Consider the following 72,089-nt stretch of genomic DNA (forward strand, 5'->3'; position numbering starts at 1 on the left):
TATGCAGCAATTGAGATTATTATTTTTCTTCTATTGATGTGGCATTGGTCAGTTTTATATGTTGAATTATGCTTGTATTTCAGGAATAAACCTCATTTGATCATGGTGTTTAATCCTTTTAATATGCTGTAGAATTCTGCTTGCTAGTATTTTTGTATCAATGTTTATAAAGGATATGTGTCTGTAAGTTTTGTTTTGTTTTGTTTTTCCCCTGTATCTTTTTCCGGCTTTTGCATCAGGCTAATTTTGATCTCATAGAAAGTGTTCTTTTTTTTTCTAGAAAAGTTTGAGGATGATTGGAATTAGTTCATCTCTAAATGTTTGGTAGAATTCACTAGTGAAGCCATCAGGTCCAGGGCTTTTCTTTGTAGGGAGATTTTTTATTACTGATTTAGTGTCTTTACTAATTATAGGTCTATTCACATTTTCTATTTCTTTATGATCTAATCTTAGAATGATTTGTGTTTTGTTGATATAATATTCATAATACTCTATCATCCCTTTTATTTCTGTATTATGGTTTTGATAATTTGAGTCTTTGCAACATCTAGCTGAAGGGTTGTCAATTTTGTTGATCTTTTCAAAGAAAAATCTTTTGGTGCCACTGATTTTCTCCATTTTTCTACTATTTCCTTCCTTCTGCTTTTATGAGTTAAAGACTAGATAAAAAACAAACCAAAATGATTTGAGATCTTCTTTTAATATAATTATTTATAGCTATAAATTTCTCCCTTAGCACTTCTTTTCCTGTGTTAGTATGTTGTGTTTTGTAAGTAAGTGTTTTCTAATTTCCCTTGTGATACCTTCATTCATCCATTGATTTTTTTTAATGTATTATTTTTAGTTTCCACCATTTTGTGAATTTTCTAGTTTCCTTTTGTTTTTTATTTCTACCTTCATCCCTATGTGGTCAGAGAAGACACTTTGTATGACATATATATCTTTTTAAATCTACCATGACAATCTGTGGCCTAATGTAAGGTCTATCCTGGAAAATGTGTATTCTGTTGTAGGATCATTCTCTATGTATGTAACATTTATTTGGTTTGTTGTGTTTTTTAAGTCCTCTCTTGCCTTATTTATCTTCTGGTTTTACTATTCATTATTTTAAGGTAGGTATTAAAGTCTCTGACTAGTACTGTAGAACTGTCTTTTTCACCCTTCAATGCTGTCACTTTTTGTTTCACACACTTTAATGATCTGTTATAACAATTATAAACATTTATATACCTAATAGCTTCTTGTTGCAGAACTTTAATATGTAATGTCCTTCTTTATCTCTTGTAAAAGAGATTTTGTCTTATTTAAAATCTATTTTGATTTAAAAGTCTATTTTGTCTGGGGGTGCTTGGGTGGCTCAGGTGTTTGAGTCTGACTCTTGATCTCGGCTCAAGTCATGATCTCACAGCTTGTGTGTTTGAGTCCTCCCTCAGTCTCAGTGCTGACAGCATGGATCCTGCTTGGAATTCTTTCTTTCCCTCAAAATAATTTTTTAAGTCTATTTTGTCTGATTTTAGTATAACTACTCCTATCCCATTTATTTCTTTTTTACTATTTTATGGAATATCATTTTGTATCCTTTCACTTTTAACCAATTTTTGTCTTTAGATCTCAAGCAAATAGCATATTGTTAGATGACGGTTTTTGTAATCCATTCTGCCAGTCTCTGTCTTCTGATTGGAGAGTTGCATCCATTTATATTTAAAGTAATTGCTGATAAAAAAAGAACTACATCTGTCATTGTGCAATTTGGTTTCTATACACCTCACTGCATTCCTGTCCCTAACTTACTGTCTTTTGTTATGTTTGTTCATTTCCTTTGTGTGTATTTTTTATAGCTATTTTCCTTGGAGATTATAGCTATAATCCTTGGAGATTATATTCAATATCCTAAAGTTATAGCATTCTAATTTGAATTTATATTACCTTACTTCCATAACATATAAAAACTACTCTTTTACAGCTTTGTTTTCACTCTTGGTTGTTAATGTCACAAAATTACATCTTTATATATTATGCACCCCAAAACAAACTAATATTTCTTTTAAATGCATTAGTCTCTTAAATTACGTAAAAATTAAGATTTAGAGATAATAGCTTTAACGTTAATTTTTTCTTTAAATGTGTTAATCTCAAATCATGTAGAAAACAAACAGCAGTTACAAAGCATTGTTATAATACTAGCATTTATAATTTTTACATGTAGGTATTGAAATCTTTATTTCTCATAAACATACAGTTATTGACTAGTATCCTTTTATTTCAATTTTTAGGACTCCTTTGAATATTTCTGGAAGGGCAGGTCTAGTAGTCACAGAATTTCCCGGCTCTTGTTTAGCTGGGATTGTCTTCATTCTGCCATCTTTCATAGTAGACAGTTTTGCTAGATATAAGATTCTCAGTTGATAGTTTTTTTTTTTTAAGCATTTTGAGTATGTTAGCCCATTGTCTTCTTTTTACCTTATTGTATATGATAATTTTCTTTGCTGATTTCAAAATACTCTGTCTTTTGAAAGTTTGATTATAATGTGTCTCAGTGTGGGTCTTCTTGAGTTGATCTTATGCAAGTTCTTGGAGCTTCTTGGATGATTATATTCATCTATTTAATCACATTTGGGGAGTCTGTAGCTATTATTTCTTCAAATGTTCTCTCTGCCCCTTTCTCTCTCTTCTCTTTTTGAGACTCTCATGATTCATATGTGATATGTTTATTTCTTTTCTCTTGCCTGGTTCTTGGTTGTCTCTCAAATCTTTGTGATTGTCCCAGGAGAGTATTTTTATTGGCTTTCTGTAGATGAGGGTATGCTATGACCTGCCGGTGTGCTAAAAGGGAGGATTTTAGTTAGTACCAACATTCAGGCTGATTGGAAGTCAGACCTTCAAGCAGCATCTCCTGATGCCAAACAAGTTTGCCACAAGAAAATAGAATTATAGGACAATATCTCGATGAACACAGATGCAAATTGAAATCAATAATGCAACATGACTTATTCCAGAAATGCAAGGATGATTCAACATCTACAAATAAATCAACATGATACACCATATTAACAAAGCATAGAATAAGAATATATACGATCATCTCAATAGGTACAAAAAAAGCATTTGATAACATTTAACAACCATTTATGATACAAGCTCATAAAGCAAGTAAAGAGGAGCATACCTCAATAAATGCCATATGTGAGAAGCCCACATCATCTTATTCAGTGGTTAAAAGCTGAAAGTGTTTCCTTTAAGATTAAAAACAAAACAAAAATGACCACTCCTGACTCTTTTATTTAATACAAGCAAGAAATAAAAGCATCCAAATCATAAAGAATTATCACTATTTGCAAATGACATCATATTATATACAGAAAATCCTAAAGATTCCATTAAAAAATATTGCTGGAACTAAAAAGAATTCATTAAAGTGGCAGGATACAAAATCAGTATAAAAATGTGTTGCATTTCTATTCACTAATAACTAATAACATCAAAAAAATCCCATTTGCAACTGCATTAAAAAGAATACCTAGGAATAAGTTTAATAGAAGAGATGGAAGGTCTGTACACTGAAAACTATAAGACATTGAGGGAAAAAAAAATTGAAGAAGACACAAGTGGAGAGATACCTGATGTTCTTGGATTGGAGGAATTAAAGCTTCCTACTATTTAAAACAATCTAAAGAGTACAAATATTCTCTGTCAAAATTACGAAGTGGAACTTTTCACATAAATAGAACAATCCTAAAATGTGTATAGAACTATAAAAAACAATGAATAGCCAAAAGCAATCTTGAGAAAGAAGAACACAACTGGAAGCATCATGTTGTCTGATTTCATACTATATTATGAAGCTATAGCTTTTAAAACAGTATGGTATTAGCACAAAACCTGACACATAGATCAATTAAACAGAGAGAATAGAAATAAACCAACGTTTACATGGTCAATTAATATGACAAAAACAAAGAATATATAATGGAAAAGGATAGTCTATTCAGTAGTGTTGAGAAACTGAACAGCCACATGCAAAAGAATGAAACTGAACTATTATCTTACCCAAAACTAATACAAATGGATTAAAGACTTCAGTGAAGTACCTGAAACCATAAAACTCCTAAAACATAGGCAGTAAGATTTCTTAGATGGATCTTAGTGATGAATTTTTGGATTTCACACCTTAAAAGCAAAGGCAGCAAATGCAAAAATAAGCAAATGAGACTACAAATGAAAAGATCCATAAAGTGAAAAGGCAACCTATGGAATGGGAGAAAATATTTGCAGATTATATATCCAAGACTTTAATATGAGCTAGAGAAGAGAAAACAACTCATATAATTCAATAGCAAAAATCTAACAATCTAGTTTTTAAAAAAATGGGTGGAGGCTCTGAATAGACATCTTTCCAAAGAAGACATACAAATGTCTAACAAGTACATGAAAATATGTGAAATATCACCAAACATTAGGGAAATGCAAATCAAAACTTCAGCAAGATATCACCAGTCTGAATGGCTAGTATAAAAAAGATAAGACATAAGTGTTGGCAAGGATGTGGAGAAAAAGAAACACTTACAGACTATCAATGAGAATGTAAATTGTTACAGCCACAATGATTGAAATAGTATGAGGTTCCACAAAAAATTAAAAAATAGAACTACCAGCAATTCTACTTTTTAGTGTTTTCATTTTCCTCAGATAAATACTAACTCAAAAAGATCTATGCACATTCATGTTCATTTCAGTATTCTTTACAACAACCAAATTATGGAAATAATCTAAATATCCACTGATGGATGAATGGCCAAAGAAAACATGTTATATACATATGTATACACAAATAGGCACATGCATACACAAAATGGACTATATTTAGCCAAATCTTGCCATTTGTGACAAGGATGGTCCTTGAGGCCATTATACTAAGTGAAATAATTGAGACAAAGAAAGCCCTCCATTCATAGGTGGAATCTAACAACAAAAACAAGCTTATAGGTACAGAAAAAAGAATTGTGGGATTGGAGGATATAGAAGTCAAAGAGTATAAACTTCCAGTTATAAAATAAATGTTGTGGCATGCTGTGTAGTTAATATTAACTTTTGCATACTTAAAAATTCCTAGAAAAATATATCCTAAAATTTCTTATCAAAAGAAATAACCACCATGTTGGTAATGGATGTTAATGGGACTTAGTGTAATCATTTGCAATATATACACCTATCAAATCAGTTTGTTGTACACTTAAAATTAACATGCTTTATGTCAATTATATCTAAAAAAAATATAAAACTGATTATATAGATATGTGAGTGGGGGAGGGGCAGAGAGAGAGGGAAACACAGAATCCGAAGCAGGATCCAGGCTCAGAGCTGTCAGCAGAGAGCCCAACTCGGGACTTAAACTCACGAACTGTGAGATCATGACCTGAGCCAAAGTCTGACGCTTAACTGACTGAGCCACCCAGGCACCCCAAAACTGATCATTTTTAGTGTTTTTCCATGGATGGGTTCTTGGTACTGGTACTTTAGCCAAGGCAGTGTTTCAATGTAGGAGATAATCCTATTTATGGCAATATTTGGCATTCTACAACAAAACCCCAAATATTCTTTCAATCATTGTGACATTAAAAAAAAATCCCTCCTACACTTTTAGTCATCTCCCTAGTTTTGGGACTACTCCTTTTAATGAAAGAGGATAGTTAGAAGGATAATAAAAAACTTTTGTTCTCAAAAGAGTAAAGAATACATTTTAGAAGAATTGAGGAATGTAGGAAAAAAATAGATGAACTTCATAGGAAACTGCATATTTTTAAAGCCAATGAATACTATTTTGAAAAATAACAAAAGGTAGATGCTTTAAAAATAGATACTTTGGGGCACCTCTGACCTCGGCGTAGGTCATGATCTCACAGTTCGTGAGCTCAGGCCCCACATCGGCTCTCTAATGACAGCACACAGCCCACTTTGGATCCTCTGTCCTCCTCTCTCTCTCAAAAATAAATAAAACATTAAACACACACACACATATACATATGTACTTAGATGTAATTTCTTTTCAAAAATAATGCTGGAAAGACGTAGGTTTTAAGGATTACTGGGTTAGGAAAGTCCATGGGAACTCAAAAATATCCAAAAGAATTGGAAAAAGGAGAGATCTCATGGGAAGTGTGGAATAAATAAACCAGAGAACTAAGACTTAAAAAAAAATATATCATTTACTCTGTCAAGTTGCACATAGAAGATTAACAAGAAAGCCAATTGGAAAACCACTGTTTAAAGATCAGGACAACTATAGAGTAAGGTTACCTACCATTTGGACAGCTTAAATACTGAAATAATTATTGAGTAATTTTCAAGGTGAGTCAGTTATTAAAATGCAGATGTTGCTTGTGCCCTGGGGAAAGTGCTTAAGAAATTTATGGATTAGGAATCTAAGAGAAGTTAAAGGAATATGGTGTAAAACTAAAGGTAAACAGGCAAGGCCACAATTAGTAGAAACAAATCCCAGGCTAGATATTAGAATGAGGGAATTTCCTCTAGATGGAATAACTCTACCCAGGAGAGGTAAGGTCTTTTGAACAATAAGTGGTAGTTCATGGCCAGGCCAGCTGTAAGTATGACAAATGCATAGGAAATAAAACAAAGAAGCTGTGAAAGGTATGAAAGGTAGTGACCGTTGTTGTTCTTTGTATTTCTGATCTGTTTACTCAGAGCTGATGGCATTTATCATTGAACTTTAAGCACACATGTATGAGGACCTGGGAAAACACTGGGACGCTGTGTTCACATTTATATATGATGTGCATTGCTTGTTAATGCTTTTTTTTTAAATTATTTTTTAAATTTACATCCAAATTAGTTAGCATATAGTGCAACAATGATTTCAGGAGTAGATTCCTTAGTGCCACTTACCCATTTAGCCCATCCCCCTTCCCACAACCCCTCTAGTAACCCTCTGTTCTCCATATTTATGAGTCTCTTATGTTTTGTCTCCCTCCCTGTTTTTATATTATTTTTGTTTCCCTTCCCTTATGTTCATCTGTTTTGTCTCTTAAAGTCTTCATATGAGTGAAGTCATATATTTGTCTTTCTCTGACTAATTTTGCTTACCATAATACCCTCCAGTTCCATCCACGTAGTTGCAAATGGCAAAATTTCATTCTTTTTGATTGCCAAGTAATACTCCAGGGTATATATATACATCTTCTTTATCCATTCATCCATCGATGGACATTTGGGCTCTTTCCATACTTTGGCTGTTGTTGATAGTGCTTCTATAAACATTGGGGTGCATGTGTCCCTTCAAAACAGCACACCTGTATCCCTTGGATAAATACTTACTAGTGCAATTGCTGGGTCGTAGGGTAGTTCTATTTTTAGTTTTTTGAGGAACCTCCATACTGTTTTCCAGAGTGGCTGCACCAGCTTGCATTCCCATGCTTGTTAATGCTTTAATAGTTAATCAAAGTAAAGATAACTTAAACCAAATCTGAGTCATCAATCTTCTAACTTTGCTCCAAATGAATGCTCTCAGCTAATGCACAACTCATACATTTTAAATCCTTTACTTTTGTCAGTTCTATATGTTGAATTTGGAGACCTATACTGGAATGTTAAGAGTACTAACATGTTTAAGTTTCTAAATAGAAAGCAGGAATATAAATAAAAGGAACCCAAAAGGTAAACACTCTTTCCAAGGAGGAGAAATAGGTAGAATAAATATGAATCAATTCTGGGGCATTGGGAAACTGAAGATAGCCATGAATGATTGGATGGGTCAGAAAACTGTTGAGAGGGAGTAAATGACTGGGGTTATTCACATTATAAAGCTGTGCATGTTGCCAATAGAATTATTTGCTATAAATGTAAATTACTCTCAGAAGAAGTCAGAGGTTTTAGAACTGGTTAAGACTCTAATTGTATAACAGATAATGCTGATTAAAGAGAGAGCAGACTAGTTCTATGGTTTTGGTACTTTGCTAGGTACAAGAGTATCTACCTCATATCCAGGGGTTGGGGAACGAGTCCATGGGACTTCATTTTTGATACTGGGGTTTTATTTTGTATGGTTAAAGGCATCCTTCCTTTCTAAGACTGAAAAATCTGAGAGGCGGTGAATTCTGGGGCTACCAGTTCAAAGAAGCCAATTTAAATCTGAATATGGAGTAAGTAGGTTTGTGAGATCCCCTTAGCCTAATAAAATGCTAGGAGTCTGAATTAAATATTAACAAAGAGGGGCGCCTGGGTGGCTCAGTCAGTTAAGCATCTGACTTTCGCTCAGTTCATGATCTTGTGGTCTGTGAGTTTGAGGCCCATATCAGGCTCTGTGCTGACAGCTCAGAACATGGAACCTGCTTCAGATTCCATGTCTCCCTCTCTGCCACTCTCTGTCTCTCAAAAATGAATAAACATTAAAATTTTTTTTTTAATTTTAAAAGATTTGAGCAATAGACAAATTGACAGAAGTTGAATCATGTCCTACCCATCTCTTGTACTTCCACAATTATTAAATCTCTGAAAAGAAAGTAGGAGAGATTTAGGTAGTTCTGTATGCCTATCTTGGATAATTCATATAATTTCTGTATGACTATAAATCTAGCCATGTTTTACTTTTTGAAGGGTCCCTTTGGAAAACAGATCATACAGTTATCATACAAGTATAGAGGACTGAAAGCAAATATCGAACAATTGATCCCATGGTAGCCAGAGATTGTTTATAAAGAAAGTTCATAGAAATGGTAAATTTTTATAAATGAGAAAAGTATTTAGATTTAGAAAATACATTTGATATGTGCCCCTGAAAGAGACATGACAGTACAAAATTGCATTTTGGAACAAGTTATGCTCCAAATTTTCTTATGTAAGGAAATTTCAATAGATGTATGAGAAGACCATCAAGTGTAAAATTATCTCATTAATGTCCACATCAAAGGATAACAATAAAAAAATAAACAACTATATTAAGGACTTAAAGATGGTTCTTTGGAAGTTAATGGGAAAGCGGCAAGTAATAGCTGAGAATTAACTATCCTGGAGGAAAGGGACACCTGGGTGGCTCAGTTGGTGGAGCCTTGACTTCAGCTCAGGTCATGATCTTTCAGATCCTGAGTTCAAGCGAGCATGGAGCTTGCTGCTGTCAGCATGGAGCCGCTTCAGATCCTCTGTCCCCCTCTATCTCTGCCCTTCCCCCTGCTTGTACTCTCTCTCCCTCTCTCTCTCAAAAATAAACAAAAAACAAAACAAAACAACAACAACAACAAAAAAAACCTATCCTGGAGGAAAAAAGATAAATGAGGACAAGGCCGAGTTAGTTAGGTCACTGCTTAGGCCAGCAGTGAAATATCTACCACTGATTTTACTAGATTCTGCCAGGGCTTTAAACACAACATAATGAAACAACTCTTCCTAACGACCCACGTTATATATGATACTAAGATTGGACAGTCCATTGAAGGATAATAGAAGGCAGCTTTCTTGAGCTAGTATATATGCTTTTCAGAACCAAAATATCCCTCAACTGAGATAGACACCCCAAAGTTTATTTCTTTTTTTTTTTTTTTTTTTTTTTTTTAATTTTTGGGACAGAGAGAGACAGAGCATGAACGGGGGAGGGGCAGAGAGAGAGGGAGACACAGAATCGGAAACAGGCTCCAGGCTCCGAGCCATCAGCCCAGAGCCTGACGCGGGGCTCAAACTCACGGACTGCGAGATCGTGACCTGGCTGAAGTCGGACGCTTAACCGACTGCGCCACCCAGGCGCCCCACCAAAGTTTATTTCTTTAGATGCAGAGAATGTTACAGAACAGGCCTTTAGACAGGCCTTAAAGCCTAAGCTATCTTCTCTCAGCTTTATTAACAAAATTGATATTCTAGTATCTTTCTACATCTTTATCTGAGTTAGATTTCACTTTAGGAGGGGGAAATTGGCATACTTATTATATCCTCTCAAACTCAACATTAGCCTATATATTTTAGACATTAGCCTATATATTCTAGCCTGGTCTCTAGAATATTTGTCATTACAGCCACAATGCCCAGTACAGGACATGGAATACAGTAATGTTTATTGGAATAATGCGTTTATTTTAGTACATTTTAATTATTTTAATCCTTATAATAGCTTTCTAGATGAGGTATGAAAACCCTGTTTTAACAAAATGGCAAACTGTGGTTTCAAATGTTAAATGACTTGGAATTAAATCTATGTCTGTTCCCACTTTTTATCCCTCTTCCCTATGCCAGGCTTTGTCTCCAAAGAGAAAGGAAGCAAGATCATCATTTTGCTAAATAACCCAGAAATTACATTGTAATTGGAGATAAACTAAACAGACAGGTTGAGAATTTGGAAAGTCTTCTTTAAGTTTTCATTTTAATTCCATTTAGTTTTAGGTATATATTTTGGAAAGCCTTAACACCAGATTAAGAAGTCTAATGATGTTGATTAGTTATTGAAAGTCATTGGAAACATTTTGAGGTGAATCACATGATTATGTAACTTAGAAGGTGGTAAACTTAAGTTTAGAGACCATTTGGAAGGCTGACGCATACTGTTCTGGTGCATGATGTTATAGAAGCCTGAATCAGGTTGGTAACGGTAGAAATGGAAAATGTTGGAGTTTTAGGATATTTTTTAATTAAGAAATATTAAAAATATTGTTGATGTATTATTAATTTTAGTTTTGATTTCCATTCTGTTTTTGTTACCAAAGAAGTCCATCCAAGTAATTATACAGTCCCAGATTACCCATAAAACACCTAACACATGCCAGTAAGTGATCCATTTACTCACTATAAATCTGTGAGTAGAATCATGGAGTAATGTCATTTCTCAAAGGCAAACTCAGTGCTCCCACTTGTAAAGTGGTGCCAAGATTATAGTTTATCAGCAGTTTAAAATTAACATGAACCATTAATCTTCTTTCTCCTTAAGGCACCACTTTGATTTTGCTACTTCTCTACTAGAAAGCCATCCAAGGTCCCCATTATCTTCCAAAACCCATAATTTATTCATCAAAATGTGAGCCCATTGGATTTTTATCCCTATTAATTCTGCTCCTTTTATAAAATTGATAAAACTACGAAAAAAAAAAAAAAAAAAGGATCAACATACTGTGTTCTACACCCAACTTCCAACTTTTATCTTCATATCTTTGCTAATAGGAATCCCATTTTCAGTCCTGGACCTGAAGCAAATCTGCCCAGGTTTCAATCTCTGAGACCTTGAGCAAGTTCTAGGATTTCCCGGTGCCTTGATTTCTTTTTTCTTTCTTGCATTGTTTTTAATTTGTAAGTATTAAATAGGTATTATATAGTGAGACATGATAATGTCTGAGTTAACATATTACCTAATATTAATATTGTTATTTTGACTAGTAGGTCTGATCCACTCCAAAGAAGTAATATTACTTGGGGTGGCTCAGTCAGTTAAGTATCCAACTTTGACTCAGATCATGATCTCACAGTTTGTGGGTTCGAGCCCTGCATAGGGCTCAGAGCTGACAGCTCAGAGCCTGGGTCCTGCTTCAGATTCTGTGTTCCCCCTCTTTCTCTCTCTTAAAAATAAACATTAAAAAAAGAAGTAATATTTCTTGAAGTAAAGAAACTATAATTTTCCTTTGAATATTTTGCAATTGATTTAATTATTATTGATATCATAACTTTTATTGTGAGGTATTTGGAACAAGAGAAGGACATGGCTAATTAATTTAGTTTTTGAACAGCTAAAGATATCCGATCTGTTTTCTCTAAGCAACTAGTCAGTGTGTCAGAGGGAATTCCAAGAGCTATTTAAGATATTGAAGAGATATGAATACTAACTCCTGAGGTCTTTATTCCTGTTGTCTAAGGAAGTATAAAGGCACATCCTAGGTGATAAAAATTTACTCTTCCAGACTTGACAATTTTACATCAGAAATGAAATTCAGTAGCTCACCCTAATTTTCTAATTAATAGCTAAAAACACTAAAGATATTCTATGAGCAATTCCTCAAGTATAGGAACTAAATCAATAAATAGGTAAGGATTTTTATTATCAGACTGCCTAAAGAATAATCTATTTAAGATAATTGATACATCTTGAGCAGGGGATATTGCTAACTGGGCAATGAGATCTTTTATAAATTACATACTAGGATGTAACCCTATCATTTCAAGTAAAAAAAAAAAAAAAATCGTGCTGTTTCAACTCTTAACTATTGAGAACAAACTGATGTTTACCAGAGGGGAGGTAGATGGGGGAAGAGTGAAATAGATGATGAAGATTAAGGAGTGCACTTGTCATGAGGAGCACTGGGTTATGTACAGAATTGTTGAATCATTATATGTACACCTACATATAATTTGATACATACACATCAATTTGATATGATACACCACATTAATAAATATTTATGCAACCAACACATGAAACTAATATAACACTGTATGTTAAAAATTCTGGAATTAAAATACAATACAAAAAATGTTTAAACAGCTTGCTGTTTCATGAAATTCATGTTGGTGTTTGCATTCTTATTATACAACATTAGATCTGTTGAATGCCTTCTAGTATGACCCAACTCATACTTTTTTTTTTTTTTGTTAATTTTGTGCCATAGACAAAATTATGTCAAGAAGTTAGGTGCTATGCAGTCATTCATAAGAGACCTGCATTTTAGTCAATAAATCAATTCTACATAAACAAATGTTTGCATTCTGAGATTAAGTTGGCAGACAATGCATGTGAACATCTTTAGAACTGTAGCAAAAGATGAGTGTTTATTTGGTGTATGGAAGAATATTTTTAAAAGAAGGAATACTTTTGAAAAAATATTTGTTTATAATAAGTAGTTTGAAATTATAGAAAGGTAATCTAGGTGTTGATTGAGATCCTCCCTCTTGGTACTTTCAACTATAGAAAGGCAATAAAAATACAGTAGGTTGCCTGACAATCACAAAAGTTTAGGAGACAACCAAGAGCTATAAGGTTCATCTCCTACATAAGGCCACTTTTTGATGACTGGGAGATGTGGCTGTTTTTTCTAATGTGTAGAAATTAACATAGATAGTCAGGAAAAGTGATGAAACAGGGGAATATGTTTCAGATGAAAAAACAAGATAAAACCTCAGAAAAAGGAACTTAATGAAATGAAGATAAGTGTTCAAAACAATGATCATACAGACGATCACTGAGCTTGGGAAAATAATGAAAGAATAAATGTAAATTCCAACAAAGAGAAAATAAAGTATGAAATAGAAGTCAAAGAGTTTGGGGTGCCTTGGTGTTTCGGTTGATGACCAACTTTGGCTCAGGGCGTGATCTCACAGTTTAGGGTTCAAGCCCCATATGGGGCCTTGCACTGACAGCACGAAGCCTGCTCTGGATCCTGTGTTTCCCTCTCCCTCAAAAATAAATAAAAATTTTTTAAAAATCCACAAGAGTTAAAGATTACAACTGAACTGAAAAATATGGTAGAGGAGTTCAACAAACTGAATGAAGCAGAAGAAAAAAAATCAATGAACTCAAAGACAGAACAGTGGAACTACCTAATAAGAACAGCAAAAAGAAAAGGGAATGAAGAAGTGAAGATAGCATAAGGGACTTAGGAGAAAACATCAAGCTAATCCCTATTTACATTATAGGGGCCCAGGTTGGAGAAAAGAGAAATGGGGCAGAAAATTTACTTGAAGAAATAATGGCTGAAAACTTCCCTAACCTGGGCAAGGAAACAGAAATGCAGATCCAGGAAGCCCAGAGAGTTTCGAATGAGATGAGCCTTCTGAGCTGAAATGCAGGGAAAACACTTAGTAACAGGAAAACATATGAAAGTATAATTCTCACTGGTAAAGGAAAACACAGAGTAAAATTCAGAATAATCTAATATTATAAACATAGTACATTAATCACATATAAAGCTTGTATGAAGAATAAAAAAAGTAGTGAAGATAATTATAAGTACAATAATTAGTTAAGGGATCTACAAGGTAAAAATAAATTATGACATAAAAAACTTAAACATGAGGGAGGAATAAAAATGTAGAGCTTTGGCATATAACCAATCTTAAGTTGTTGGAAACAAAACATAGGCAGTGTTAAATTGTTTTATGTAACCTCATGGTGAGCACAAAGCAAAAAATTATACTAGATACACAAAAGATTGAGGAATCTAAGCATACCACTACAGAATTTCATCATCACAAAGGAAGAGAGCAGCAGCAGAAGAAAGGAACAGGAGAACTACACAAAGGCCAGAAAACAACAAAAGACAGTAAGTCCCTGCCTACTAATAATTACTTTAAATGGATTAAATTCTCCAATCAAAAGACAGAGTGGCTGAATGGATTAAAAAACAACCTAAAGACAGAGTGGCTGAATGGATTAAAAAAACAACCTGTCTATATACTGCCTAAAAAAGACTCACTTCAGATTTAAAGTCACACACAGAATAAAAGTGAAGGGATAGAAAATGATATTCCATGTAAATGGAAATCAAAACAGCTGGAGTGACTATACTAATATTAGACAAAATAGACTTTAAGACAAAGACTATAATAAGAGGCATAAAAGAACATTATATAATAAGGGGACAGTATAAAAGAGTATATAATATTTGTAAATATTTATGCAACCAACACAGGAGCACCTAAATATATAAAGCAAATACTAACAGATCTGAAGAGAGAAACAGACTGAAATACAATAATAGTAAGGGACTTCAGTACCCTCATTTAATCAATGGATAGAATATTCAGACAGAAAATCAATAAGGATATATGGCCTTAAATGACATGTTAGATCAGATAAACTTAACATATACAGAATTTACTATTCAAAACTAACAGAATACACATTTTTCTCAGGCAAACATGGAACATTATTCAGAATAAAACATATGTTAAGACTACAAGACAAGCCAAAACCAAAGACATTACCAAAACAAACAAACAAACAAAAAACAAAACACTGCAGGCAAATATCTCTGATGAACATAGACACAAAAATCTTCAAGAAAATATTAGAAAACCTATTTCAACAATACATCAAAAGGATCATACACCATGATGAAGTGGGATTATCCCAGGTTCAACGTCTACACATCAATTTGATATGATACACCACATTAATAAAGAATTAAAATTCTGATCATCTCAATGGATGTAGAAAAGCATTTGACAAAATTCAACATCCATTTATGATAAAAACTCAAGGTGGATAGAAGGAATATATCTCGGGGCGCCTGGGTGGCGCAGTCGGTTAAGCGTCCGACTTCAGCCAGGTCACGATCTCACGGTCCGTGAGTTCGAGCCCCGCGTCAGGCTCTGGGCTGATGGCTCAGAGCCTGGAGCCTGTTTCCGATTCTGTGTCTCCCTCTCTCTCTGTCCCTCCCCCGTTCATGCTCTGTCTCTCTCTGTCCCACAAATAAATAAAAAAACGTTGAAAAAAAAAAAAAAAGAAGGAATATATCTCAATATTAAAAACCATAAATGACAAGCCCACAACTAACAACTTGATGGGGAAAGCTAAAAGCATTTCCTCTATAAATAGAAACAAGACAAGTATACCTACTCCTGCCACTTTTATTCAACATAGTATTGGAAGTCTAAGCTAGAGCAATTAGTCAAGAAAAATAAATAAAAGTTATCCAAATTGGAAAGGAAGTAGTAAAACTGTTACTGTTTGCAGATGACATAATATATAGAAAACTCCATGAATAAAATGCATGGAAAAAAAAACCCTCTTAGAAATATAAAACAATTCAGTAAAGTTGCAGGATACAAAGTCAATGTAAAAATATCTGTTGCATTTCTATACAGTGTGGAGCCTGCTTGGGACTCCCCCACCCCCCCCCCCCCCGTCTCTATCGAAATTATTAAAAAAAAACTTTAAAAAAAAGTTTGTATCCCAAGGGAAAAAAAAAATTTTATAGCTATGTTTGGGGACAGATGTTGACTAGACTTATTGTGGTGAGTGGTGATCATTTTGCAATACATACAAACATCAAATCATTATGTTGTACATCTGAAATTAGTATATATTAACTATACCTTAATGAAAAATAAAAATTAAAAAAATATTTTAAAGAATTTACAAGCCCGTTATTAAATTGCTGGTAGCTTGAAATTGGCCATGGTGGGAGGATGTGTACCACAGAAATCAGCAAACACTATAAATTAGGATTTTTTTTTTTTCTGCCTAAGAACTGGATTACCAGTGTACCACTACCCATTCTTTTTCTTTGCCTCTTTGGTTGAACAGCCAGGTGGGTACTAACTGAGAAGGCCTCTGTATCCCTTATTAGGGGTGAAAACAAGAGCTTAATTTAACAAACCCTACTTGGGGCCACCTCGGTGACTCAGTATTTTAAAGGTCAGATTCTTAATTTCAGCTCAGGTCATGATCTTAGGGTGATGAGACTGAGTCTTACATCGGGCTCTGCATGCTGTTGGAGACCACTTGAGATTCTCTTTCCCTCCCTCTAAAATAAAAAAACAAGACAAAAACAACCCTATCTATATATCCATGTCAATGTCAGCTTTCTACCAATAAGAAATAGCCATTGAAAGATCTGATCATTCTTTCCACAGAGACTGTTTGTTACTCTGGTAAATTATCATAGGTCCCTTTGGAGAAACATTAATACTGTCTAGACTTGCTGGGTATTGCAGGGGCCTTCCTCAAGAGGACCTAGCTACCTTTGTAATTGGTTGGCTCTTAGATGGAGAACTGAGACAACTAAAAAAACTAGGGGAGGGTTTGATTATTTTCCATTGTAATGACATCCCTCTGCTCCTCCATTGTAATGACATCCCTCTGCTCCTCCATTTTTGTGTTTTGTAGGTTTTTATACTTTTAGAAAAAGTTGCAAGGATAGATCAAGGCTCTCCTGTTTACCCTGTGCAGATTGCCCAATTGTTTATATTTTGCCCTTCCTGCTTTCCCATCGTCTTTCTCTCTCCATGTGTGTGAACATTTTTTTCCTGAATCATTTGATAGTAAGTTGGAGATAACATGTACCCTTTAGCCCTAAATATTTTAGTTTTTATTTCTTAAGAAGATATCCTGTTAAAAAAATGTTTATTTGAGAGAGAGAGAGAGAGAGAACAAATAGGGGAAGGGTGGAGAGAGAGACAATTCCAAGCAGGCTCTGCACCGTCAGTGCAGAGCCTAACACGGGACTCAAACTCAGAAACCATGAGATCATGACCTGAACCAAAATCAAGAGTCGGTCTCTTAAACAACTGAGCTGCCCATGTGCCTTAAGACATTCTTTTAATAACCATGGTATAACTGGGGTGCCTGGTGGCTCAATTGGTTAAGCATCCAACCTCTGCTCAGGTCATGATCTCACGGTTCATGAGTTTGAGCCCTGCATCAGGTTCTCTGCTGTCAGCAGAGAGCCTGCTTGGGATCCTTTCTGCTTTTCCCTCACTCTCTGCTTTCCCCCCACTCACATGTACCATGTGCACGCACTCTTTCTCTCTCAAAATAAATATTAAAAAACCCCATAGCACAACTATCAAAATAAAAATTGAGAGTAATATAATCTTGTTATTTAATCCAAAGCCCATATTCAGATTTCATCAGCGGTCTCAGTAATGTTTTTCAAAACTGTTATATTGTCCAGTTCAGGTTCTAATCTAAGAATACACTCTATTTAGGTATTCTGTCTCATTAGCCTCCATTACTCTGAAAGAGTTCTACAGGTTTCAATTTCTTTTTTTAGTTTGGGCTTTGTGAAGAATAGAGGGCAATTATTTTATAGAATGTCCCTCAACTGAAATTTTTCTGGTATTTCCTTGTGATTAGACGTAGATTATGCATTTGGGGGGGCATGGATATGACAGATGAGAGGTGAGATCCTTCTTCTGGCATTATATCAGGAAATGCATGGTATCAATTTGCCCCAATTATTGGTAATACTAGCTTTTATTACATAGTTACAGTGGTGGTGTCAGCCTGTGGAGGTTTCTCCATTATAAAATTCCACTCTCTTCCTTTGTTCCTATGTAATGTGTAGGGAGATATGTACTTTGGCTTTATGCAATTATCCTGTTCTTCATTTAATTTTCGCCCTCTTGTTTTACTATTTACTGTTGGTTTTCTAACAACATTGATTTTCTTTTTTTTTTTTTTTAAAGCTGGCATTTAGTTTCAATAAAACAATACACCAATGCATGCATATAAATCACTATGGATTTATGTATGTAACATTTTTTTCTTGAATGAGTTAAAATTCATTGCTCTCAATATTTATTTTGATGGTCCTAGATTGACCATTGTGAGTCCCTCAAGATGATGATTCCTGTGTCTTTTTCACATGTCCCATAATTCCTAGATCATTTTTCTTTCTAGCATAACAAAATGCTCCAGTCTTCCATACTTTTCTCTTCCTCAGCTCTGAAATCAGTCTTTTCTCTTAGAAGCCTAGGTTCCTTTTAGTGGAAAAAGGTGTTGAGGAACAAATATTTGACCTCTAGCCTCTAGGTGTTTGCATTGTTCTTGGTACGTAATCACTTATAGACCTTTGCAACAGACTGAACAAGTTAAAAAAAAAAAGAAAAAAGAAAAAAGCAACCTCCTCTGTAAACATGGTATTTCATTAAGGAGACCATGCTGAGTCTTGCCCCTGTTATTGCTCTAGAAATAAGGAGGAGGGATGCCTGGGTGGCTCAGTTGGTTAAGCATCTGACTTTGGCTCAGGTCATGATCTCAGCGTTTTGTGTGTTCAAGCCTTGTGTCGGGCTCTGTGCTGACAGCTCAGAGCCTGGAATCTGCTTCAGATTCTGTGTCTCCCTCTTTCTCTGCCCCTGCCCCCCCCTTCTCCACTCTGTCTCTCTCTCTCAAAAATAAATATACTTTATTTTTTTTTTTTAAAAAGTGGGGTTGTGAGAATGGCAAACTTCATATTTCATATTTCCCCTTATTTGGGGACTTTGCATGTGATTATTCTGGACAAATCAGTTTCTTTGTTGCAATAGGCTAAAGGAAAAATAGCCATGGTTCATAGTGATATAAGAGTTTAAAATAAATTACTTTTCTTTCTGGAGTAAGGGCTCTAAAAGATATTTTTCTCTAAGTATTTAGAATCAGAATTTAAACTGTTACAAATTACAAAAATGACCCTGAAAACTGTCTTAGTTTACAAGTAAGTATATTTATTAAGACACAAAAAGTTATTTATCTATGGTGTTGGAATTATGTATGGTAGAATCCAAAGTAGAATATTTCACTTGGTTTGATGGTTGTTTAACATATATATTTTATCATAGCAGCCATTATATATTTAAAAATTTTTTAATGTTTTTATTTATTTTTGAGACAGAGGGAGACAGAGCATGAGCAGGGGAGGGGCAGAGGGAGGGGGAGAATCTGAAGCGGGCTCCAAGCTCTGAGCTGTCAGCACAGAGCCCGACGCGGGGCTCGAACTCACGGAGTGTGAGATCATGACCTGAGCTGAAGTCGGACACTCAACTGACTGAGATACCCAGGCACCTCAGCCATTATATATTTTATACTGGATGACTGAATAACTATTCAGAGAAAGACTACTCTGTATTCTTCATACATAGGACAAACATAACCTTTCTGCTCCATAATATTAAGCATTTGATTGTAAAGGCACATATCCTAATTCTGTGTGGAATTTGATATCTGTATAATACACATTATCCAGTTACCAAAGGAAAATGAAGCTGGCAAGTGTGTTGCTGGTCCACAGCTATGTAAATATAAACATTGTGAAAGGGGTAAAGTTTTATTTTGGGGTCATTTTTATCTCCCTACATGTTTGTGTCTTTCGATCTGCTCTCATTTTAATGTCATCAGGCAATTTTCTGCCTCCTCTCTGGAAAAAATTGATGGCAATGTATTTGTAGTGAAACCTTAGAAGCCAATTTTGTTTTTCATACCCACGTATTCTCTTTTCAGTGACTTTATAAATCTTTGTTTTTCCTGTTTATCTAGAGTCCTCTGACACCACACTTCAGTGAATTCTAGTTTTCTTCCTCCCTGGCAGTAGCTTTTGCTAGTGGCTCTCCAAGGACTATGAGAATATCTGGGAAATGTAACTTGTCTGTGGAGTAGCACAAATTTGGCTCTATATCCATCTGTAAAAATTTTCTAGTAGCACAGTTAATTGGCTCAGAGATACCAGACGAGGGTTGTATATTTTCAGAATAAAGCCAGGTATATATTTAGAGAGAGTTTAAATAATTTTGATGTGATTTCATGCTTATTTATATAACTTAGATTGTTATATAAATCTAAACTAAAAAAATTTAGTTACAAGCATAACAATTTGATTATTCACATAGAGTAATGATGTTTGGGTTAGGTTCCGTGCGTAGAGTGAGTTCAAGCTCGTAAAGTTTCTGTATTTTACCCACACTATGTAAGGATATAGCAACTTCACACAGACTTTGAATGTTAGAGATATAAACTAATATCTCAGAATGATAAATGAGATATTTCTGGTTCTTAACAGAGGAGCCAGGCCCCAAATGAAAATAGAGGTGTTCTAAAGATAACAACAAACAATTGTAGACATAAATATTTTTCAGGATTTGTTAAGGCTATACAATAAGCCCTGCCATACTTGAGTATTAATCAAATATTATTCCCTTTCTCAATCTGATCATTCCTAGGTGATTGCAGAGAAAAGGAGGAATAAAGGTATAGATCATCTTTTTGCTCCTTCAAATTCCTTAAACCACGGGTCTAGCCTAAAATGCAGAAGAGAATATATTGTGTCTATTTGTATTGTGTCTAAATTGGAAACATGCTCTTTTATCACTAAACCTTCACTTTGTGTCCCTTAAGAACAAAACATTCCCTTATATAACGATTACATAAGTATTGAAATCATGATATTTAACATTGGTACATTACCTAATCCACAATACATATTAAAAATTTGCATATGACTGGATGGGTGGCTCAGTCACTTAAGCATCCAACTCTTGATTTCAGCTCAAGTCATGATCTCACAGTTTGTGAGTTTGTCAGGCTCTGTGCTGTCAGTGCAGAGCCTACTTGGGATTCTGTCTCCCTCTTTCTCAAAAATAAACACTTAAAAAAGTGTTGCATCAGAAGTACCAATAAAAGTTTTTATTTTTCTTCTTCCCTTTATATCTTTACCATGTTTTATATATGTGTGTGTGTGTGTGTGTGTGTGTATATATATAAAACATATATATATATATACATATATACATATAAAACATATGTATACATATATACATACATATATATATATACATATATACATATGTATATATATATGTGTAAATGGTATACATATATATATATATATAGGGTAAAAATATATATATATTATAATATAGGTCTACTCTCTTGTGGAATATCTCTTAATATGGATATGTCTAATATTTACTCATGATCAGTTTCAGCTATTACATTTTTGGCAGAAATATCACACAAGGTATATGATGTCCTGTTCAAGGCGTCATATAAGAGACACATGATGTCAGTTTACCATAACATTGTTGATATTAATTTGATCATGTGGTTAAATGTTATCTGCAAAGTTTACCTATTGTTATATTTACCTTCATTATTAATAAATAACTTGTGGGGAGATACTTTGAAGCTATGTAAATATTGTTTCTTATCATACATATGCTCTCCATCATTTTAGAATTTTATTGATGATTTTCTAATTCTATCATACCTTCTATAATTATTGGTTGACATTGTACTGCAAGGAATAGCCCTCCTCCCCTCCTAGCTGCAGTGTTTCATGAATTCCTATTTTACTCAAGGGTCTTTCGTTCCTTATCATTATGGTTTATTTTTGATGCTTGAAGTATCCTAGACTGTCCACTTTCAGTGACTTCAAGCTGGAATCTATATACTTTTTATATGTTCCCACCATTTTCTTTTATTTAAAAAAATTTTTTTAAATGTTTATTCTTGAGAGAGAGACAGAGTGCAAGCGGGGAGGGGCAGAGAGAGAGGGAGACACAGAATCAGAAGCAGACTCCAGGCTCTGAGCTGTCAGCACAGAGCCCAATGCGGGACATGAGCCCACAAACCATGAGATCATAACCTGAGCTGAAGTCAGATGCTTAACCGACTAAGCCACCCAGACGTCCCTTCCCACCATTTTTTTTTTAACATTTTATTCATTTATAGCATAACAAGATGTTCCAGGAATGATTCACTTTTCCTGCATTTAGATTCAGCTTTTTTTTCCCCCAAGAGTCCAGTTTCCCTTTTATGGAGAATGACCTTTAGAAACCAATATCTGGTCTCTAAAACTGCTCACTGTTACTGGTATATCATTGTTTTTATGTTTTCTCAGTAGACAAAGCTGAGGAATCTTCTTCAATGTTATCCCTAACTCCTCTTATTTTTAATTAATTTACTTGTTCAAACCTAAATAATATGCAAAGTACTTTAAGAATTGATAACCTATGCCATTGCAAATATCAAACTTAATAATTAACAATTGTTTGTAGTTTAGGTAAATTTTACATATAGTAAAATGTTCAAATTTTAAATGCACTTTTTCTATTTTTAACAAATGCATATGCCTATATAACCCACATCTTATCAAGACATAACCATCTCCCAGAATCCAGAAAACTCCCCTCTGCCCTCTTCCTATCAGAAGAGCTAAATCAGAAATGAGATTAGAATTATAAAGTGTACTGAACCGCATTTTAATAACCAACATGGCTGATAAATTATGAAGATTTTCCAAGATTTAGCCTAGAGAAAGGAAAACATTTTTCGTTCATTTATATGCTAACACATGATTAAAATAAGTGATTGGAAAATATAAAAGTATTTTGTGTACTGCTTTACTGAACAACATGCCATTACACAAGTTTTGACTTCAATAAATCCAATCCTCTTTCTTTACAGCTAAGACTACTGAAGCTGAGAGGATCTAGAATTACCTTAGTGCACAAAGTGGCTTTATACTCTCAATAGGATTAAATGTTATGGATTTCTGCATACAACTTGAATATTTTTTTCATACCCTTCTTAAACAGAGGTCTAGTTTAGCTCCAGTTTTAAAAAAAACAAAACCTATCCAGGTTATCAGTTCAACCTCATGACTGTATAACAAGCTCCAACAAAATCTCATTCAATTTCTCATTAACATATCACTGGGTACACAGTAAAAGATCAAAAACTGCAGCACAAAAGCCCAGACTGACAGATTACTTAATGAGGGAATCTGGAAGCAATGGACATAAATTGTAAAGCAGATTGAATTTATTAACAATTAAATCTGCTTATGCTTCAACACAAAATGAACCTTGGGTTCACTTCATGAAACAGAGTATAATAGATGTTGCCAATTTATTATCAAATCTTCACTCCCTTTCTATAACAGAATTAATTGATGGACTTTCCAATTGACTTTACCATGGATGGTTTTTACTAGAATGGGCAGAGCATATTTTGCTGTCCCATTTATTTTGACTTGGATTGTGTTACCTGCTTTGGCCAATAGATTGTGGACAGATGTGACAGTGCACCACTTCCAAGCAAAGATTTTAAGTATACTGTTTCCATTTGCTCCTCTTGGACTTCAGGTGCCCATAAGGAAGGAGGAAGACACTTAGATCTGAAAAGGTACTCAGATGACCAACAGATCAAGACGCAGACAAAATAAATGTAACTCTAAGCCACTGAGATATTGGGGTGGCTATTTTTGCTATTGTTTCATAGAAAAAAAAAACAGGTTAATGCACAGATATTACCTGGAAATAACGCACAATGTTCAGCACCAATTTCTGACTTAGGGACACAAAGTATATCTTCCTACCCCTCAACTTCTGTTTGGAGAAGAGATGTACTCTGTTATTTTCAGCTCACATTGCAATGGTTGCTGCATACAGGCAGAGAATTCAAATTAAAAAAAAAAGACTTCTTGGTTTGAATGGGCAATTGTTAAATGGTACAATAGACCACTGAGTAGTTCAGGATATTGTACAAAATACAAGTACCAGATGAACATAACTTTAGGTAAGTGCTGCCCCATGAAGTCTTTGAAAATAGCAGAGTGTGCCAGTAATAGTAGTGTCTGTCTATAAGGGTAGAAAATAATAGGACAGACGTAAAATGCCACCTGATAGCAAAAATGCTGATGAAATCTTAAAGAATCAAGTGGGCTGAGGACATCAGTGTACATTCCAGTTATAGAGCTGAAAAAAGATCTCTATAGAAATGAAGAGAGATTGAGATCAAGAAAATGTTTTTATTCTTCCTATTGGCACACAATGAGTCTTGACTGATGATGAGTAACTGGAAATATTGTTTCGTTTTTTGTTTTGGTTTGACTGATCATATGTAAGGAGAAAAGTAATGCAAAAAAAACATCAGGCTTATGAAAAATTAGTGTTATGTGTATGAAGAAAGGTGTTGGAAAAAGCAGTCAGTAAACCAAAAAGAAAAAAAATCCTCTGAATAGAATTCACTACTAACTACAAAGAAATTTCTATGAAACCATTTGATAACCCAATGGTATAAAATAATACAGAAAGAAAATAGAAAAAGAAGTTCACAAAAAGGACGAGTTATTTATAAATAACAGTAAAGAAGTGAAAAAGGTGACAAGGAGATTATATATATACATATACATGTACACACACACACATATACACTCATATTTGGCAAAATAAAGATTAGGAAAAATGACAATGCTATGATAATATCTTTTGGAAGCATGTGTCACAATTTAAATTATTCCCATTTTTTAATTTAAGGGGTTTCCAATTTTTGAAATTTAAAGGTTTTTACTTTTGAAGATATTAACATTTTTATTTTACATGACCATTTTCTTTCTTTATGAAATTTAAAAATATTTTTTTATTTTTTAGATGTCTATAACCTTTTATATGTATGACTATGGACAACAGTAATTGCACTCTTAAATCCCTTTCCTCTAATGACAAATAAGACTTTATTTTTTAATATATAAAATATTTCTATTCTGATTATTTCCTGATTATACTGCACAAATTGGACACCATATAACTTCAAAAGGTTTACTCATGTTCCACAAAATATACGATTTCCCTCTCAAATATTGATAAATTGCTGTTATGCTGGTTGTGCTAATTTATATACTCCTATAAACAATGCCATTTGTCAGGCTTTTGCCAACAGTGAGTATTTTATCATTTTTTTTAAGTTTAATTATTTTCAGAGAGAGAGAGTGATAGCATGAGCAGGAGATGGGCAGAGAGGGAGAGAGAGAGAATCTGAAGCAGTCTCTAAGACTCTCAGCAGAGTCCCATGCAGGGCTCGATATCACAAACCATGAGATCATGACCTGAGTCAAAATCAAGAGTCGGGTGTTTAACCCACTGAGCCACCCGGATGCCCCAAAACTAAGTATTTAAATTGTTTAAGCCTTAGGAACTTGATAATGTTGTAGTAATCCAGGGACCTTTTCTGAAACTCCTGGGAAAGAGAAGCTCTCTTTATTATACGGTGGAATTGGGAAGCTATAAGCCTGTTATAGTCAACACCCCATGGGAGACAAAATAAAGCTCACAAAGAAGAACACACACACACACATACGGTAATTTTGATGACATCACCTGAATTTTAGTAGTTTGTATTACTTCAAGCAGTATCTCAGATTATTTTATTTACATGTAAGTGAATTCCTTTGTCTTAAGGAAAAAAAATTTGAGTTGGAATTCTGTAATTTACAATAGAACAAGGCATACTAACACATAGGTAAATGGTTATTATTTTCTTCTATGTAATTTGAATACTTTATTGTGATTACAACTTGTGTTAGCATTGTGAAGTATGCTAAATATGTTCAAATATACATTTGCAATCTAAGTTTTTCAGAGTTTTGATTTCAGCCATTTAAAAGCTCTCCAATGAACTTGACTTTGCCTTCTGTTTTCAACATTGGTTTTACTCTGACACCCACATATTGGGATTTTAAAATAGATTTTCTTGTTTTGTTCTTGTCAACTATGCATATAGTGCATGAATGTCTAGTAATGAAGTATGTATGAATTCTACTTTGTTATTTCTGTTTTTTACATACAGAAAAATAAATTATAAACTTAGCCTGTGAAGAGAGCAAAAATAGATGTTCCACTTCCTTAAACAGCAAGCTTATTTTGTCATTTTTCATTGAATTCCTTTTTTGTTGTAAACAATCCTATCACTTATTTTAGGGAAATAATGTATTCCATCTGAAATAGGATTTCCTTTTTTCAGAAATACACTGGAAACTTAAGAAAAATCTCGGATACATCAATGCAATTGTGAAATGCTTTGACTTTAATTTAACTATTTCTAGTTATTAAACAAAAAATTATGGTATGATTGATGTTTCAGAGTTCATCAATTCATTTTGACCTCAGATACATTTGCACATTTCAGTTTTTTATTTATACTCTATTTTTACACAATAATCTTTTCAAATAAAATGCTAATATAAATGTGTCTTCACCTAGGATGCTTGGAGTCTTTATGTATAATTATCTATTAAAAAAGGGAGAATTCATAATTATAGCCAACTGGACTGAAAGCAAACACAGCTTAGCCATAACAGTAGGGTGCATGCAGCACACATAGGAGATAGCTCTGGAGTGCCTGGTTCTGATGACCAGGGGGCATGGTGTTATAGGGCAACATAGTATCTCTTCTATGCAAGACCACTACTTTCAGGACCAGGAGACATAGAGGACCTACCTAATACAAATAAACACAAAGACTTAGACAAAATGAGGAGACAGAGTAATGTATCCTAAATGAAAGAATAGATAAAAATAACAAGCTAAATGAAACAGAGATAAGCAATATACCTGATAAAGAATTCAAAGTAATGGTCACAGAGATACTCACTGGAATTGAGAAAAGAATGGATAATTTTAGTGACTTCAACCACAACAACAAAAAATATGAAAAAGAGCCAGACAGAAATGAAAAATTAAAAAACTAATAAAATATATTAGAAGTCAATAACAGATTAGAGGATGCCGAATAGATCAGCAATCTGGAAGATCAGCAGAATATAATTCCATGCAAGCAAGCTGGAGAGAACAAAGAAAAAAAAAAAAGAACAATGGAAATAGGTTAGGGGAACTCAGCAAGAAGATCCAGAATAATAATATTTGCATTACAACCATCCAGAAGGAGAAAAGAGGGCAGAAAACTTATTTGAAGAACTAATAGTTGAAAGCTTCCCCTAACGTAAGGAAGATAGCATACATCCAGATTCAGGAAGCACAGAAAGCTCTTAACAAGACGGACTTAAAAGGTCTACACCAAGACAGATAATATGTCAAGTGGCAAAATGTAATAATAAAGAGTGAATTTTAAAAGCAGCAAGAGAAAATAGTTACATACAAGGAAAACCCTATAAGGGTATCAGCTGATGTTTCAGCAGAATCTCTGCAGGCCAGAGGGAGTGGCATGATATATTCAAAGTGCTAAAAGGAAAAACAAAACAAAACACCCTGCAACCAAGGATATCCTATCTCACAGTTATCATTCAGAATAGAAGGAGAGATAGAGTTTCCCAGAAAAGCAAAAGTTAAAATGGTTCATCACCACTAAACCAGCTTTACAAAAATGTTAAAGGAACTCTGAGTACAATGAAAAGGCCATAAAAGTAATAAAATTATGAAAGGAAAAATTTCCAGAGATAAGTGCAAACATATAATAAGGGTAGTAAATAAATCACATACAAAGCCAGTATGGATACTAAAACACAAAAGTAGCAAAAATCACTTATATCTACAAAAAGCAGTCAAGTCATACACAAACAAATGTAAAATATGACATCCTATACCTAAAATGTGGAGAGAGGGAGAGTAAAATTTAGTGCTTTTAGAATGTGTTCAAACTTAAAAGACCTTTAACTTAATATAGACTGCTATAGACATATGATATATGAACCTAATGGTAACCACAAATCAGAAACCTATAATAGATACACACATTAAGAAAAGAGAGAAAAAGAAGCCAAACATAACACTAAAGAAAGCTGTAAAACCACAAGAAAGAAACCAAGAGGAGGATAAAGGAACAGAGAAGAATTAACAAACAATAGGAAAACAAATAACAAAATGGCAGTAAATATATACCTATCAATAATTACTTCAAATGTAAATGTACCAAATTCTTCAATCAAAAGACATAGGTGAATGGAAACCAATTTGACAATAAATTTCATATATTAAAAAAAAGATGTAGGTGACTAAAGGTATCAAAAACAAGACTCATCTGTGTGCTGACTACAATAACCTCACTTCAGACCTAATGATATACGCAGACTGAAAGTGAAGGGCTAGGAAAAAAAAATACACCATGCAAATGGAAGTGAAAGAAATCTGGGGTACCAATACTTATATCAGACAAAATAGACTTTAAAACAAAGACTGCAACAAGAGACAAGTTCACTACATAACGAAAAGAAATGAGCAAGTAGATAAAACAATTGTACATATCTATGCACCCAACATAGAGGCACTAAAATTCATAAAACAATTATTAACAGACATAGGAAGAAAATGATGGTAAACAATAATAGCAGGGGACTTTAAGACCACGCTTACATCAATAAAGACAAAAAACAAGTAAACAGATACTTTAAACAACACATTAGACTAGATGGACAGATAGATCTCAAAACAGCAGACAACACACTATTTTCAAGATCAAATGGAACATTCTCCAGGACATCTTACATGGTAGGCTATAAAATAAGACTTAATAAATTTAAGAAGACTGAAGTCCTATCAAAATCTTTTCTGACAAAAATAGTATAAAACTAGAAATCAATTACAAGAAATAATCTGGAAAATACATGGAGACAAATAAAAATAAAAACACAGCCCTCAAAATCTTTGGGAGGCAGAAAATAGTGTTTTAAGAGGGAAGTTTATTGGCCTCTTAAGAGGCCTACTCAAGAAATGAGAAAAATCTCAAAAAACTAACCTTACCTGAAAGAGCTAGAAAAAGAACAAGAGAAGCTAGTAGAAGGAAAGAAAAATAAAGATTAGAGCAGAAGCAAATGAAATAGAGATGTGAAACAAACAATAGAATAAAGCAAAGAAACTAGGAGCTAATTCTTTGACAAAATTAATAAATAAGCCAGAGAAACAAGAAAAAAAAAGGACTCAAATAAAGGAAATCAGAAATGAAGGATGAGAAGTAACAACCAACACCACAGAAACACAAAGAATTATAAGAAAATACTATAAAAATCATATTCCAACAAATTGTAAAAGAAATGGATACATTCCTAGAAATACACAATCTCCCAAATTGAATCAAAATAATACAGAAAATTTTAACAGATTACTACTAATGAAATTAAGTCAGTAATTCAAAAATTCCCAACAAACAAAAGTTCAGGAACAGACAACTTTACCATTGAATTCCACCAAACATTTAACGAAGAGTTAATACATATTTTTCTCAAAACATTTCAGAAGATAGAAGAAGGTAAAATTGAAAAATTTGTTCTATGAGACCAGCATTTGTCTGATATCAAAACCAAAAGACATTACAAACAAACAGACAAAAAACACTACAGGCCAATATCTCTAATGAACATGGATGAAAAAAATTCTCAACAGAATATTAGCAAACAGAACTCAATAATACATTAAAAAAATCATTCATCATGACCAACTAGGATTTTTTCCAGGGATGCGAGGTCATTAAATATCCACAAATCAATGTGATGCAACAAGAGGAAGGAAAAAAAAATACATATTTCAATAGATACAGAAAAAAATATTTGACAAAATCTAACACTGCTCATAATATTTACAGGGAACATACCTCAACATAATAAAGACCATATATGAAAAACTCACAGCTAACATCATACTCAGTGGTGACAGCCTACGAACATTTCCTCTAAGATCAGGAATAAGATAAAGATGTTCACTCTCACTACTTTTATTCAACATAGTATTGGAAGTCCTAGCCACAGCAATCAGATGATAAACATAAAAGACATCCAGATTGGTAAGGGAAAGTTAAACTGTTACTATTTACAGATGATATACTCTATATAGAAAGCCCTGAAGATGTCACCAAAAATCTATTAAAACTGATGAATTAATTTAGTGCAGGTGCAGGATATAAAATTAATACACAGAAATTGGTTGTGTAAAATAAAGTAGCAAAAAGGATATTAAGAAAACAATCCCATTTACCACTATATGCCTAGGAAAAAAATATTTAACCAAGGAGGTAAAAGATTTGTATATGCAAACTATAAAAACTGATGAAAGAAATTAAAAGACTAACACAAATGGATAGTCTACATTCATGAATTAGAAGAATTAATATAGTTAAAATGTCCATATTATCCAAAGCAATCTACAGATTCAATGTAATTTCTATCAAAATTTGAATGGCATTGGGGAGCCTGGATGGCTCAGTTGGTTGAGCATCCAACTCTTCAGCTCAGGTCATGATCATGAGATTGGGCCCCAGATTGAGCTCTGTGGTAAACGTGGAGCTTGCTTGGGATTCTCTCTCTCTGCCACCCCCCTCAAAATAAATAAGTAAACCTTTTAAAAATTCCAATGGCATTTATCACAAAAGTACAACTAATAGTCCCAAACTTTGTATAGAACCACAAAGGACTCAAAATAGCCAAAGCAATCTCGAGAAAGATTAACTATAAAGCTATAGTAATCAAAACAGTATGGTACTAGTACAAAAATTGGCATGTAAACCAATGAGACACAATAGTGAGCCCAGAAATAAACCCATGCTTATGTGATCAATTAATCTATAGCAAAGGAAGCAAAAATATACAACAGATGAAAGACAGTCTCTTTAACACATGATGCTAGGAAAACTGGACAGCTAAATGCAAAAGAATGAATCTGAGCCACTTTCTTATACCGTAAAGAAAAACAGAATGGAATAAAACCTAAATGTGAGACATGAAACTATAAAACTCTTAGAAAAAAAAACTAAGCAGTAATTCCTTTGACATCAGCCATTTCTAGACATGTCTCCTCAGGCAAAGGAAACAAAAACAAAAATAAACTATCAGGACCACACAAAATTAAAAGCTTTTGCACAGCAAAGGAAACCATCAATAAAATGAAAAGGTAACCTACTGAATGGGCAAAGATATTTGCAAATGATATATCTGATGAGAGGTTAATATTTAAAATACAGAAAGGACTTCTACAATTCAACATAAAAATTTTTTTAAAACAGGAGCAGAGGACCTGGACATTTTTGTAAAAAAAGACATGCAGATGGCCAATAGACACATAAGAAGATGCTCCACATCATTATTCATCAGAGAAATGCAAATCAAAGGTACAATGAGATATTACCTTACACCAATCAGAATGGGTAGAATAAAAATAAAGAAAAGAAATAACAAGTGTTGTCAAGGACATAGAGAAAATGGAACCTTTGTGCACTGTTGGTGGGAATATAAATTGGTGCAGTCACTGTGGAAAACAATATGGAAGTTTCTCAAAAAACTAAAAATAGAAATACCATATGATCCATTAATTCCACTACTCGCTATTTACCTAAAGAAAAACGCTAAATCAAAAAGATACACATATCCCTATGTTTACTACAATATTATATATAATAGTCCAGATAAGTAAGTGACCCAAATGTTCATTGATAGATGAATGGATAAAGAAAACATGGTGTGTCCTGTGACTTTGCTGAATTCATGTATCAGTTCTAGCAGACTTTTGGTGGATTCTGTTGGGTTTTTCATGTATAATGTCATTTGCAAAAAGTGAAAGCTTGATTTCATCTTTGCCAATTTTGATGCAATTGATTTCCTTTTGTTGTCTGATTGCTGATGCTAGAACTTCCAACACTATGTTGAACAACAGCGGTGAGAGTGGACATCCTTGTTGTGTTCCTGATCTCAGGGGGAAAGCTCTCAGTTTTGAGGGTGATATTAGCTGTGGGCTTTTCATAAATGGCTTTTATGATGTTTAAGTATGTTCCTTCTATCCCAACTTTCTCGAAGGTTTTTATTAAGAAAGGATGCTGAATTCTGTCAAATGCTTTTTCTGCATCGATTGACAGGATCATATGGTTCTTTTCTTTTATTAATGTGATGTATCACATTGATTGATTTGCGAATGTTGAACCAGCCCTGCAGCCCAGGAATGAATCCCACTTGATCATGGTGTATAATATTTTTTTTTTTTTGCTGTTGAATTCGATTTGATAGTATCTTATTCAGAATTTTTGCATCCATATTCATCGGGGATATTGGCCTGTAGTTCTCTTTTTTTGCTGGGTCTCTGGTTTAGGAATCAAAGTAATGCTGGCTTCATAGAATGAGTCTGGAAGTTTTTCTTCCCTTTCTATTTTTTGGAACAGCTTGAGAAGGATAGGTATTATCTCTGCTTTAAATGTCTGGTAGAATTCCCCTGGAAAGCCGTCTGGTCCTGGACTCTATTTGCTGGGAGATTTTTGGTAACTGATTCAATTTCTTTGCTGGTTATGGTCTGTTCAAGTTTTCTATTTCTTCCTGTTTGAGTTTTGGAAGTGTGTGGGTGATTAGAAATTTGACCGTTTCTTCCAGGTTGTCCATTTTGTTGGCATATAATTTTTCATAGTATTCCCTGATAATTGCTTGTATTTATTAGTGATTGGTTCTAATAATTCGATTTTCATTCATGATTTTATCTGTTTGGGTCATCTCCCTCTTATTTTTGAGAACCTGGCTAAAGGTTTATCAATTTCGTTTATTTTTTTCAAAAAACCAACTCTTGGTTTCATTGATCTGCTCTACGGTTTTTTTTTAGATTCTATATTATTTATTTCTGCTCTGATCTTTATTATTTCTCTTCTTCTTCTGGGTTTGGGGTGTCTTTGCTATTCTCCTTCTATTTCCTTTAGGTGTGCTGTTAGATTTTGTATTTGGTATTTTTCTTGTTTCTTGAGATACAGGCCTGGACAGAAATCAGTTGCATTCTTATACACTAATACTGAAGCAACAGAAGGACAAATAAAGAAACTGATCCCATTCACAATTGCACCAAGAAACATAAAATACCTAGGAATAAACCTAAGCAAAGATGTAAAAGATCTGTATGCTGAAAACTATAGAAAGCTTATGAAGGAAATTGAAGAAGATATAAAGAAATGCAAAAACATTCCGTGCTCATGGGCTGGAAGAATAATATTGTTAAAATGTCAATACTACACAAAGCAATCTACACATTCAATGCAATCCGAATCAAAATTGCACCAGCATTCTTCTCGAAGCTACAACAAGCAATCCTAAAATTTGTATGGAACCACAAAAGGCCCCAAATAGACAAAGTAATTTTGAAGAAGACCAAAGTGGGAGGCATCACAATCCCAGACTTTAGCCTCTACTACAAAGCTGTAATCATCAAGACAGCATGGTATTGGCACAAAAACAGACACATAGACCAATGGAATGGAATAGAATAGAAACCCCAGAATTAGACCCACAAAAGTATGGCCAACTAATCTTTGACAAAGCAGGAAAGAATATCCAATGGAAAAAAGACAGTCTCTTTAACAAATGGTGCTGGGAGAACTGGACAGCAACATGCAGAAGGATGAAACTAGACCACTTTCTTACACCATTCACAAACTCAAATAGACAGGAAACCACCAAAACCCTAGAGGAGAAAGCAGGATAAAACCTCTCTGACCTCAGCTGCAGCAATTTCTTACTTGAGACATCCCCAAAGGCAAGGGAATTAAAAGCAAAAATGAACTATTGGGACCTCATCAAGATAAAAACCTTCTGCACTGCAAAGGAAACAATCAACAAAACTAAAAGGCAACCAACAGAATCGGAAAAGATATTTGCAAATGACAAATCAGACAAAGGGCTAGTATCCAAAATCTATAAAGAGCTCACCAAACTCCACACCTGAAAAACAAATAATCCAGTGAAGACATGGGCAGAAAACATGAATAGACACTTCTCTAAAGAAGATATCCGGATGGCCAACAGGCACATGAAAAGATGCTCAACATCACTCCTCATCAGGGAAATACAAATCAAAACCACACTCAGATACCACCTCACTCCAGTCAGAGTGGCTAAAATGAACAAATCAGGAGACTATAGATGCTGGCGAGGATGTGGAGAAATGGGAACCCTCTTGCACTGTTGGTGGGAATGCAAACTGGTGCAGCCAGTCTGGAAAACAGTGTGGAGGTTCCTCAAAAAATTAAAAATAGACCTACCCTATGACCCAGCAATAGCACTGCCAGGAATTTACCCAAGGGATACAGTAGTGCTGATGCATTGGGGCACTTGTACCCCAATGTTTATAGCAGCACTTTCGACAATAGCCAAATTATGGAAAGAGCCTAAATGTCCATCAACTGATGAATAAAGAAATTGTGGTTTATATACACAATGGAATGCTATGTGGCAATGAGAAAGAATGAAATATGGCCTTTTGTAGCAATGTGGATGGAACTGGAGAGTGTGATGCTAAGTGAAATAAGTCATACAGAGAAAGACAGATACCATATGTTTTCACTCTTATGTGGATCCTGAAAAACTTACCAGAAGACCACAGGGGGAGGAGAAGGAAAAAAAAAAAGGTTAGAGAGGGAGGGGGCCAAAACATAAGAGACTCTTAAAAACTGAGAACTGAGGGTTGATGGGGGTGGGAGGGAGTGGAGGGTGGGTGATGGGTATTGAGGAGGGCACCTGTTGGGATGAGCACTGGGTGTTGTATGGAAACCAATTTGACAATAAATTTCATATTTAAAAATAAATAAATAAATAAACCTTGAAGAAATAAAAAAAAAGAAAAGAAAACTTTGTGTGTAAACACACATATATACACACACACAAAGGAATACTACTCAGCCATAAGAAAAGTTATGAGATCGTGCCATTTGTGACAACATGATAAACCTAGAGGATATTATGCTAAGTGAAATAAGTCAGAGAAAGACATATAACATATGATTTCTTTATATGTGGAATCTCAAAAACAAGACCCATACAGAGAGCTGATAGTTGCCCAAGGGGAGGGAGTGGGGGATAGACCAAATGGGTGAAAACAAGTAGGAGATACAGGCTTCTAGTTATGGAGTGAATACATCATGTGGATAAAAGGTGCAGCATAGGAAATATACTCAATGGTAGTTTAATAGAATTGTATCATGGCGGATGGTAGCTATACTTGTGGTGAGTATAACATAATGTATACTCTTGTCCAATCACTAGTTTGTACACCTGAAACTAATGTAACATTGTGTGTCAACTTCAATAAAATACACAAAGGTGGGAGCTAGGTGCCTCTGTCAAACATCTGACTTCTGTTCAGGTCATGATCTTGAGGTTCGTGGGTTTGACCCTCATATCAGGTTCTGTGCTGACTGCTCTATTTCTCTCAAAAATAAATAAACATTAAAACAATTTACAAAAATACAAAGGGAACAAGGATAAAATCTAAAAGGAGTAGTTGTCTCGAATGAAGTGACCTTCACTGATTACCTAAAATGGCAGATCATAATCAATAATAAACTGATAACAAAACAGCAAAGTATATCTTGAAGTTACTAAAATTCAAGTACAGAGTCTTATAAGCTATTAGTTTTAAGAACCCAGCTATAGTAGGAAGAAAAACTATTTTGGCCATGACTTCTCCAAAAGCAATGGAAAGTGCCAGAAAGTTATTAAATATCCGAAACAGAAGTAGTTGTCAGAGTGAGATCTGTGCTCCTTAGAGGGCTCTAAAAGCTTTCGGTGGCTTATAAGGTCAACTGTTTTGTTTGTTTTTTAAAGTTTATTTATTTTTGAGGGGGTGGAGAGGGCATGCACCTGTATGAGAGGGAGGAACAGAGAGGGAAACCAACCAGGCTCTGCATTGACAGTGCAGAGTCTGACACAGGGCTCGATCTCATGAACCATGAGATCATGACCCGAGCTGAAATCACGAGTTGGATGCTTAATCAACTGAGCTACCCAGGTGCCCCTAAGATCAATTGTTTTTTTGGGTTTTTTTTTTTTTTACAGATATATTAAGATATCAATTCTTTTTTTTTTAATTTCATTTTCTATGACTGCATAAAAGAGATTTTGAGAGACTATATGACATAGGATATTGCAAGAGATTGCAGAAGTGGAGAGGAGTGTCCATTCATTTTCTATTAAACTGAATATTCAATAGATTTGCAAGAATTTAAAATGATGTGGTCAGAAAAGATGTTTGATGCAATGTTAATCTTAAATTTATTCATACCTGTTTTGTGGTCTTACAGTATGTACTGTTAAGAATATTCCATGTATGCTTGAGAGGGTTTTATTTCTTGAATTAACAACCTTGAGTCAGACATTTCAATTTTCTAAACTCTGGTTGCTTTATTTATAAAATAAGCAATGTGCTATGGTTTTATAATTCCCAACACCACCCTCTCTGATTCTAAGTGGGGTTCCCTCTCTTGCCAGTACTGTCAGAATTTCTCTTCTGCAATTCATTCTCCCAGAGCATTTTAAGTGAGGGCTTCAGCAAATTAATGCATTTCCTCTTCTAGTTACATTTGCATTTCAAATGAGGACTACTGTAGAGATTTATGTTTGGTAATCCTTCCCCAAAACCCACACTATCCAGAAATATAGAAAAGGGTGGCCAAATAAGTAGAGGACATATTCTGGACATATTTAATATTTACTATACAGCAGGCATTCTGCTAGATACTGTGGTTATCTACAAAGGATATAGCAAGCAGCTAAACAAAGGGATAGCAAAGGTATAGCATAGAAGAAAAAGGTGCTTAACAGAACAGGCTAAGATAAATGTTACCAGAAGCATATACAGAAATAAGTAAAGCTTATTATCAGGGATTTGTGGGAGTTTCTCAGAAAACCAAATGACTAAAGGACGTGTCCTAATTTCTAATAATAATAAGAAGAATATTTTATCCTAAGGAAGAGAAATATTAAAATTCTTTTCCTAATATCTAGCTTCTCCAAATAGAAGTCTTTGTATATATCCCTAACATTCCAACCAAATATTGATAGCTTGGTGATTCATTCATTCTATAAACATATGAAATATCCAAGGAATATCAAGAAAAGTAGAGCAAAACATCTTTATCTTCAAAAAGATCTCAATTGTCTATTTTTCAAAGTCACTTTACTCTTACATATCTAACATTTCTTCTGGTGAGTAATTGTGCCTGATGTTTTGTTTCCTCAACTTAATTTTCTTTCTGGCTCACTTCATCAGAATTGAGAAAGTACTTTTCCAAACTCTCATAAACTGCTGCTCATTTTTAAATATCACCCCTCCCATCTTACATATTTTCTCTAGGTGTGTTTTAAAGAGTGAAGAGCCACGTTCAAATTCCAGATTTGTCAGCTGCATGCTAGGGAAACTTGGGCAAGCTGCTCAATTATTCTGAACATTCAATGCTTTATAAATTATAGGCACTGTATGTAAATTTTCAGCACAATACTTGGTACATAGTAGACATAACAATAACTAGATCAGTTCTCTATATGTAATGTGAAGGTTGCCTGCTCTCTCATACCACTGCAAGGTAGAGAATATACTCTGCCTCTACAGCTCCCAGTTACTGGTAATCTAATGTAGTGTTGGGGTAAATTCCTGCCAGGTTTTCACTGCTCCAAACTGAAAGATAGGGGAGCACTATGCAGCCTGATTCTGCCTAATCCTGTGTTCTTTTAACATTTTTTTATTATTACATCTGGAACTCACCTTTTGCAATTAAACATCATAAATGTATTGGCATTGTCAAATACTCTTTGGTTTTCCCATTTAAAAAAAAAATGGCTGTGAAGAAAATAGCCTCTTGTGTCTCACGCATGAATTGAAGAAGACCAAAGGATATCAGATAAATATTCATAATATCAACTCTTCCTCCAAAGGTCACTTCCTCTCTTGAACCTTTCTTTGACCTAGATTCCTACCGTTCTCCTCCTGTATTAAACATAAGTTCAATTTTATAGTCTTCACAGATATTTTCAGTACCTTCTTACCTCCTAGAAGAAAGCAAACTACGGACTTTGTGAGTGATGCACACTGGCATTTGGCAATTTACTTAAATACCAATTTGATTTGTGGAGCTTACTCATTTTTGCAGGAAACATACAGTTCAGCAAGTAAAAGTCAGAATTATTTTCCGTATCACATGGATCTGACCACGTAAGATGAAAATAAAAGCAGCAAATGTGTTCATTAATTAATGGGGCTTAGGATGGTGCACGCCTCCCTTAGCCTGAAATGAGATCATGCGTTTCCCTTGAGATATGATCAAGTGACTTTCTGAATAAGGATAAAAGTGTTATTTTTCTATCAGCTCTATTTTATAATTCTAGTAAAAGACTATCAAATTTTACTCATGATATTTTTAAACCTATTTAATAGTCCCAGTACCATTCTATGTTAATGACATAGTTTTACTAGGAATTGAAGTTGGGCTCAAAGGAGTATAATTTCCAAGGGCATATTTCATAGTACTTCATAAGTTATTTTATTCGTTCGGTCTCACTTTATTGGCCTCTTTAATATATTGGCTGTATTATAGTACAAGGCTCACAGTAGATCCAAACTCTTCTCACAAAGACCCTGTGTTTATATTTACTATGCTTTAATTCAAGGTGCCCTAAACATATTAAGGGTCCTGGTGGTTCGAATGACAATGTGAAAATTCCAAGGTTATTTGAGAAGGCAATTGATGTTACTATAGGGAAGAATAGCAGTTGCAAATACATATTATTATACATTTATTTAAATATTATTTTAGACCAGGTCCACAATGAATTATCCACATTTCCAAGTCCATAAAGCTCTAAAAACTAAAGGACTTGCTTTTACTTTTCAATTTTTTTGTTTGATGCCAAAATTCATTTAGCAGCTAAACCTGACACAAATAGAAATGAGGCTATTATCAAATTTTTATTTATCCCACTTAATATGAATGCTCCTGTGTTTTGCTATAGATATATTAATGTAGAGAATATCATCCAAGACTTTTCTGGGTATTACATAGTAAGTGGTATATATGTCATACTAAATTTAAAAATTAGTGTAGGATAGTACGCATAAAGAATAATATACATGTGTATTAGTTTTCTAGAGCTGTCATAACAAAATACCATAGACTGAGTGGCTTAAACAACAAAAGCTTATTTTCTGGATGCTAGAAGGCTAAGACCAAGGTGTTGGAAGATTTGGTTTCTTCTGAGACCTGTCTCCTTGGCTTGCAGATGACTGCCCTCTCACTAGACCTTCACATAGTCTTTATTGGGCACGTTTGCCCTTTTTTCTGTATGGTCCAACCTCTTCTTCTTATAAGGATATCAGTCAAATTGGATTAGGGCCCATCCTAGGGGACTAATATTAATTTAATCACTTCTTTAGAAACCTTATCTCCAAATACATTAACATTCTTAGGTATTAGGGCTTCAACATATAAATTTTAAGGGGACACAATTCAGCCCATAGCAACATGTACAGTTTGGTAAAAGTTTCACACACACCATTGCTGGCACCACAGAACCCCCCTGTGTTCCCTTCTAGTCACTATCCATGCACCACCAAGGGGAATCTATGCTGATTTATATTTGCATAGATTAAATATTTTTTTTCTCTTGTATTTTATATTAATGGAATAATATATGCTCCTGTGTTTAGCTTCTTTCAATTAGCTTCACACACAATGACTTGTATAGCTGTAGATGGTTTATTCAGATTATTTATAATAATTGATTTTACTGGTAAATCGGTTGTTCAATTTACCACTAATGAGCATTTGGACAGTTTCCAGTTTGGAACTACTGCAAATGACACTTCTATGAACTTTCTTTAACATGTCTTTTAATGAATACTGTCAAAGAGCAGAAATGTTGGGCATAGGGTACCCTTATGCTCAGCTCTAGTAAATCTGCTACACTGTGTTTCAAAGTTGCCAGACAACTTGAAACTACCACTGAACAATATCATGCACATGGTGTCTATTTCATAATGAAGGATACTATAATTCAGACTATAGGAAATCAAAGATGTCATAGGAAGAGAGAAAATGGGAACCTCCAAAACAGTTATTGATGATTTTAAGAAGTCACACATACATTAGATTAGAATGCATAGTACTATTATCCTAACACTAAGAAGGATAAAAATGAACATGGTTGTCTTTTATAACACTTTCCTTAATGAACACGAACAATAGCTATTGGTTTTAAATGATCAGAGATCAGAAATAAAAGAAAGAAATTCCCGACTCAAGGAGCAATGTTTAGACCATATTATAACTGATTCCCAAATAAAATTTTAAGGCAATCTTTCTTCCAGGAACAAAATGATTTTAAAACAAAATTTTAGTGCCCGGTGGCTCAGTTGGTTAAGCATCTGACTTTGGCTCAGGTCATGATCTCACCATTCCCAAGTTCGAACCCAATGTTGGGCTCTGTGCTGACAGCTCAGAGCCTGGAGCCTGTTTCAGATGCTGTGTCTCCCTCTCTCTGCCCCTCCCCTACTTGTACTCTGTCTCTTTCTGTGTGTGTGTGTGTGTGTGTGTGTGTGTGTGTATGTCTCAAAAAAACAAACATTAAAAAATAAATTAAATAAAATTTTAAAATGTTGTGATGATTGCTTAAGAATCCAAATACATCACTACCCTCCAAACTTTGAAGAGTGTTCATGAAAATGAGGGTGCTTGTCACTTCTCCATTTGCTCTCAATTCGTTCCCTAAACTTCTCCCAACCTAATTTGCATTGATAGTTACTGAATCCCTTAAATTATCTTTCCAAGGATCATTTACTAAGACGGTTCTAGTTGGATTAAGCCAATAGAAACACCATAAGGAGTTTGGAGAACTCAAAGAAGGCAAATGATTAGCACTCTATTTCTACTCCATTTTTCCAATTCCCATCAGGCAGCTTCCACCATAGTTCCAATTTCCACTGGTTGGGCATGACTCTGGTAATATTGTTAGGTAGAAGCTAGACATGAGCAGTGGAAGGACCACCCCAAGATAGAGTCCCAAGTCTTTGAAGGAGAATAATAGAGGCACAAGCTTTGAAGGGGGATTATAGAGGCAAGGACGGTGATAAAACAAACACTACACATTATAAGCTGAAGAGTTCAACATCCTGACCTTGTGGCTTCCAAGACCTTGGGTCTGACAAATCAAGAGCCACAGGTGCAGAGAATGTATTCTCCTCTTCCACCTCTGCCCCAGGGTAACCCCTAGACTAATGATAATGCATTTGCATTGTGGGAACAGACCCAACTGATGAAGAAAGGTTGCCATGACAGTTCCAGTACAAACCTTGCAGGATCAACACTCTCCCAAACCTGTGGGAAGAGTTTCCCAAAAGATTGGAAGCAGCCTCCATTAGATACCACCGTACTGTAGGTCACCACTCCTCCCAGCCCAGAGACACCCAATAATATCCAAATCCAAAACAACCTAGGGGATAGTTTCATCTCAGGAGCCTGCACACTCTCCCACCTGGAGTGTGTGCTTTCACTTTAACAAACTACTTTGTGTTTGCTACTTTCCATCTGGCTCTCTTAATTCTGAGCATGGATATTTACATATATCTTCTTGTGAGAGATCCAAGGACCCAGACCTCGATTCATACAATACAGACTGTCTCACCTGTAATCATCCTTGTTTCTTTTTGTTTCAAATCCAAAGGTGATCATGGTCATCTACTCTTAGTAATTTGGGGTTGCCTCACCATCCTTTGTTTGGCTTCCTAGCTCTTCTATTTCCTTGTAATTAATTCACTCTATTGAACTACGTAGGACGAGCTGTTTTGCTAGTTAAACCCTTACCTTTACAGTCTTAGTACTAGCTAGTGGTTCCACTAGCAGTGGTTCCAGACTCTCATTGTGGAGTTCTGGGTTGTATTGCTCTCCTTATGGAGACTGATCATGTAACAGCTCTTTCTTTTTTTCCTAAAGGAAAATGTAATGCTAGTAATCTATGACATGCAAATGCATCAGGATTTTTATATCATCACATATCACTTTTGAGATAAAATCCCAATTTAGGAAAAGCTTTGAGATCTCAAGTATTGGCTGGCTGCTTCTAACAATTGTGAAGAGCTTTATAAAAGACAAAAATAGGCTCAGGTTTTTAAGCACGCTTTTAAATGGTCATCTCAAGAAATCAGAAAATGACAGAGTTCCCATTATACCTTAAATATGTATCTTATTTTGTAATAGTTATAAGGCAGGCATGGCTGAAAGTCTGACCCAAAATCTAATTAGGCTGATTACAGAATGAAAACATAAATCAAATGCATAATACTGCCATGTTTTTATTTTTATATTAGGATTTGGGCATTGCTTTGGAAGAGTGGAACTGGGGATCAGAAAAACTGGGAAGACAAATCTGAAGAGAGTTCAGCCTTCAATTTTTGCCCAACCTTACTCACCAGAAGAACCCTTCCTTCACTCTCCAAGGAGACTAGCCTTTCTTTTCTTAAAACTTTGCAATAAGGTTATCTGAGATATTTATTTACAAGAAAATACCTATTATGCTCAATTTTATACCATTTGTTGCTTCAAGATTGGCAATTAGAGGAACATTGGAAGAAATTTTGATGAAATTTTCAAGAAATTTTGATGACTCTTACAACTCTTCTTTGATTAGATATTAAAATGTATTTATTTGGTTCAGATCTGTGGAGTTGATAAATGGAAATCATTTATCATAGGCATTTATGATAGGCTTGCAGAAAGTATATGCTAAAAAATCAAAAGGTACCAACTAGTGTCTTACTTATGATATAAGATATTCATCTAAATATGTGCCTTTTTAAAAGCCAATTAAGCACTTGTTTAAAAATAAACTGGTATTTTACTTGATATTTTGTAAAAAAAAATTTTGAGTACATGTTTCTATGAAAGTTGAAATTATTATTAGTCATTTGTCATATTAACTATAATTTTAACTTATGCTAAGGAGACTGGGAAATAGAAAGGTTGAAGGATTTTACAGTGGCACACATGATCAATGATCTTTAAGGTCTCATTTTCCATAATGTTCTATTGTTTATATCCTGGCAGGTTCTGTTTCTGTATATCTATATTATGATGAAAATGTATGTGATTCACCTATGAATCCTGTTCCAACAGAATTAACTTATTCCTCTAAGATTCATGAGATTAGGAATTATGTTGGTGTTTATATCTTCCATTTTATTCAGCATTCCTTTTTACATAACATTAGCAATTTGTAGTGGTCATTCTGTTTTCTGCTATTTCCAGTTTTCCTCCATCATGGCACAGAGTAGGAGTAAACTTCTTTACCTCTTAAAGTTAGGCATGACTGTGAGTTGCTTAGATGATGAAAAGTCATCAGAAGCACCTAACAGTATCATCCTGGGACATCTAACTTTTTCTCTGTCAGAGTAAACAGAGATGCTCTTCATGGTCTCTAAATGTGGACAAAATGAAGCACAGTCCTTTCTTGAAGATATAGCATTGTTTTAATCCCCTGAGATTTTGGGGTTGTCTGTTAAAAAACAGATTTGGGGGTTGTCTGTTAACCAGTACAGTACTTTTTAATCCTGTCTTAATCGTGGCATCTTTTCTTCATTTAAAGATATGCCAGATGGTAACACTTGAAGTGGCTATTCTGGTGAAAGGGCTGAAGGGCTTGATTGTTCAGGATCCATTAGTCCATCCACTCCTATGAGCTGAGCTGTCTAGGGCCATCCCTCTGGCTCCATCAAAACTCAGTTGAGCACAGTTTAAAAACTGAGTCAGAAATCAGGAGACTTTGCCTTAATCACATCGAATATTTGATGATTCATATACTATCTATATTAAATATTTTATTGTTTTAAAAATATCTCAAATTTATTTTCTTACAGGATATATGTACTGCAGGTGTAATTCTTAAATCCTATCTCATATTGGTTGTAGAATAAGATTTGAAATGAGGGATGAAAAATATTTGGTTTCGTGTTATGACTTTGTGGGTGTGTATGTGTGTTTTAAGAAATGCAGTAAAAATATATAATGAGATGGTACCTTTATGGTTTATGATCAAATGTATTTTCTGAATCATAAAGCACTATGAGAATATAAAGTTATTATTTTAATTAAGATAATGCATTTAAAGAAAACAAGTTTAAGACTATTTTTTAAGATGATGGGCTCTGAGCTCTTAGCTCCAATCTGGGAAAAAGAAACTGAATGACTTGGCTTTTTTCCCCCTTAGTGTGCACAAAAAGACTAAAACGGCTGGGCAGCATTAGGAAGGGTAGGAAACTAACACAAAACATAAGCTTATCCTACTGTGAAATTATTGTGAGGCCCCATCTGCAATATTCTATAGTGTGATTGCTAGAGAAATGAAAGATAAAATGTAGATGGAAAAAGCTTAGGAAGAGGTAATTTAAATGGCCAAGATGATGGAATGTCTCCATGAAAACCAGAAAATTAGGACTCTTCAGTTTGAGAGAATGAATGTGAGGACAGTAATGATTAAAGTGAATAAGCTAATCTCTGAGGCTCATTCTAGCACAAGGAAATCTTGAAGGAAATGACTAAATAGTAATAATATCTCACTTTATTGAATACTAACAATTTACCAGATTCATACTAAAGGCTTTATCCATGCTCGTGCAACCCTCAAAATAATTTTATGAACAGAAACTATTATTTTCCTCACTCTGTAGATGAGGAGACTGAAGGCAACCTAGTTAACTTATATAACACTGTATTAAAAACCTGGGCTAGTATCTGAATTCTTAAGGTAAAGATAAGTGAATGATTTTCAATTATATATAAGATTCTTCTAAATTGTTATCAAAAATATGGATTCCTGGTCCATCCTAAGCTACTTTAATTTAGTGTGTCTGGGGTGAAACCCAGAAGTATATATCTTAAAAATACTCGGCACCTGGATGGCTCAGTTGGTTGAGTGTCCCACATTGGCTCAGGTCGTGATCTCACAGTTTGTGAGTTTGAGCCCCACATTGGGCTCTCTGCTGTCAACAGAGAGGCTGCTTTGGATCCTCTGTCCCCCATTTTCTCTGTTCCTCCCCTACTTGTGCTCTGTCTCTCTCAAAATAAATAAACTTTAAAAATATAAAAATAAAAATACCACAGGTACTAATATAAATGTGTTCATGACCCACATTTGGAAAGATACCAGTTTGGTAGATAATTACTTTCTGGAAATCCATTTAATGGATGTTTGACTTTGGCCAAATAATTTAATTTGGAAAACCTCACTTTCCTAATCCACAAAAGATACAATAATACTAATATCATTACCTTTTACCAAGCAATCATTTTTTTCAAATGTTGTTTATTTTTGAGAGAGAGAGAGAAAGACAGAGTCTGAGAGGAGTAGGGGCAGAGAAAGATTGAGGGAGACACAGATTCTGAAACAGGTTCCAGACTCTGATCTGTCAGCACAAAGCCCAACACGGGGCTCGGGCTCAGGAACAAGGAGATCATGAACTAGACCAAAGCCTGACGCTCAACCCACTGAGACACCCAGGTGCCACAAATATCATTACCTTTCAAAGGACTAAACAAATTACCCATTAAAAGTGCTCATCATGGGGGTTCCGGAAGATGGCGGCGTAGGAGGACGCGGGGCTCACAGCGCGTCCTGCCGATCACTTAGATTCCACCTACACCTGCCTAAAGAACCCAGAAAACCGCCAGAGGATTAGCAGAAGGGAGTCTCCAGAGTCAAGCGCAGACTAGAGGCCCACGGAAGAGGGTAGGAAGGGCGGCGAGGCGGTGCGCGCTCCACGGACTGGCGGGAGGGAGCCAGGGCGGAGGGGCGGCTCCCGGCCAAGCAGAGCCCCCGAGTCTGGCTGGCAAAAGCGGAGGGGCCGGACAGACTGTGTTCCGACAGCAAGCGCGACTTAGCGTCTGGGAGGTCATAAGTTAACAGCTCTGCTCGGAAAGCGGGAAGGCTGGAGGACAAAGGGAGGGAGAGCTGCTGAGCCCCCGGACGGCAGAGCTCAGCTTGGCGGGGAACAAAGGCGCCAGCGCCATCTCCCCCACCCATCCCCCAGCCAAAATCCCAAAGGGAACCAGTTCCTGCCAGGGAACTTGCTCGCTCCGCGCAAACACCCAACTCTGTGCTTCTGCGGAGCCAAACCTCCGGCAGCGGATCTGACTCCCTCCCGCTGCCACAGGGCTCCTCCTGAAGTGGATCACCTAAGGAGAAGCGAGCTAAGCCTGCCCCTCCAGCCCCCGTGCACCTTGCCTACCCACCCCAGCTAATACGCCAGATCCCCAGCAACACAAGCCTGGCAGTGTGCAAGTAGCCCAGACGGGAAACGCCACCCCACAGTGAATCCCGCCCCTAGGAGAGGGGAAGAGAAGGCACACACCAGTCTGACTGTGGCCCCAGCAGTGGGCTGGGGGCAGACATCGGGTCGGACTGCGGCCCCGCCCACTAACTCCAGTTATACACCACAGCACAGGGGAAGTGCACTGCAGGTCCTCACCATGCCAGGGATTCTCCAAAATGACCAAACGGAAGAATTCCCCTCAGAAGAATCTCCAGGAAATAACAACAGCTAATGAACTGATCAAAAAGGATTTAAATAATATAACAGAAAGTGAATTTAGAATAATAGTCATAAAATTAATCGCTGGGCTTGAAAACAGTATACAGGACAGCAGAGAATCTCTTGCCACAAAGATCGAGGGACTAAGGAACAGTCACGAGGAGTTGAAAAACGCTTTAAACGAATTGCAAAACAAAATGGAATCCACGATGGCTCGGCTTGAAGAGGCAGAGGAGAGAATAGGTGAACTAGAAGATAAAGTTATGGAGAAAGAGGAAGCTGAAAGAAAGAGAGATAAAAAAATCCAGGAGTATGAGGGGAAAATTAGAGAACTAAGTGATACACTAAAAAGAAATAATATACGCATAATTGGTATCCCAGAGGAGGAAGAGAGAGGGAAAGGTGCTGAAGGGGTACTTGAACAAATTATAGCTGAGAACTTCCCTGAACTGGGGAAGGAAAAAGGCATTGAAATCCAAGAGGCACAGAGAACTCCCTTCAGACGTAACTTGAATCGATCTTCTGCACGACATATCATAGTGAAACTGGCAAAATACAAGGATAAAGAGAAAATTCTGAAAGCAGCAAGGGATAAACGTGCCCTCACATATAAAGGGAGACCTATAAGACTCGTGACTGATCTCTCCTTTGAAACTTGGCAGGCCAGAAAGGCTTGGCACGATATCTACAGTGTGCTAAACAGAAAAAATATGCAGCCGAGAATCCTTTATCCAGCAAGTCTGTCATTTAGAATAGAAGGAGAGATAAAGGTCTTCCCAAACAAACAAAAACTGAAGGAATTTGTCACCACGAAACCAGCCCTACAAGAGATCCTAAGGGGGATCCTGTGAGACAAAGTACCAGAGACATCACTACAAGCATAAAACATACAGACATCACAATGACTCTAAACCCATATCTTTCTATAATAACACTGAATGTAAATGGATTAAATGCACCAACTAAAAGACATAGGGTATCAGAATGGATAAAAAAACAAGACCCATCTATTTGCTGTCTACAAGAGACTCATTTTAGACCTGAGGACACCTTTAGATTGAGAGTGAGGGGATGGAGAACTATTTATCATGCTCCTGGAAGCCAAAAGAAAGCTGGAGTAGCCATACTTATATCAGACAAACTAGACTTTAAATTAAAGGCTGTAACAAGAGATGAAGAAGGGCATTATATAATAATCACAGGGTCTATCCACCAGGAAGAGCTAACTATTATAAATGTCTATGCGCCAAATACCCGAGCCCCCAGATATATAAAACAATTACTCATAAACATAAGCAACCTTATTGATAAGAATGTGGTCATTGCAGGGGACTTTAACACCCCACTTACAGAAATGGATAGATCATCTAGACACACAGTCAATAAAGAAACAAGGGCCCTGAATGATACATTGGATCAGATGGACTTGACAGATATATTTAGAACTCTGCATCCCAAAGCAACAGAATATACTTTCTTCTCGAGTGCACATGGAACATTCTCCAAGATAGATCATATACTGGGTCACAAAACAGCCCTTCATAAGTTTACAAGAATTGAAATTATACCATGCATACTTTCAGACCACAATGCTATGAAGCTTGAAATCAACCACAGGAAAAAGTCTGGAAAACCTCCAAAAGCATGGAGGTTAAAGAACACCCTCCTAAAGAATGAGTGGGTCAACCAGGCAATTAGAGAAGAAATTAAAACATATATGGAAACAAACGAAAATGAAAATACAACAATCCAAACGCTTTGGGATGCAGCGAAGGCAGTCCTGAGAGGAAAATACATTGCAATCCAGGCCTATCTCAAGAAACAAGAAAAATCCCAAATACAAAATCTAACAGCACACCTAAAGGAAATAGAAGCAGAACAGCAAAGGCAGCCTAAACCCAGCAGAAGAAGAGAAATCATAAAGATCAGAGCAGAAATAAACAATATAGAATCTAAAAAAACTGTAGAGCAGATCAACGAAACCAAGAGTTGGTTTTTTGAAAAAATAAACAAAATTGACAAACCTCTAGCCAGGCTTCTCAAAAAGAAAAGGGAGATGACCCAAATAGATAAAATCATGAATGAAAATGGAATGATTACAACCAATCCCTCAGAGATACAAACAATTATCAGGGAATACTATGAAAAATTATATGCCAGCAAATTGGACAACCTGGAAGAAATGGACAAATTTCTAAACACCCACACGCTTCCAAAACTCAATCAGGAGGAAATAGAAAGCTTGAACAGACCCATAACCAGCGAAGAAATTGAATCGGTTATCAAAAATCTCCCAACAAATAAGAGTCCAGGACCAGATGGCTTCCCAGGGGAGTTCTACCAGACATTTAAAGCAGAGATAATACCTATCCTTCTCAAGCTATTCCAAGAAATAGAAAGGGAAGGAAAACTTCCAGACTCATTCTATGAAGCCAGTATTACTTTCATTCCTAAACCAGACAGAGACCCAGTAAAAAAAGAGAACTACAGGCCAATATCCCTGATGAATATGGATGCAAAAATTCTTAATAAGATACTAGCAAATCGAATTCAACAGCATATAAAAAGAATTATTCACCATGATCAAGTGGGATTCATTCCTGGGATGCAGGGCTGGTTCAACATTCGCAAATCGATCAACGTGATACATCACATTAACAAAAAAAAAGAGAAGAACCATATGATCCTGTCAATCGATGCAGAAAAGGCCTTTGACAAAATCCAGCACCCTTTCTTAATAAAAACCCTTGAGAAAGTCGGGATAGAAGGAACATACTTAAAGATCATAAAGGCCATTTATGAAAAGCCCACAGCTAACATCATCCTCAACGGGGAAAAACTGAGAGCTTTTTCCCTGAGATCAGGAACACGACAGGGATGCCCACTGTCACCGCTGCTGTTTAATATAGTGCTGGAAGTTCTAGCATCAGCAATCAGACAACAAAAGGAAATCAAAGGCATCAAAATTGGCAAAGATGAAGTCAAGCTTTCGCTTTTTGCAGATGACATGATATTATACATGGAAAATCCGATAGACTCCACCAAAAGTCTGCTAGAACTGATACATGAATTCAGCAAAGTTGCAGGATACAAAATCAATGTGCAGAAATCAGTTGCATTCTTATACACTAACAATGAAGCAACAGAAAGACAAATGAAGAAACTGATCCCATTCACAATTGCACCAAGAAGCATAAAATACCTAGGAATAAATCTAACCAAAGATGTAAAAGATCTGTATGCTGAAAACTATAGAAAGCTTATGCAGGTAATTGAAGAAGATATAAAGAAATGGAAAGACATTCCTTGCTCATGGATTGGAAGAATAAATATTGTCAAAATGTCAATACTACCCAAAGCTATCTACACATTCAATGCAATCCCAATCAAAATTGCACCAGCATTCTTCTCGAAACTAGAACAAGCAATCCTAAAATTCATATGGAACCACAAAAGGCCCCGAATAGCCAAAGTAATTTTGAAGAAGAAGACCAAAGCAGGAGGCATCACAATCCCAGACTTTAGCCTCTACTACAAAGCTGTCATCATCAAGACAGCATGGTATTGGCATAAAAACAGACACATAGACCAATGGAATAGAATAGAAACCCCAGAACTAGACCCACAAACGGATGGCCAACTCATCTTTGACAAAGCAGGAAAGAACATCCAATGGAAAAAAGACAGTCTCTTTAACAAATGGTGCTGGGAGAACTGGACAGCAACATGCAGAAGGTTGAAACTAGACCACTTTCTCACACCATTCACAAAAATAAACTCAAAATGGATAAAGGACCTGAATGTGAGACAGGAAACCATCAAAACCTTAGAGGAGAAAGCAGGAAAAGACCTCTCTGACCTCAGCCGTAGCAATCTCTTACTCGGCACATCCCCAAAGGCAAGGGAATTAAAAGCAAAAGTGAATTACTGGGACCTTATGAAGATAAAAAGCTTCTGCACAGCAAAGGAAACAACCAACAAAACTAAAAGGCAACCAACGGAATGGGAAAAGATATTTGCAAATGACACATCGGACAAAGGGCTAGTATCCAAAATCTATAAAGAGCTCATCAAACTCCACACCCGAAAAACAAATAACCCAGTGAAGAAATGGGCAGAAAACATGAATAGACACTTCTCTAAAGAAGACATCCGGATGGCCAACAGGCACATGAAAAGATGTTCAACGTCGCTCCTTATCAGGGAAATACAAATCAAAACCACACTCAGATACCACCTCACGCCAGTCAGAGTGGCCAAAATGAAGAAATCAGGAGACTATAGATGCTGGAGAGGATATGGAGAAACAGGAACCCTCTTGCACTGTTGGTGGGAATGCAAATTGGTGCAGCCGCTCTGGAAAGCAGTGTGGAGGTTCCTCAGAAAATTAAAAATAGACCTACCCTATGACCCAGCAATAGCACTGCTAGGAATTTATCCAAGGGATACAGGAGTACTGATGCATAGGGGCACCTGTACCCCAATGTTTATAGCGGCACTCTCAACAATAGCCAAATTATGGAAAGAGCCTAAATGTCCATCAACTGATGAATGGATAAAGAAATTGTGGTTTATATACACAATGGAATACTACGTGGCAATGAGAAAAAATGAAATATGGCCTTTTGTAGCAACATGGATGGAACTGGAGAGTGTGATGCTAAGTGAAATAAGCCATACAGAGAAAGACAGATACCATATGGTTTCACTCTTATGTGGATCCTGAGAAACATAACAGAAACCCATGGGGGAGGGGAAGGAAAAAAAAAAAAAAAGAGGTTAGAGTGGGAGAGAGCCAAAGCATAAGAGACTGTTAAAAACTGAGAACAAACTGAGGGTTGATGGGGGGTGGGAGGGAGGGCAGGGTGGGTGATGGGTATTGAGGAGGGCACCTTTTGGGATGAGCACTGGGTGTTGTATGGAAACCAATTTGACAGTAAATTTCATATATTAAAAAATAAAAATAAATAAATAAATAAATAAATAAATTTCCATTGACTCAAAAAAAAAAAAAAAGTGCTCATCATGGAACAATACATATTAGTTCTTATTTGTAAGCAAAGTTAGCTATGGCTGTAGTACATCCATAATTTTTCTACTAAGTAAAATTGCTGCTGCTTCTTACACAAATTTTGAATCAACACAAACATTTTAACTTTCCATATGAGTTTGTTAAATTTATTACATGGCCCCATTCTCTAATTTTTTAAGTACTTTCTTTTTTTGGTAGTTTTGATATGTTTTGATATTTCTGTAATTTACCCTTTTCCCTTATGTAAAACTTCCCTTGACTGTTCCAATCCACAATAATCACTAGCTAGGTCCATTTATAGAATCCCTGCTACTTGTCAGGCACTTTATACCCCACAAGGTAAGTGTTACTATCTAAGCTTTATAGGAGAGTCAAACAATGTACTTAAAGAAGAGGTATAAAATTCAGGACCCAGAAACAAAATGAAATTCTACTGATAAAACTCAAGTTCAGTTCACTACACTATCTCTTTGACTCAAAGCACTTTACACTTTCTACAACTCACTGGTTTTACAATTTTCTGGTGATATTATTGAATAATTTTTATACGTACTTATCAATTTTAAGAATTGTTACATCTTATAAATAACTGAAGAAACCTATACTTCACATAAATTATTTTTAACCCTCAGAACTACTATGTAAGTTGGATGCATTTATTCCCCAGTGCCCTGAAGTCAAAAAGGTAGAAGCTGAAGTAGATGATTTGAACACCTTGGTGTATACACCTTGTGTATCTTGTGTCAAAGTCTACTTTTTTCTTTTGTAATCATTTATTTCAAAGTTATTTGAGTGTTTACAATAAACCAGGCTTTAACAATAGCTTGGGATATACTTGTGCACATAGTAGAAAATCCCCTGACTTTACACAGCTAACATTGTTTTGGAATGTGGTCTCTCCTTCTTTGTCTTCATTGTGAGTTCTTTGCTGGCAGCAGCTAAAGATAACCAACAGAGCCAGGTGCAAGATTTCTCAAGCAGAGCAGCCTAAAGCATACTTTTAATTGAGTAAACTTGTAGTAGCTTAACTCAAAGGATAAGAACACATTATTTATTAGGGCAAGTTAGTAGTTAGCTTTACTCCATCCCAGGGTTTGAGAGTAATCTCTTCTCCCAGATTTCCCCAATGCAAGGCTGAGTGAATGTTATAGCACTTTTAGAATAGTTATTCTAACAACTAAAAAAGTACTTATCTCATTGCATTAAAATCAGTTGTCTTTTTTTTTTCCTTAAATCATGCTTTGAGTTTTTTGAGAGCTAGCTTCAATTTTTTTAAATTTATATCCACAGTAATATCTAGCTAATAACAGAAAGGAAACAAATTTCTGTTGAAATAAGGAGCCAGATATCTTACCTAGTAATCTAATAAGTGCATGGCATTCTAAGAAAGGAAGGGAGAGAGAGAGAGGGAGGAAGAAAAATATACAAAGCACATATATGAATCCTTATAAATTGAACAACTCACACAACTAGAATAACAATCCCTTCTAAGACATGAGTAGTCAGAGGGCTTAAGCTTAAATTTTCAACTCTGCCACTTTCTATTTGATCTGAGATAAATTTAACCTCTCTAAGCTAAAATGTGTTATGTACAGAACTCATAAGATTAGACAGTCTTAAGACTAAAATGAGATAATATATGTATAATTACAGATATGTCACTGTATGTGAAAGTAGGAATATATAATAATACCTTCTCGTGGGTTATCAACATACTCATATAAAAAGTAGTATAGTTCAGTGATTTAGAAACCAAGCTCTCAAACCGAAAGACTGAAATTAAAATCCAACTCTACCACTGTATAGAAGTGTGATCTTAGACATATTTCTTGAAATCCTGAACCTCAGTTTCCTCAATTCGAAAAAAAATTGTTACTTATACCTATGTATAATGTTGCTATGATAATTACATGAGAAAATGTACATAAAGTTATTAGCATAGCGCCATAAATTAGGAAGCCATAAATAGTTCAATATCTCATTTTTACACATGTGTACAATTAAATGTTACACATTCCAGCATCATGCTAAAAGAACATGAAAAAGACTAAAAAATATCCCATGAATTTCTTCTACTTAAAGTTTTATTATTTGTATAGATGTCAATGACTGTGAGAATGTCCATTTCTTTTTTTTTTTTTTTAATATTTATTTTTGAAAGGCAGAGAGAGCACAAGCATAGGAGGGGCAGAGAAAGAGGCAGACACAGAATCAGAAGCAGTCTCCAGGCTCTGAGCTGTCAGCACAGATCCCTGACACAGGGCTCGAACTCATGAACCCGGAGATCATGACCTGAGCGGAAGTCAGATGCTTAACCGACTGAGCCACCCAGGCGCCCCAGAGAATGTCCATTTCTAATCTTTAATATACAATTGTTAAACAGCTGTTGCTCCAGAGGAACTGTATTTGCTTTTTCTGTTTGATTTAATAAACAGATTCTTAAAATATAGTCAACTAACCAAATTCAAATATTAATTGAATAATTTTTTCCTGCATCATGAAAATGATAGAAAACAAAATATATTGCTTTACTATTTATTCATATTTAGAATTTGAACAAAAATGAGATCAAGGCTTTGAATCCAATGTTTTCTCACTCTTTCTAAATAGGCAAGACCATGTAAAAATCTGCATTTGGTTTCCCTTACACATATTGAATGTATTTCATTTATTTTTAAAAATGTTTTCTTATGATCTATTTTCTCACCAATCTCCACATGCCTGATGGAAGATGTAAAAAAGCTATTCCATATGCTTTGTGTAAAATATGTTGGAGAAAATTGGGCACGAAATGGTCTACTTAGAAAAAAAAATAGAACAATTGCATGATTTTTCCATCAGAAGAGGCAGATTATATTTAATTGGTCCTTTCAGCTTTCAATGTCCAGATTCAAAATTCAGGTGATTTAAAATTTAGTAAACAATTATATAATTGGTCTTTTACTATTGGCTTATAAAGAGAAGCATGAGTTACTAGAGACGCAGTTTCTAAGGTAATTTCTATCAAAGTTATGACAGATTAAGAATTATGCAAAAAACATGTGTAAGATTTTATCTGATTTAATAATTAGTAATGTATGCACTAAATAGCTCCCATAAAGAATTGAAGCAGCTTAAAATGAAATAATATTTCCTACATAGTTTTATAGTTTAATGTTCTCTAGACTTTATAATAAAGGGTTCTTCAATTGGATATTAGTTGATAATCCTCCTAACCCAAAAGAATTATTAATTATTATCCTTTTACAGATGAGGAAAGTGAGGTGGAAAGCCATGAAAGCCATGCAAGGTTTTACAAAAGTGAGTAGCCAAAATTAGGATTTAAATTCTGATCTAATTCAAATGTAAAGCCCTTTCCACTATTTATCAATGTCTCTGTAGGACCTCCCCTGGAACATCACTCACAAGTCATTAAGTCCTCTAAGTGATTCCACATATACACAGAGAGAAGAAAGTCTAATGATACATAAAATACAATAAATTAGGTCTCTAGTGGAATATGTATTATTATTTTCAAATATAACCAAAAGAACTTTATCTAGGTAAACTTCTTATAAGATACGGGCCTAAGAAGTTACCAAAAGAATAAGTGATTTATGGTCAATAGTTACCCTTACTCTACAGAAGCAAATCAATTAGTACTCCTTCATTTCCTAACTCATGGTAATGATATAATATTAGAAAATCAAAATGATCTGTCTCCTAGATACCTTTCTCTCATTTTGTTAAAATCAACACAAATATATTAGTCAGAAGTTAATAATAACATCCTCACTAATTTGCTCTTGTTAATGTCTGAATGATGGGAATATGGACCAGAATGGTCACAATAGAAAAGTGAATGGATGAAAGAAATACAGAAGACACATTTGATGATACTTGATAAGGGACTGAATACAGAGAGTGAGGAAGAGGAAGTTGTCAGTGGGGACCCCTCATTTTCTGATAAGTGAAACTGGAGGAATAGTAGGGACCCTCAGAAGGAAACTGAAAGAGGATGAGGTGTGAGGTGACTGAAAAAGGGGTGACTATAGCCATCCATGCTGAGGAAAGATTAGGGCTAGAAATAAAAAACCAATGTCCTTAGCTAAAGAAGTTGGTGAAGAGGGGTGCCTGGGTGGCTCAGTTGGTTAAGTGTTCGACTTTGGCTCAGGTCATGATCTCACAGTTTGTGAGTTTGAGCCCCATGTCCAGCTCTGTGCTGACATCTCAGAGCCTGGAGCCTGCTTCGGATTCTGTGTCTCCCTCTCTGACTGCCCCTTCCCCACTCACACCCTGTTTCTCTCTCAAAATAAGTAAACTTTTAAAAAAATAAAAAGTTTGTGAGGAATAAATGCATATGGCTAAGAAGCGAAAAGTGAGGAGTATGACTCACAACCAATCTATAAAAAAAAAAAAACTCCAACATTGAATTACACAATAGAGAAGAATGAGCCTACAAAGTAGGTGACCTAGGAAATACTAGAGATGTAGGAGGAAAGCCTATATAATTCTACTAACATACGTGGAAAGGAATCCAAAATGAGAGAGAACATTCACGTTCTTCACATTCAAGTCAAATGCTGCTAAAAATAAAATGAATTAAAGCCTGAAATGTCCATTTTATTATATAGAAGCTTCCATATTTATGTTTCCAATTTAACCTATTAATGTATGGTTTTTGGCTATTATTTTCATGCAGAAATGTTCTGCTGGGAAATTAGTTGATAGGTTCCACCAGCTCTTCAGCTTGTAAGCATTAATAAATTTAATTCAATGAGAAAAATGTATGCAGAAATAAGAATACAGGTTCTTTAAGGCTTAATAATTTCAAAACAAGTGCTTTACGTAGGCCCAGATTTATCTTTGAAAGATATTTGCAAATTAGTATAACAGCTTTAAAATAATGTTATTTCTTTAACTCTAAGAATATGTAAGATTAAGTTAAATAATTTAAGTAAATTTAATTAATTAAAATATTTGCAAAGAATGAAGATTACATTGAGGAATCAATATTCTTTTTGAAATCCTTACTAAGTATATTTTGAGTTATTTTTATCTCCTCTTCTTGACCTAAGTACTGTCTAAATACACGGAGTATTTGCTCTGAAAGTATCTCAAACATCACACACACAAAAATAAAGTTACCTTTAAGTCATATGTAACTGAGGTCCATGGAAATCTAGTTTCAATCAGAATAGAAAGTTATAATTTATTGTCCAACTGAGAGTTGCCTCAATATGGAAAATAAAATTTCATAGAAAGCTTTTTGTGGATTCCTAAGGGTGTGGATATGTATGCATGTACACAAACACATAGATTTTAGTATTTCCACATGTGGATAAAGTGCAAATATATTTACCATACTATCATAAATAAAAATTAAAACAAATCTGTGCCTTTGTGTTTGGGTTTTTAAGTTTGAATGAATAACACTTCTTTCTTCCTTTTTTTTTTTAACGTTTATTCATTTTTTGAGAGACAGAGACAGAGCACAAGCATGTTGGCGGCAGAGAGAGAGACACACACAGAATCCAAAGCAGGCTCCAGGCTCTGAGTTGTCAGCACAGAGCCCAATGCAGGGCTCGAATTCACAACTGTGAGATCATGACCTGAGCTGGAAGTCCGACGCTTAACTGATAGAGCCACCACCCAGGCACCCCTTTCTTCCTTTCTTGAATTGGGAATTGAGACATAAGGCATAAGAGACAAAGATAATGAGATGAAAATAACAGCTTTATGAGAGAAAGGCCGTTTAGAGAATTTGCTTTAAATTTCTGCATAGAGCGCTTACTAGTATTTCAAACTAGAATTAAATATACATAAACAGACCTAAAAATTCAGTGCTTCCTCTGGTAAGCTTCAGGCTGAAGGCACAAAAAGTTGTGATTGTTGAAGCTGGCACCAAAATAGAGGGGGGAAGAGGAAGATGACTTGAATGTATATTAATCCTTCTACAACATTTAACAAGTAATTCAGTTCTTTGTTTATGGAGATGAGACTGTGAATTAATAAGGAAAGAGGCCAAGTATTGCTATAAGCCATAAAGTCCTTTTGCTTGTAAATCTGAGCAAAGGAGAAAGGTGGTTCCCCCACTCAGTAGCATGCATTGATAAAATACACATAAATTAATTTTAATAAAAATTTATATGTGGATCTATCAAGTATACCTTAGCATTTCAAGTTTCTTACATGATATTTTTTAAAAGGATGAAATTCTTCCATTCTAAGGGAAAACAAGAACTTAACTAGTAACAAAGTCTAATAAGCAAGTAAAGACTTCTATTGATGCAATGAACTTAAATTTCAGCAAGTTCATGTGACCAATGAGAAAAAGGGTGGCCAAAAAAAAATAATACATTTGCAGCATGAAGAATGATTATCTGAGAAAATAGGAGGAACCTATTTGTAAATATGTTATATTTTAACACATCCATCTTACACATACCAAAAAAATATATTTTCTATATCAAGAAGACCATGTATGTGATATATATACACACACACATATGTATACATATATTAGATTTTATTTTTATTAAATATTTATTTGAATTGTTTTATATATAAAAATCATTTCATATATATGGTCTTCTTGATATACATACGCATATCATTAGCAGATATCAAAATAAAAAATATCATCAACATGACAATGGTGATCTACCATTTGCTAACTTTAATGTTAATGGTGATATGTCAACACCAATGTCAATACAGCATATAAATTCCATCCCAGTCAAAATAATCCAATATCCAGCAAATTATTCTAATGTGAAGCCGCTCTTAATGGCAAAAACAATTTGCATCTTAAGTGGTTTTTAGTTTTTACTATGACATCTGCTATAAAAGGAAGCCACTCAAGAGTTCTTGCCTTTTCTTTACACCTTTGACTTCTCCTTTTCGCTGCCAGTGATTTCAGGCCTCTCAGTACTTTATTGATTCTCTATGGAGAATGTATGGGCCAGTTTCAGTCCCACCAGTAACTGTTATACTTTTGAACAGAAAATAATCAAAAGTTGAATTTCTAACTTACTATGATAGACTCCAAATATAAGAAACTGGAAAAAATGAGGCTAGAAACATATGAGAGACAGAAATAAGTGCTAGTAAAAATCTAAAAGCCACTTCACCAATGTTAACAGCTCATTCTGGAGAGGATTTTGGCTTCCTTGCCAACTTGTACTTAGAAGCACCTCCTCTCATCTCAGTCACTGACATGATCCCTGCCACACTCTCACTTTATCACCCATTGGGGCTACTTGTTTCTTTTATGGCAACAGAAAATGACATGGAACACTGTGCAGAAATTCAGCAGTTTCCCAGATCTCTTTCTTTGCATCTATCGTTCTCAATGTAACAAGTAGAGGAAAAACCTCAAAGTCAGTGAAATTCTATAATAGCCTGGTTGACTTTTCCCACCCATGAATATGTTGATGTGTTGTACAGGTTCACAGAAGAGAGTATACACTCTATAAGAAAAGTGAACTTGTTTTATTTACTACTACATTCCCATTTTATAGACACATAGGGGATGCTAAACTAATATTTGAGAGATAGGAAGAGAGGGAAGAAGACACTGGTATAAAATTGTGGTAAAATATGTAAGAGGGGAGAGTTAGAAGACAGAGCTTGATTATAGAAATTAGGAGAAAAACTGGGAATTTATTTTCAATACTTGAATCTCTGAGTAGATCTTATGTATATGGAGAATAATCAGAGGTTATTTTCACAGTGAGAAAGTTCCATCGAGACTCACTGATTTTTGGCTGCCATTGCCTATGTAGTCTTTGCTTGTAAAATGAGCTCATTATAAGTCAGAAGAGATACATTTTAGCTCTTTCAAAAGTGGACCAATATGCAGGAAATTCTACACGAAGCATTTCCCCCCTACTTATCTACTGCCCTACTTGGTCCTTTTCCTCTTTTCAGCTACTTAGCCACATGGCAACCTAGAGATGTTTTTCTTAAGCACAAGGTCTCGGACTTTTAGTTCAAGAGCCTTTGCCCCAACCTGCTTCTTCTCTCCAGGCATTAGGTGATCGGGTCTGTAAGTCTTCCAATCAAAAATTTGATGGGAAATCTCCCACCCTTCTTGAAGTCCTTCCAGGAAAAAGATTTATTCAATCTCATACCCTGAGTGAAGAAATAGAATATAGTATCCTATCAGCAACCACAGGCTCAGTTCATCTAAAGTTAATTTTCTCATCTCCTACTTGGTAGGAATACCAACATTTGCTTAAGTTTTAACAAGATGCCTGCTATTGCTAGATGCAATGTAGATCCACCACATATAAGCCTTCTCATCCTCCTGCCATCAAATTTTTCTTCATTCATTCAAAATATTTTGGTTCAATGCCAAGCACAATGTTAAGTACTAGGGGGGCAATTATGAATTTGACTGATTTTATGCTCTCCCTAGAGCCCCTTTGGTGGAGGAGGTAAATTTAAAATTCTTAAGCAATAAATATTTCAGAATTCTAGTAAATGCTATAAAGGAAACAAAAAAAGGAGGCTAAAATAGAAGATAACTGAAGCCTTGAGGAGCAACTTTAGATAGAACAGTCCCAACTATTTCCTTGGGAGGTAACATTTAGTCTGAAAAGTGAAAGAATGAAGTCGCTAACTAAGAGCAGAACTGGGAACAGAGCATTTTAGCATGCACCCTGAATCAGTCATGGAAAAGTAATGTGCTCCATAAAGAGCCAGGTGTCCTACCTGGAGAAATTTTTGATGGATTTCTGACTAAAAGAGCCAAGTAAGATTTTTTTCATACTGCAGACCGTTTACACCAGGAGTCTTTCGATGTCTCCGGCATTTCCCCATCTGACTCTGAAGCTAAAGACTATTCCCACAAAGCATCACTTTCAGCCAGCTGTCAATCCACCAATAGTTTCAAACCATACTTACTAAGAGACTAGATAGAAATGACTTAACACTCTGGGGTATTTCTGTTCTCAAAGTGGATACAAGAAGACAATAAATCCATTCAAATGCAAAGGAGTGAATCTCTAATGGATCACCTGGCAGAAGAGTGAGTTGAGTAGGTAATACCCACTGTTATAGAAGCTAATTTCATAAATCTTTTCCTATTAGGGTTCATATAAATTGAGACTTATATACTGAAGAAAGTAGAGAACTGATTATTTATATTAAAAAATGAGTTTGGTTCTAATTTAAGTGAATTACACACACACACACACACACACACACACACACACACACTGATTAATGTTCTACTCTGACCCGGTCACATTCCAAATTGTTCCCTCTACCCTTTAGTCAGTTCAAGCTATTAAGTCATTTAAATGCATATTAACTCATTAAGTTTGAGAACAAGTTTTTGTTTTCTGAAATAATTATCTATGATATTTATCTAAAAAAAATAATTCTATGACTGTGTTGTTCTATGGCTATTAGCTTCAGCAGAGAACACTTTGTTTAGCTCTGTCAATCCCTGACCACTGCTAAATTATCATACAATTTACATTAATGCTCTGAATAGTTTGACACATTGCCCCATAATCACTTAATTTGTACCAATACAACATGGCTTATGATTCAATAAGTAAACACAGATTTTTAAGGAATGTGTATACTCAGTAGCATTTTGATTCCATAAAATGTTTTAAAACTATTCTTTCAAACATTTGGGGTTTGGCAAAACATAAAATGCCTTGGCCAAGCACTCTTTCTCCCAATTTTTAAGCCCAGTGCCTTTCAAGGGAAATTTAATTCATATGTTTCCAGTATATTTACACTTAGTTTATTTAAATGGTGTTTTGTAAGAGCTCTGTGAGGTCCAAGAAGTCAATAACCAGTTTATAAAGTGTTTTAAATTTCCTGTACATTGAACCAGGTGAGCAGATTTTGTTTAAAACAATAAAAATTCATGAATTTATTTTAAAATGTAATATTATATAACAATAATATTCAAACTGTAAAAGTTACATGCTATTCCCAAATAGGTCTCAATAATATGGCATTAGATGCCACCCAAGTATTCCTTGTGTAGGACTGGGCTAGAATAGAGTTGAGGGAGCCAGTTGAGATCAATCCAGGATGTAAAAGAGCTGATCTGTGGGTCGATGAGAAAACAAGTTATGGCAAGGAAACTTCTCTAACTCTTTTGGAAGTGGCTGGCTCGACTACCTCCCATTTACTAACTGTAACTTTGGACAAGCCACTTAACTTCTCCTAACCACTCTTATTTTCTTTTAATCTAAAAAAGGTGATAACACAGAACAATTTCATAGGGCTAGAGTGAGGAATAAGTGAACAAAATAAGGGTAAGTTTATAGGTCTTTATGAAATGGGGTGGCATACAATATGTGTTCAATAATAAAAAGGATAGTTGTGTGCATCTGACTTAAGATTACCTACAGTAAGTACTTCAGCCAAACTGATTTTAGCTAGGTGCCCATTAGTTGAAATCCATTTTAAAAAATTATTTAGGTGATTCTGGCTTACATAGGAAAATGAACAGGGCAACAGAAAATAAGCTAGAATCGGAGCAAAATGAGAGCTTTCTAGATTTGTCTATAGTGTTGGCTAGTGAAAGGAATACCAGCCCAGGAAAGAAGGCAAGAGCTCCAATGCCCCACAGTGCTATCAGCTTTATGATTGCAGGTAAGTTACATAATGGTGCTGGCCTCCAGCATTAGCTGTGGCTAGACTAGATGACCCCAACTTTCAAATAGAGTAATTCTATTGTTTACCTCAGCATTAAAAGAGTCTCAAAATTTGTCACGAAAGTTAACTAATGAGAATTAGTTTTTCTAAACCTATCAGGTCAGAGACTTTATAACTTAAGCTTTACAAATATTCCGACTGTTGCCAGACATATCATTCCTCTTCACTTTCTAAAAAATATATGGATGTGAAATTAAAAAAAAAGTGCATCTAAACTGATCCATATATGCAAGTATGCATCACATTTATATTTTCAAAAATTGGAAATGTAGAAAGATAATAAATACAAATATAAATGTAACTCCAAGTATCTGACAAGGAGTAGCTTGCAGGAATCCATTTCATATCAGTCCACTTCGCTTTTTCTAACCTTTAGTTCAAAAAAACTTTGAAAGTAGAGAATATATTTTTGTTATCTAGAAGAGTAAAAGCATTTTAAAAACATATGTTTATCACCTGTTTATTATCTTTTGTCATATGGTATAATCACTTCCCTCAGGCATAGTTTGGTCACTCTGCAGTTGGAGAAAGGAAGCATTTTCAGAGTTAGTCTGAAGACTGAGTTCAGGCCACCGTCAAAACAAGAGCTCTAAAGCATCATTAGTCTATCAACCACCTTCCACAGTCCATGCCACAGCTAATCACCATTCAAATTAAGAATGAATTATAAATGCAAAAATAAAAATCTCACATGAGAAGTTAAAGCACATTGTTAAGGATCCTAAGAACAGTAAATGCAGAGCTAAAATTGTGACTAAATTATCTTAGTCCAGAAATATTTCTACTTCTATCTCCATATCTGTCTTTTAGGGTCTTTCTTTTTCTCACATTACTGCCAAGACAAATTCAGGAAGAGCAGATATTCTTAGCCATATTGAGCCAGGCACATAATTATTTTTAGATTAAGGCACAAATTCTTTGTTCTCTTTGAAAACACCTTCTTATACTCACTTCTTTGAACTTTCTCCTCAGGTTAATAAAATAATCATAACCTAATGCATATGGAATGGCTTTGTCACTGTATCACTTCTGTGAAAATAAATAATCTTATTGTTGTCACCTTAAAATATACCCATAATTTCATATAAGTTATGTAACTTTTGTCTCTCCTTTTCCTAAATATTAAAGAACATAAAAGTTTAAGAAATTAATCTGCTTTCCAGATGCTAACATTCTTGTTGAATGGAGAATATTAGCATATATGATATGCCGAAAAGCAGGCTTCTGACCATACATGCAACCAGGACTTGAAGCAGAGAGAGATGTCTGTGGACTAGAGCACTCTAACCTACTTTTGGAAGCTACAACAGATGCCACACATGAACCCACCCCTGGTGCCTAATGCCACAAATAAGATTTGGCCCTGATGTGGTTAATCATTCTCCAGTCTCACTTATTCATATCTGCTCCAGGCACAGCAGGAGAATTCTGACATCTAGACTACTGTTGTTTGGACCAGCTGTCTCCCAAATTTTTATTCTTCAAGGTACCAAAGTAGTGCTGATGAGCATGCAAGAGTAGAGTGGGGAGGGTCTCCTCTGTGTCCATGGTCACCATAGGCCCCAAGCTTCTCTGTGCCTAGATATAACAGAGTTTTTGAATGCTCTATGAAGCAATGCCTCTAAGCATACCTAATGCCCATTTCCCCTGTTAAAAAGCCAGCATAAGAAACCTGGTGGTGGGTAGGGACACCATTATACAAATGTGTCCCTCTCTTCTGACTATATCAATCCTTATCTTGATAATACCTCCTCTAAACTCAAGTAAGAATTACACAAATATAAAAGAACTGGTAAAACACGGGAAGACAGGGGAGGAAATGGTATTGACACAATCAGCAGTTCACCAAAAGTCAGGAGATAAACTTATGTAAGTTTCAATCTTCAATTCTGCAAAAATGTAAGTGATATCCTGAAAATGAAATGTTAGCTAAGGTATAAAACAAAGTTTAAAACCAAGTCTTGTTATGGTCAATACCAACTTCCTCAATTAAATTACAAAGAATTCTTACATAATGATGAGTGCTAATCCAATAATGCCTGATAGGATTATTTGGGATTCAAATCAACAGTTAAAAAATTTTTTTAATGTTTATTTATTTTTCAGAGACAGACAGAGCACGTGTGGGGGAGGGGCAGAGAGAGGAGTCACAGAATCTGAAGCAGGATCCAGGCTCTGAGCTGTTAACACAGAACCTGATGAGGGGCTCGAACCGATGAGCTGTGAGATGATGACCTGAGCCCAAGTCGGACGCTTAACTGACTGAGCCACGTAGGTGCCCCTAAATCAACATTTTGAAGCCAACTTAATTCACTGGACACACCAAAGACAGAACATGAAATTGCTCAGAATCCGTGCAATATTATTTGTTCTGTGAACCGACAGGAGTTACTTATTTTGTATTCATTTATTTTCAAATTATATGTGATTTGTTATTTCAGAACAATTTTTGTTTCAGAAAATAACATCCACTAGTATTTGCATGTATATGCAATAAATCTAAATATTTTTAAAATACATTAATTTATATGGGATTTTTTTCTCTTTCTGAGCCTTTTTTTAGTTATAAAGGGATTGTTTTAGATGACCTCTAACAACTCTTTTATATTTATTTATTTATTTAGATATATATTTATATAATATAAATATATATTATAAATTATATATATTTATATATATTTAGATGACCTCTAACAACTATTTTATATATATATATATTTATATATATATAAATATAAATTTTAGATTTATAAATCTATATTTATATTATAGATATAAATACATCTATATATATTTATAATATATATTTATATTTATATTATATATAAAAATATTTTATATTTTATATATAAATATATTTTATATATTTATAAATATTATAATATAATAAAATATATTTATATTTATATATCTTTTAAATATAAATTATATTTAAAATTATACCCAATAATTTTATAAAATTTATTCTTAAACAAGTGTACATGTATATACACACACAAGAATATAAAGTGAATATGTTACTTATTTCTCATAAATATTTTGCAAAGCACATTTTGAAACCAGACAAAGAAATTTGCTGCCAGAAAAATACATACTTTGGAGAGAAAAATATACTATAACTTTTCCAGAACATTTTTAACACTAAATGTACAAATCTGCTTATCCGTTACAATGATACAATTAGAATTCTGAAAATAAAATTTGGTTTAAAATTAATAATATGGGGCACCTAGGTGGCTCAGTAGGTTAAGTGTCCAACTGTTGGTTTCAGTTCAGGTCATGATCTTATGGTTTCGTGAGTTCAATCCCCATGTCTGGTTCTGTGCTGGCAGTGTGGAGCCTGCTTGGAATTCTCTCTCTCCCTTTCTCTCTGCCCCTCCCCTACTCATGCTGTATCTGTCTCCCTCAAAGTAAATAAATAAACTTAAAAAAATTATTAAGATAGGGGGCCTGGATGGCTCAGTCGGTTAAGCATCCGACTTCGGCTCAGGTCATGATCTCGTAGTTTGTGGGTTCGAGCCCCGCATCAGACTCTGTGCTGACAGCTCAGAGCCTGGAGCCTGTTTTGGATTCTGTGTCTCCTCCTCTCTCTCTGCCCCACCCCCACCCCCATGCTCATGCTCTCTCTCTCTCTTGTCTCTCAGTAATAAATAAATGTTAAAAAAATAATAAAAAAATAAAATAATAAGATAAAAAAGAAACTTGTGTTAGTTCCTTTATCATTATAATCACTAGAATGGAATGGAACAATATAATTCAATTTTTTTAATTGCAAAAGTCACTATTAATGCTATGAGTTGCCTTTTGATAGATCCATTTAATTTTTAGGACATTAGGAAAACATTGGCTTTAGCTATAGTGTAAAATGTCCCTAAAATATGCCTCCCTCAAAAACAAAATATCATAGCAAACACACAGATTTCTTCAATAGGCAAAGTTCAAAGCTCTGCTTTAAGTACTATATTTCTTTTAACCCTCGTGTTATTGCAGAATAAAATGTTACATGCTGCATTTGAAAGGAGAAACAGAACAAAGAACTAAACTTCATGATGGGTTATGACTTTGCTTTTATATTTAGGAATTTTAAATGTATCCACACTAAGGTTTCTCACTTCCTTTTTTTAAAATATTATCAGTGACTATTCTTTCTTCCTGCCTTATTGCATTTCACACATGAAAAAGATTAACACAAATGTACCATGCCACTCTCTGTATGTTAGCTACTTTTGTATGTTTCTACTTTTGATTCCTTTATTCAAAAAATCAAAAACAGTTTAAAATACATGGTTTTGGAGAAATCCAGGTGAGAAATTCTAGGCTGTCAGTGGACTTTTGCCCAGAAATAGAAATCACTGTGACTCAGTTCAAAAAGCAATTTTCATAGCCTCATAAATATCTGGTTATAAAGGATAATCTAGATACTATCATTAAACCCATTTTCAGTGTTCAAAGAGACACTTTTTTATGATTTGTGGAACTTTTGTTTGCCAATTTTTCATTCAAATACCCCTTTGTACAAATTAAATTCAACTCAATAATCACATCAGTGATACATATCAAAAATAAATATAAACTCTGATCTCAAAGCACTCAAAATTAAGCACAGAAAACAGAATGGAAGCGAATAACAATTTTCTTTTTCTTTCTCACTCTTCCCGTGGCTTTTCTCTCCCAGATAATAAAATGAAACACTATAGCCACTCTTTTCTTAACATTCTATGTCCTGGTTTTGCAAGACACACGACTCTACACTTTCTAACTTGGATGACTATTTCCTTCACTCCTAAATACAGGCATCTGCATGATGTTATAGAACTTCATTAGAATCCTGGAGACTGGAGGCACCCCAATCATAAATTCTCTGATATTTGCTAAACCCAAGCACCTCTCAAACACTCGATTTCAAGTATCATTAGCTAGTGGGCACTAACCTTTGAAAAAATCATTTTAACACATACAATTTATGTCCCTAGATAAAACTTTTCTTATCGCCACAAATTCTCTATAGTGCCTCACCTCTTACCACTGGTTACGTACAGCACTGAAACAATCACGACTTTTCAATCACACTTAAATTGCTGTCCTTCACAACTGTACCTACATCTGCTCCTGCCCTCACTGCCTTTTTTCCAACCTTGGAAGACTAGGTGCATCTTCTGTTATCTAAGGATGTTAATTTCACGTCTACTTTTTTGTGACATACTCTCCCGATTCTTTTCGATTCTCTTTCTCAATAACAACCTAAGTTCTTTGAGGAGAGAACTTGCCATGTTTGAGTCATGGTAAGTATTCAAAACTAAATGCTTGCAAATATTAATGGCTGATTTATGTGTTTGGCACTAATTATCTATGGAGTGTCAAAACATGGTGTATTTCATAAAATTGTATTTCTTTTCAAGATTGTACAGTGAATTAATACTTATCAGAAATAATCTGCTACAGGGGCAGTTAAGCATCCAACTTCAGCTCAGGCCATGGTTTCACAGCTTTTGAGTTCAAGCCCGGCATCAGGCCTGGAGCCTGCTTCAGATTCTGTGTCTCCTTCTCTCTTTGCCCCTCCTCACCCCCTGTTCGTGCTCTCTCTCTCAAAAATAAATAAAACATTAAAAAAATTTTTAAAAGAAATAATCTGCTCCAGGTACATAGCAATAAGGAATAAACTATAAAAATGGAAAGCCAATAGGACATATCTGGGCTTAAAAGTAAGATTACTACTTTCTCCCCAGACTTAACACACACACACACACACACACACACACACACGCAAAGAGCGAGGCCACTGCCACAGCCCTGCTGAGCTCAAGTTTTGGAAGTATGCAGTGGTTACCAGAAATAAGGACCATCCTATGGGAAAAGGGATGGAAATGGCATCTAGTCAGACAGAACCTCAAGCCAGACTCAATCATTAAAGCTGGATTTGATCCTAATCCTGATCAATGTAAGAAATAAATCAATCAATAATCTTCAGTGACTAAACCCATCTGTCCATTGTCACATAGACTAGTTCTGCAAAGTCCTTAATATTTAGAACAAATAAAAAACTGTAAAGTAGTATATTAAAAAGTGTATCTAAACAAACTCCTGAGTTTGGAAGGCTAAAACATATGTTACTAACTAATGGGTTAAAGAGAAAATTAAAAGTAAAAATTCAAAATATTTAGAAGACTATTAATATACAAACTTTTAGGATTCAAGGGAAAAAGGCTTTTATTTATTTTTTTAGTGTTACAATTTTTTTTTCAATTTTAATCCCAGTGTAGTTAACATATAGGGTTATATTAGTTTCAGGTGTACAATATAGTGATTCAATAATTCCATATCTTACTGCTCATCATAAGTGTATTCTTAACTCCCTTCACCATTTTAATTAATATTTTAATTTTAATTCCAGTATAGTTAACATACAGTGTTATAGTAGTTGAGAAGAAGGCTTTTAGTGATCAAAATATATAGTTTTAAAAGCACAAAATATTTATTATGTGCTCTACACAAAATCTATAAAAAGAATGAAGGGACATGTTAAAAATTAGAAGAGGGGCACCTGGGTGGCTCAGTGAGTTGAGCATCTGACTTTGGCTCAGGTTATGATCTTGCAATTCCTGAGTTCAAGCCCAGCATTGGGATCTCAGCTGTCAGCACAGAGCCCACTTCAGATCCTCTGTCCACCTCTCTGTGCCCCTCCCCCACTGCACTCTCTCAAAAATAAACAATTTTTTAAATTTTTTAAAATTAAAAAATTAATACAAATTAGAAGAAATAGTAAAGATCAAATGAGAAACAAAATAAACTAGAAATCAAACAATGGGCACTATTTTAACACCACAAGTTGCTTAGTCAGGGCAAAAAAGATTTAAAGCAAATGAGAGAGGCAAACTCCTAGCAACGACAATAACAACATCTTATAAAGCACTAGGAAAAAGAGAAATGGCCTGAAAAAGTTGTACTAGGAATGGAAAGGGAGCTATACGTACAGAATAAGTAGATATTAAACAATTTTTGTCTCTAGGTAAAAATATATAATTTTCTCTTTTTTTTTAAGTTTATTTATTTTGAGAGAGAATGAGTGTGGGCAGAGAGAGAGAATCTCAAACAGGCTCCACACCATCAACACAGAGCCAACGTGGGGCTCAAACTCACAAACTGTGAGATCATGACCTGTGCTGAAATCAAGAGTCTGATGCTTAACCAACTGAGCCACCTAAGCACTCCAGTAAAATAAATAATTTTCTAAACATAGATAACCAAAGTTGAATCAAAATGACACTAATAATATACTGATACAGAAAATCTAAGTAGAGCAATAAGTATTAACTACATCACATCTATTTTCAAGTATATCCTATGGTCTTTACTCCCCAAAACAGAGCCAGGCCACTCTCTGAGTTTTCTATATCATCAACAAGCAGAAAATTCATGTTATATACATTTTGTTATTCCAGCAAATAGAAAAAGAAAAGTGCTCCAACTAATAATTTTATAACTTAACCCTTGCTAACAATTAAGAACAAATCAAAGAGAAAAATATTCATAGAGCAATTCCAGTTATCAAAATATATAGAAAAAAATCAAAACAGATTGCTAAGCAACTTAATCTAGCAGCAATTTAAAAAATAGGCTATAGTCAAGTAATGTTAATGGCAAGCAACATTAGAAAATTGAATAAAAATGAGCACATTCACAAAGGGAAAAACCACTCCCCAAAATACCAAAAAACAAACAAACAAACAAACAAAAACACCGCACACACTTGATAAAATCACTCATACTGTTATTTAAAACTGGGTCTTTGAAAACTAGGAATACAAGGTTATATCTATAATTTGATATGTTTATTGTGCCCAAATATACAGAAATCATCTTACTTAATGGTAAAATTTTAGAAGCCAGCTATTTAAATTAAGGTAAAGTACTACTTTCATTTAACTTTGTAATAGAAGTTCTAACCAAGTTGATAAAGAAGAAAAAAGTAAAAACTGGAAAAGAAAAAGCTCTTTTTATTTGCTCTTTTTATTTGTAATAATGTGCATACACATAAAACAAGAGAATCTAAGAAAAACAGAATGAAAATTTTAGTTCAGCAAGACTGAATACAAGGACAGGAAAAAAGATATCCTATAACAGTAAAACTAATTAAACATTAGATCTCATCTATAACAGAAATCAAACACAAATATCTGTGTATATGATGTGCTCACACCCACAAAATCAAGATACCCACGTGATTTAACAGTTCATACATAAGGAAGTCTAAAATTCTAAAATATATTGAGGTTGAACAACGTCACTTTTAATCAAAGAAAACGTGCACAAAAATGTTTATCACAACATGTATAATAGCAAAAATAAAGCAATTCAACTAAAATTAATTTTTAATTGAAATTTAAAAATGTTAAAAAATGTATAAAAGGATTAAACAATTGCTACTTATTCACACAATGGAATACTATATAGCAGCTAAAGTGAGTGAAACTATAACTATGCATATTAATATGGAAAAATGTTTTAGGATAAAAACAATTTGTAGAATACTAAAATATAATATTTCTATAAAGATAACATATTTCACACCTCTACTTTTCTTGCTTAAGCACATACTCCTATTTGATTAATGAGTATGCATGCATGAAATGGTGAAACACTGGGACACCTGGATGCTCAGTCAGTTAAGCGTCTGACTCTTGATTTTGACTCAGGTCATGATCTCACAGTTCATGGGTTTCAGGCCCATGTCAGGCTCTGTGCTGATGGCAGGGAGCCTGCTTGGGATTTTCTTTCTGCCCCTCCCCACTCATATGCACATGCACTTTCTCAAAATAAATATATAAACTTTAAAAAAAAGTGAAAATTTTCAAGATAGTGATTAACTCTGGAAAAAAGAAATGACAATGGAATTAATAGTAAAGATTTAAATAGAGTTTCAACTGTGCCTGGAATGTTTGATTTATTAAAAAATAATTTCTATGGAAGATGGAAATATATTGTTTTGCTAAAACCAGTGGATAGTATATTGTTTTCTTTTTAATTTAAATTCAAGTTAGTTAACATATAGGGTAATAATGATTTCAAGAGAATTTAGTGACTTATCAGTTACATACAATACCCAGTGCTCATCCCAACAAGTTCCCTCCTTAATGCCCATCACCCATTTAGCCCATCCTCCCCACCAACATCCCTCCAGCAACCCTCAGCCTGTTCTCTGTATTTAAGAGTATCTTATGGTTTGCCTCCCTCTCTGTTTTTATCTTATTTTTCCTTCCTTTCCCCTATGTTCATCTGTTTTGTTTCTTAAATTCCACATATAAGTGAAATCATATGATATTTGTCTTTCTCTGACTGACTTATTTCACTTAGCATAACTCGAGTTCTATCCACATTGTTGCAAATGGCAAGTTTTCATTGTTTTTGATTGCTGAGTAATATTCCATTATGTATATATGTATGTACGTACATACATAACACACACACACACACACACACACACCCCACATCTTCTTTATCCATTCATCGGTCGATGGATATTTGGGTTCTTCCCATAATTTGGCCTCGTCTATAGTGCTACTATAAACACTGGGGTTCATGTGCCCTTTTGAATCAGCATTTTTGTATCCTTTGGATAAATACCTAGTAGTGCAATTGCTGGGTCATAGAGTAGTTCTATTTTTAATATTTTCAGGAACCTCCATATGGTTTCCAGAGTGGCTTCACCAATTTGCATTCCCACAAGCAGTGCAAAAGAATTCCCTTTTGTCTGCATCCTCACCAACATTTGTTGTTGCCTGAGTTTTTAATTTTAGCCATTCTGACACGTGTGAGATGGTATCTCATTGTGGTTTTTATTTGTATTTCCCTGATGATGAGTGATGTTGAACATATTTTCATGTGTCTGATAACCATCTGGATGTCATCT

Source organism: Panthera leo, chromosome B4 (genome assembly GCF_018350215.1).
Source record: "Panthera leo isolate Ple1 chromosome B4, P.leo_Ple1_pat1.1, whole genome shotgun sequence".
Lineage (NCBI taxonomy): Eukaryota > Metazoa > Chordata > Mammalia > Carnivora > Felidae > Panthera > Panthera leo.